General features: G+C 44.6%; 2 protein-coding genes across 3 annotated transcripts in view; both read right to left on the reverse strand.

The window, feature by feature from the left end:
• Positions 1 to 22,215: 22,215 nt before the first annotated feature.
• LOC138789617 (4-galactosyl-N-acetylglucosaminide 3-alpha-L-fucosyltransferase FUT6-like) lies at positions 22,216 to 45,764 on the reverse strand. Of its 2 annotated transcripts, none has more exons than XM_069968350.1 (2): positions 45,735 to 45,764; positions 22,216 to 26,000 (listed from the first exon to the last, which is right to left on the reverse strand). In XM_069968350.1, exon 2 carries the CDS (start codon positions 25,991 to 25,993, stop codon positions 24,944 to 24,946), a length of 1,050 nt encoding a protein of 349 aa, XP_069824451.1. In that variant the 5' UTR covers positions 25,994 to 26,000; positions 45,735 to 45,764; the 3' UTR covers positions 22,216 to 24,943. The 2 variants fall into 2 exon arrangements, with proteins under 2 accessions (XP_069824451.1, XP_069824450.1); XM_069968349.1 differs by lacking the exon at positions 45,735 to 45,764 and adding an exon at positions 31,124 to 31,184.
• Positions 45,765 to 67,597: 21,833 nt separating this feature from the next.
• Positions 67,598 to 72,089, reverse strand: part of LOC138789277 (3-galactosyl-N-acetylglucosaminide 4-alpha-L-fucosyltransferase FUT3-like) — a 12,001-nt gene continuing 7,509 nt past the window's right edge. Inside the window, exons 2-3 of the mRNA XM_069967880.1 lie at positions 69,228 to 69,346; positions 67,598 to 68,667 (exon numbers count right to left, since the gene is read on the reverse strand). Of these exons, the coding sequence (XP_069823981.1) occupies positions 67,598 to 68,667; positions 69,228 to 69,346 (1,189 nt within the window). The remainder of the gene's footprint in view (positions 68,668 to 69,227; positions 69,347 to 72,089) is intronic.

The raw sequence follows: 72,089 nt of genomic DNA on the forward strand, positions 1-72,089 counted from the left end.
TCCAGGGTGGATGGAGCTAAGTCCGTGTACAGGTGGACAGAGGGCGGCATCCCAGGCAGGGGATCCAAGTTGCGCTCCGCAGCCATGATGGCGTCTCTCATTTCTGGGTAGTGAAGGCGCAATATAATGTCTCTAGGAATATCAGCATTGCGAAGCTTAGTAAGCGCTCTATGTATTCTGTCAAAGCGGAGCATCTCCTCTAGGGCAGTAGGGAGTAAGGCCTTAAAGAGGGTAGTAACTGTGGATTTCAGGTCCACGTAGGATTCAGCTATACCTCTTATCCGTATGTTAGCACGGCGGGACCGGTTTTCAAGGTCCTCAAGCTTCAGCTCCATTATGTCCAGACGTTCAGCATGTTCCACCACGTCTTGGCAGTCAGAGTCCAATGTGTCTGTGATCTCATCCATCTTTTGCTCCACATCCGCCACCCTCTGTCCCAGCTCCTGTACTTGGGCTGTAAAGTCAGAAAACACCTTATGCAGTTCCTGCTGAAATAATGCCTTGATAGATTTAAAGAAGGCAGGAGTATCCTGTGGTCCCGGTTGCTGTGCTGCGTCGCTCTCTCCCTTTAGGAGTCTGTGAGGTAGACAAGATGGCGCCCGCGTCTTCCTGTGAGGCCTGCATGGAGCGGAAGATGTCCAGAATAGACTGGGAAAAACGATTGGTAAGCTTCTCTTTTGTCCTCCGAACGCTTTTAGGCAAGGGTCCCCTCCGGCCTGTCATAGTCAGGTGCTAGTTTGCCAAAGATTGGCGCTGAATTATGCCGGTGTTAACGCGGGTAGAGCGGAGCTCACATGGTACATGTCTTCCTCAGTGAGCCGCGCGCATGCGCCTTCCAATTTGTATATTTTTAAGTGGTACTACTTAAAAAAAAATTATAGAAAATGTAAAAACTTGAAAAAAAGATTTTATAAAATTAGTGTAAAAAATGCTTCAAATCACCCGCGGAGGCCGCGGTGTAACCACAGGTACTCATTGAGGAGCACAGCCTTCATCCCAGCTATTTTGGTGCTTTGCTAACATGTGCTGACGCATGCTGATGGTGGTGGTCAGCCTGATGGTGGTGGCTGCCCTGCTGATCTTCGCACGGCACAGTTTGCAAGAGACAAATTGTTTGTAATTTGCAAGACTGCAGAGGACCTGCCCCTCCCGGACCAGGTGTTACGGGGAACACTTGTGGGACCACTTGCTATGGCCCACCTTCTTCCTCTGGTCACACACTGGCTGCTGCAGATGCCTCCCCCTCTAAACTGCCAAGCAGTGTAATATTCCACCAGCAGCAGGACAGAGGAGCTTCCATGTATTGTAACTGAGGGAAGGAGGAGAAGAGGGTCTATTAAGGGAGCCCGTTGAGGTGGCTTCTGCAACACTGCAGCTAATGAGGTGAGCCTATGCTAAGAGCAGTTAGCTATAGCAAGGCTCACTCTCAGATGGTGCAGGCTGATGCCATGCACTCTTGCATGTGACCCACAGGAACCACAGTAGCTGAAGGTGCCCCTATGAGAGATGGGGGCCCTGGACATTTGCCCTGTTTGCCGAATCCCCCTCCCCCCCAAAGTCTTCCCCACCAGTGTAGATATCCCCATTTGTAAAAAAAAAACAAACAAAAAGAACATATTCACCTAGCTCTCTGGGCAGCTCACAGCCATCTTTTCTCCTTGCAAGCTCTGTAAGCTGGGGAGCAGGAGGAGAAAGCAACTGAGGGGGGACACCTCTGCCGTCACTAAATGGCTGAGCAGGTACTTCGTGCTGGGTCATGATGACACAGGAAGCTAAGAGAAAGTGGAGGTTGGAGGCTGTCAGTGAGCAGTGATGCTGTGACTGCGCGGGTGCAGGTGTGTATACCTTATTTTCTTATGTTCCCTCACCCCCTGCCCTCCGTGAATTTTTGTATATGCCTGTTTTTGTTATGCCTGCATAACTCCTTTAACCCCTTAAGAACGAGCCTGAAATGGCCTTAAGGACCGAGGCAAATTTTATGAATATGACCGCTGTCACTTTATTCATTAACAACTTGGGAATGCTTTTATCTATCTGACTGATTCTGAGATAACTGATTTCTGGTGAATTGGAGTCCATTCTTACAAGAAATCTTTATGGGGAAAAAAAAAACGTGAAAAATTGTGAACAATTGCATTTTACTAATTTTAAAACTTTTCTGCTTGTACAGAAAATGGTCATGCCACATAAATTATATATTAAATAGCATTAGCAATATGTCTACTTTATGGTGGCAGCATTTTTCAAACTATATTTCAATTTGTTTAGATAATAGGAAGCCTAAAACATTTCTTTTAGGGACCTGTTCAGGTTGAAAGTGTATTTAAGGGGACTATATGTTAGAAAGCCCCATAAAGCACCCCATTTCAGAAACTGCACCCCCAAACTCTGCAAAAGCACATCCAGAAAGTGCTTTAACTCTTTAGGGGAGTCACAGAAATAAAAGCTAAGTGTGTACAAAAATTGAAAATGTCAATTTTCTGTGCAGAAATTTTATTGTAATCCAATATCTTTCATAATTATAAACCTACTACCAGAGGAATGCACCCAAATATTTATTGCCCCGTTTTTACAGTTTATAGAAATACCCCATATGTGGCCTTATTGCGTTATTTGACGCAACCACAAGCCTCAGATATAAAGGAGCGCCTAGTGAATTTCAATGCCTCTGTTATATTTGTTTTTTTTTTTACTGTACCACTTCAGGTTGGCAGAGGCTCTGGGGAGCCAACACATAAAAACATTTGGATCCCACAGGTGCTTCACAGATTTTAAGAACAATGTGGCGTGAAAAAGGAAAAATTTATTTTTTACACTAAAATGTTGTTCTAGCCTTCAATTTTTCATTTTCACAAGGGGATAAAAGAAAAAAGAAAACAAAACGTGTAGCGCAGTTTCTCCCGAGTATGGAAATACCTCACATTTGGACATAAAGTGCCAATCGGGCACAGGGCAAGCCTCCAAAGGGAGGGAGTGCCAATTGGCTTTTGGAAGCTGGATTTCACGGGCCATGTCGCATTTGCAAAGCCCTTGTGCTGCCAAGACAATAGAAACCCCCCACAAGTGACCCCATTCTGGAAACTACACCCCTCAAGGAATCTAACATATGGACCCCACTGGTGACGGGCACAAATGTGGAACAATGTGACGTGAAAGTGAAAATTTTCATTTTTTCACTTTCACGTTACAAATGTGCCCATCATCAAGGGGTCCATATCCTCACTGCACCCCTTGTTAATTTCCTTGAGGGATATAGTTTTCAGAATGGGGTCACTTGTGGGGAAGTTTCATTGTCTTGGCAGCACGAGGGCTTTTTAAATGGGACATGGTGTTCATCATCCATTCTAGCCAAATCCAGCCTCCAAAATCCAAATGGCAATCCTTCCCTTCGGAGGGTTCCCCTACACCCACATGGTGCTTTATGTCCACATGTGGGGTATTTATGTACTCAGGGGAAACTGCTCTACACATTTTGTGTTTTTTTTTTCTTTTAACCCCTTGTGAAAATCAAAAAAAATCAAGGCTAGACCAACATTATAGTGTAAAAAATTTAATATTTCATTTTCACGCCACATTGTTCCACATATGGGCCTGTCACCAGTGGGGTCTATATGCTCACTACACCCCTTGTTACATTCCTTGTGGGGTGTAGTTTCCATAATGGGGCCACTTGTGGCGGGTTTTCACTCGCTTGGCAGCACAGGGACTTTTTAAATGCAACATGGCCCTCGAATCTATTCTACCCAAATCCAGCCCCAAAAAGCTAAATGGCGCTCCTTCCCATTGGAGGCTTATCTTAGGGCCGCATAGCGCCTTAAGTCCACATGTAGAGTATTTCCGTACTCAGGAAAAATTTCTCTACACATTTTGTTTTGTTTCTTCTCTTTTAACCCATTGTGCAAATGAAAAATGTCAAGACTAGATCAATGATGTTGTGTAAAAATTTAATTTTTGACACTTAAACATTGGCCTAGCCGTGAATTTTTCATTTTTACAAGGGTGTAAAAGAGAAAAAAACCCACAAAACATGTAGAGCCCGTCACCAGGGGTACATATCCCCGCTGCATTCCTTAAAAGGGTGTAGTTTCCAGAATGGGGTCACTTGTGGGGGGTTTTCCACTGTCCTGGCAGCACAGAGGCTTTGTAACATGGCATGCCTCTAATGGGAATGGGGGCCATGCCTATTTAGTTTGGGAAAAGGGACAATTTTAATTTCATTTGGGGGTAATATGCCAATTATTAGTTTATATGGTTGAAAAGGACAGGAGTCCATCAAATTCAACCTGTGTTGATCCAGAGGAAGGCAAAAACCCCTCGTGTGGCAGACGACAGTAGCCTCATCACAGGGAAAAAAATTTCTTCTCGACTCCATAATGGCAATCAGAATAATCCCTGGATCAACGTGACCCCTGAAATAGGAATAAGGGAAAGCATTTAGAATATTTAGAACTCCGATGACATATGGTACGCCTTGAAGCGATCCAGTATACAGAGGCCGGGGTGATCAGGACAGGTGTCACACTGGTAAATGGTGTCCTTTCTCATCCCCCTTTTGTGGCACACTCTGCACTTCTTCTGGGATCTCCCCTTTTTTTCAGTGTGGGTACTTTACCTGGAAAATGTTGTCCCTGTACGATGCGGGGTCCTTCATATCCAGAAGCGATGGGGCCCGCTCCGTGGCTGCCGAATATCAGGGCTTTTATTACTGCTTCCTGGAATTCAAGGTATTTCCGGTGGCCGGCATATCGGTACAGCACAAAAGCGTTGTACATCGCTGTTTGTACCAGATATTCGGCCACCTATTTATATCACGTTCTGGTTTTTCTCGTGGCGTTATATGGTTTGAGGACTTGATCTGAGAGATCAACTCTTCCCATATACTAATTGTAGTCTAGAACACAATCAGGTTTGTTCACCACGTTTGTGGTACCAGATACAGGGACAGGGGTGGTGCTATTCCTGTGAATTTTGGTCAAAATAAGGACATCAAGTTTGTCCTTATATTTGACCAACAACATATTTTCACAGGCAAAGGCCTTGCTCTCACCCCTTGGCATCGGTAGTCTTACTGAGTGATTTGGGAGGCCTCTATGATTTTTTCGGATTGTGCCGCAAGCTACAGTAGCTCGGGTAGTGTAAAACTTTATTTCAAGTAGTGTAGTGTAATGTAGTGTTTTTTTACGTGTTTTTAACAGTAAGGGGGAAAAAAATAACCTACGCCAAAAAAACCTACTTATTTGCGGTACTTATCAGCAGACAGTGGCGGTAGGATATAGGAAAAAAAGGGGGAAAAAAACTTCTACGCAAAAAAAGAGTTGCTGATCAGTGGCGCACTTATGTGATCAGCACTCAGCGGCGGAAGAGCGCAAAAAAAATTTAAAATTGGGAAAATAAAAAACAACAACCTTTTCACCCCAAAGCCACTGATTAGTGTATTATATACACTAATCAGCCGCTAGGGGGCAGTACAACGTACCTGGACGAAGATAGCCAAAGATGGACCAAAAAAGCTGAAGATAGACAACGGGATCCGACGTAAACTGACAGGAGCCAAAGATAGAAAACAGAGAGAGAAGAAGACTATGTGGGACCGCAGATCTTCGCTCCGGATGCCTGGATCAGGTGAGTATGGTACACTACACCACACACACCTGCTCCGCACACCTCAACTTACTAACTGATGTGTGATCTGTAGGGTGGCACCATGGCCCCCTTTACTATACACAGTAACGGTGATTGGTGCTGTCAGCACCAATCACCATTGATTTCCAGGTCCTCGGGTCACCGATGACCTGGGAACCAGAAAATCACTGTAGTTGGCTGGTTTGAATTAATCAGCCTATTAAAGTGATCGTCGGCACGGGGGGTGTAATTCACCCCCTGTGCCGACAAGCTATGATGGTCTGCTATGAGTTATAGCAACCATCATTACCCGATCGCTGTGTGTTTACACCGTTTGCGTTAAGGCACGGGCTGCGGGGGCATACATTTACGCCCTTGGTCGTTAATGGGTTAAGGGCAATAACAAAAATAAATTTTTCTCAAGTGAACCTACATTTAATTTTACATAAGGGACAATCTGACCTTTACCCCTTTTACAGATATATGTAACATTTCCATTGAGATGTATTATAAGATGACAAATTAAAGTTTAAAAGCCTTTATATCAGATAAGTGACTGGTGTGTACCTTATTGTGTCAGGTGGGGGAGCTCACAGCTCATGTTCCTTGCACTCATAGCTGCATCCATGTGCTTTTGCAAGTACTACAAATTAATTAATTTTCCTATTTTTTTCTTCATTTTTTGGGGGAAAAGTAAAAATCTAGTCTAAATGTGACCATCAACATTAAGAAGAAAATGATTCCCTGCCTTTAAAAGTAAAGTTTGCAAAGTCCTAGACACGTTCCTACATACGGAGTCTTTCTCTCCAGCATGGATGCAGTAGATAGCTAAGAGCTGTCTCCAGATTCAGAAGGAGGTACATGGGGCAGTGTGGCTTGATCAATTCACATACAGAATTCTGATGTTTTTTATGCAGCCGAGAGGTACTAGTATCAGCCATAGGTGTGAGGTGCAGCACTCTTTTTCTTCCCTGAACTGTATTTATACTGTGTTTGGTGTTGTAAGTAAATCTAATAGTCTGAGTTTTAGAGAACAATTGTCATTGAATGATTTGATGCATCTGGAAAATATGAGCACATGTAAAATTATGATGTGAATTGCAATTTGAATTTCTGCATGCATAATCCTTCTTATCATCCGGTGCAAGCAAGGGTGCCTGAAATTGATCTGTTCCAGGGACGGGTAGTGGTGGAATCAAACAAAACTGGTGGATGCATCTGTGAGCTGTGTGAACAACCTGGCAACCAGGCATAAAAATGGCGTACAGGAGCTTGTCTCCATGGATGATATTGCAATCAGAAATGCTGACAAAGGTGGCCAGGTTGTTGTTCATGATGCTCAGGTGTACCACCAACAGGTACTTAAAGGGGTAGTGCGGTGTAAAACATTTTTTCACTAAATAACACACATTGCAAAGTAATACAACATTGTTATAGAACATTGTAATGTGTGTTATTTAAGTAAATTGCCCCCTTCTCCATATCCCCCACCCCCCCACCCCCACCGACCGTGGACCCAGAAGTGTGAAACAGTATACTCACAGAATCACTGTCGACCCCGGACGCCATTTTGTGTGTGTGTGGGGGGGGGGGGGGGAACATGGGGAAGGGGGCCATTCACTTAAATAACACACATTTTAATGTATAACTTTGTAATGTGTGTTATTTAGTGAAAAAATGTTTTACACCGCACTACCCCTTTAATATTGTGCAAGATGTGAATATATACCTACCATTGATGGGTGATCCAGTTAAAATGTCATGATGTAGCTCTATATTTAGTTGCATGTTATCTAGCACGTATGGTAAGAGGGGAAGAGGTGTCGTTTTAAGCACATTTATTAAAGAAATAAATACATTTAAAAATATATTTGAAATGTTGGAATCAGGAATTCTTGGGATAGGAAATGTTAGTGCTTGGACTTTATACCAGTTAGATAAGGTTTGGGTGTACTTAAAGAAAAGATGTGGAGGGAAATTTGTATTGTATTTCGTTGTGGAATAACATTAACATTTTGGAGTTTATGAAAATACACAACAAACATTTCTGGATAAGGCTATGTTCACACTGCGTATGTTTCCGGCCGTAGTGCGAACCGCGAATATACGCACGTAGTTTTGAGGTTGATGCATTCGCTTGAAAGTATACGATATACGCCAGCACAATGCACACTACGTATGAGCATACGGCCGGATCGTATGCGGCGCCGTGAAAAATGAACAAGACCATTGTTTGAGGATCAAATTTTGAAACTCACGGCCATGGATTTCCATGCGGTCCCGTACAAAGTACATATTTCAGCCAAATTGAACTTGATTTTTCGATCCAAAAGGTTCTGTGAGTTTTATTGGGCTGGGCGAAGATTTCCAAGTAAATGACCTGTCTCAGATCGCTTCGAAACAAGCTAGGGAAGCATAACTGTACTGCAGGCGTATGTTCGCGGTTCGTGCGCATCCGGCCGCATGTCTATTTTTCCCACGCCCGTAGTTTCAGCCACACATGTACGGCGGTGTATAAAATGTGGCCGGACTCATACGCAGTGTGAACATGGCCTAAACCAGCGAATGGTGAGGGTTTTTCACAATTATTTTTTAATGTAAGGGTCTGTGAATTTTGAAAACTTAACAGGGATTACTGATTAAACATGATTTTTTTTTCCTTTTGTTCAATTAGTGCATGCAGTGAATTACTCAGAAAATAAACATATTTTTGCATACCTTGCAAGGGATGGGCACTGTTAAAAAGAGTTTATCTTTTATTCATAGATGTATTGTTTCAGGTGAAACACACAAGGAGGCAGAAAGGAGCCAGTCCACATGGGAGAGGGACCTAGGGCCAATTGGGGAGGGAGGCTGGACCAGTATTTTAAGTAACATGGTTAGGGTTTTTCTCGCATTTACAACATTGCTTGTGAGCATAGTAAATTATGATGTCATTCACGTTTAGTCGTCTTCAATGTAGACTTTTATTTTCTACAGTCATGCAATTAGTTAATAACTTTGGGACCATGAGTGAATGGATATCAGTGGTCTCCTTGAGCATTGTGGAAGCTTGGCTATTGGCACTCTTCCAACAAACTGTTGCTTTCTCTCTAAATGAGACCTTTACCTTAACCCAGTTTAGGATCATTCATAGAAGTTATTACTCCCACAACTTCTCTATAAAATGAAGGTTAGAGAAAATTCCGATTCCTTAGGTGTAAAGTTAAGGATGTAGATTTGATCCATATAATGTGGGTTTGTGGTGAGATTCATAAATTCTGGAAGGATGGCTTTCTTGAGCTGGAACCAAGGCCAAATTGTGAAATCCCTAGGACGTTCTTGGTTGCAGTCTTTAAAAACACCTGTAATAATAAAATGCCTGTTTTATAATAGGTTTTTGAGAAATTAGTTCTTGGCTGTTCGTTCCTGAGTATTGGGGTGGAGTAATCTTATTATTCAAATAAAACTATTTGAATATATCTGGTTCTCTAGCAAAAAGGATGAGGTGGTCGCATTTCATTGTTTTCGGTAGAACTGGTTGAGTTTGTTTGTTTTTTATTTGCTCCTTTGTTCTCCCATCTATAGGGGTGGTTAATTGGGATGGGGGAGAGTATTAGTAATTTATGTAAGTTATGTATGAGAAAGGTATTTTTATGTATTGCTGGGAAAAAATGTACCTATTTCTCTCTTTGTAATTGTATATGTAAGAAAGCCCCCCTTTTTCTTCTTTTTTTTCCCTGAATATGGTATATGCTATGCTTAAAATCAACAGTTTATAAATAGTATGTATGAGAATGGCACTTTTATGCAGTGCGGTGTAAAATGTACCGTTTATTTCTTTTGCATTGGTATGAAAACTATTTAAATAAAAGTTTCAACAGAAATAAAAAGACATGAATTTTTGATGTACACTTTAAACATTTGGACTTGTTAGAGTGGGAAGTAGGGGTCCCCTCCTGGCTCCAGGGACCTCATGCCAGCCAAATTATTTTAAGCCATTCATCAGAGGAAATGTGTGCCTGGTTGCTCCTTCCTGCTGAAATAAAAGTATACTATAATTATATAGGGAGACAACCTCTTTAATCCATTCCTGTCAGTAATACCTAGATATACGTTCCTACTGCAATACCCCATGCAGTAGGAATGTATATATACGTTCCTGACTTTAGGGGGTTTGATGTGTGCAGGATTGCTGCAGTGAGAGCGGCCCCGCACACATCAGTCCAGGGAGCTGAAGGTAATAACAGGCAGCTGCAAACCCCCAGCTGCTTGCCATTAACCCCTTAAATGCCACGATCTATAGCGATTGCGGCGTTTAAGGTACTCGGTGACAAAACAAGCTTCTGTCACTGAGTGATCAGGACCCCTGCAGCCGGGGTAAGTCCGTCGGATCGGCCATCTATGTATACAGTCTGCTCTCAGGCAGGCTCTATGCATAGATCGCTGATAACACTGATCTTTGCTAAGCTATGGCATAGCATAGATCAGTACATGCAATCTAATGATTGCGTGTTTAAAGTTAAAAAAAGTGTAAAAAAAAAATGTGTAATTAAAAAAAAGTAAAACCTTATAACCGCCCTCCCAATAAAAGTTTAAAATACCCCCTTGCCCATTATAAAAATAAAAATATAAAAAATAAATAAACATATAATATATCGTAGCGTGCAGAATTGTTTAATCTATTAAAATATGACATTATTGTTCCCGCACGGTGAACTGCGTAAACGGAAAAAAAAAAAAAAAGAAGATTGCTGATTTTTTTAAAACTATATATCAGAAATTTTTTTATAAAAAGCTATCTAAATTTTTTGGTTACACCAATATGATATTAGTAAAAACTAGAGATCATGGTGCAAAAAATGACACCTCAACCAGCCCTGTAGGTGGAAAAATAAAAACGCTATGGCTCTTAAATGACGGGGAGGAACATTGTATTAATTTGACCCGGACATCCGTGTATCAAAGGGCTCTGTCTTGAAGGGGTTAAAGAAAGGTGTTCCAGTGTTACTTTTCTGTATCAATTGTTCATGATATTTAAGATCAGATTTTTGTCATTCAATGGGAACATTTGAGATGTCTGCACTGTTCAACATTGGTTATCCCATTGGTTAGAGACCAATGACTAACCGGAATGACAGCAAGAGGTCCCCTGCAGGGATAGCGAGAGTCAAATGAGAACAATAGCATGTAGTGATCCATGCTGTAATGCAAGTAATGTCAGTTGGACAACACATATAAAGCCTGGGGCACACAACTATATTTATACTGTGTTTGGTGTTGTAAATGAATGTAATAGTCTGAATTTTAGAGAACAACTGTCATTGAAGGATTTGACGCATTTAAAAAATACTGGCACATGTCAAATTATGATTGAATTTGCAGCCCATTGTGTTGAGGAGAGGCACTGTATTACTGAATCTCAGCAATTTTGTATGGAAAGACAACTACACTTGGCTCAGTTTTTATGTAGTGTTGTTGTATACCAGTATTCTGCATGCAGTGTCCATGTAGGCACTTACTTTCCATCATGCCACACATAGCAACTCTAGCCAGGATCTGCAGGATTACATAATGAGTGTTGCTTGGTATCAGATGAACCACAACTACTTCAAATGTGGAGACCAAATTTTTCTGCAGATTGCTGGCGTTTCTATAGGTGCTAAACGCTCGCCTTCCATGACCAGTTTAGCGCTGTCTATCCTAGAGGAACATTATGTGTACACAGGACACAGTCCTGAACATAAGTGGTATAAGTGGACACAGAACATACAATTGTATGGCAGATAAATTGGTGACCTCCTGCTGGTGTGGGATGCTTCTGTATTTGCCATACCACTGTTCGTGGAAACATATGAATTGCAACAAGTGGGGACTTGTTACGCACCATACACACAGTGCGGAAATCTTGACTTAGAGTTAGAGGGAGTTCCCGGTCAAATAGTATCCACCAAGACCCATAGAAAACCTATGTCTGGAAACACCACATTACATGCAACTAGCTGTCACCCTACACACGCAATACAATCTGTTCCAGTTGGTGATTGTGGTGTAAGTTAAAGTAGGCTGAGAGCAAGAGGTTAACCAGGATGGACTATGAAATTTGCACAAAATAGGGTGGCTAGAAAAGATAGGCATGATATGCTACAAAATCATAAAACATCATATCAAGCAGAACGTAGGTTAGGCCAACTCTTGTCACTAGATATAGTCCTCGGTTTCAAGAAATCATCTTGCAACAATGATGTCATCTTCGGGCGGCCGGCCGAACGGCTCCGACCGTCCCTTGTGCCGGCCACCCTCTGCCGCGTCATCAGCTGCTCAGCCGCGATTGGCTGAGCATAACTGTACTCAGCAAATCGCAGCTGAGCAGCTGATGACGCGGCAGAGGGCAGCTGGCACGAGGGACGGTCGGAGCCCGAAGATGACATCATTGTTACAAGATGGCGGACGGGGGTCGACACTAATCAGGTGAGTATAGAGCACTACACTTCCGGGTCTAGCGTGGGTGGGGGAAACACGGGGAAGGGGGCCATTCACTAACATAACATACATTACAAAGTTGTATAATTTTGTAATGTGCGTTATTTAGTGAATAATTGCTTACCGCCGTTCTACCCCTTTAACTACACGTATATACAAACATGTACACATGTACAAATGTAGTTTTGTTTTGGTGCTTTCCAGAATGTTACTACGTTTTATGCAGGTGAACAATGAAAATGTATAGGATTGCCTACAGTCTGTAAATTCCCAGACAGCTTATAAAAGTAGGGTTATTATTTTTCACTGCCTGTAAAAATAAATATAATGTGTCAGTATTGTATTATGACTGTAATTATTATTATCATATGGCAGTTTACAATAGTATCAAGTCTAGTACATACTGTATGATTCATGCTAATGATGATTCATAATTGTTTTTATTGGGTCCATAAAAATGTCCGCTGTGATTAGTCCTGAAAAAATCTGGTTGGCAACCATGTTAGAGAACACATTCGGCTGTGCCGAACATTCATGTATATGGGGAGGACAGGAGAGATAACTGTTGGTCAATGGTTATTGAAGGCGTATAGTTTATGTTAGACAAAAACCTCAGTGATCCAATCTTTGCTTTTTTTCATCTCTGGGGTCTTGCCTTTCGCTGGACATCTTTCTTCGATCACATCATTCTTGGAATATTCTGGACACAGTTTTACAGGAAAATCCCACAAGGTTGGCGGTAAAACCCAGGCCTTGGCTTGTCTAGCAACAATAACAATGTCTCATTGAATGATGTTTACTATTAGTTAACATAACTATAGTTAAAGGAGAAGTCCGGCCAAAATTAATTTTTGATATGTTGTTACTTATGAAAAGTTATACAAATTTCTAATGTACATTAATTATGGGAAATGCACATATACTGCTATTTCCCTTAATTTAGTAGATCAGGAAGTGTTAGAAATATCTCTGAAGAAGTGACGTCACGACCCAGGGTGTAATTCCTATGGAGTGTCCAGCAGGGGGCGCTCTCTATATAGAAGTCTATGGGACTTTATTGTTTCTATGGGTTTCTATGTAATGTAATGTAATGTAATGTAGTGTACAGTGCTTTATTGAATGAATACATCTATGGAATACTTTGGGGAGCAAGTGTCCTTGCTCCCCAAAGTATTGCATAAATGTATTCATTCAATACATTCAATACACAGTAAGCCCGCCGATCCGCCGCATTTCCGCCGCATTCCCGCCGATCCGCCACATGCTGATCCGCCGCATTCCCGCCGATCCGGACCATATACATTGAACTACAGCTCCCATCATCTGCTTCTAGTATGAACAGGTGATGGGATATCACATGCCGCCGGGCGCAGGGGGGAGCCGCTCAGTACACAGGAGCGCTCCCCCCTCCTCCTCCTCCTTCCGTGATAACTTCCGCCTATACCAATGCTGACTCCCTGCCTGGCCGCCGCTCTCCGCTCACATATACCGGCTCCCGGCATCAGCGCGGACACCAGGATGCATCGGGAGCCGGTATGTATGGGGGGGAGAGCGGAGAGCGGCGGCCAGGCAGGGAGTCAGCATTGGTATAGGCGGAAGTTATCACGGAAGGAGGAGGAGGAGGGGGGAGCGCTCCTGTGTACTGAGCGGCTCCCCCCTGCGCCCGGCACACACACCAGTCCTCTCCCCCTGTATACAGCCCCCCCCCCCACACACCAGTCCTCTCCCCCTGTATACAGACCCCACACACCAGTCCTCTCCCATGTATACAGACCCCACACACCAGTCCTCTCCCCCTGTATACAGCCCCCACACACACCAGTCCTCTCCCCCTGTATATAGATCCCCCACACACCAGTCCTCTCCCCCTGTATACAGACCCCACACACCAGTCCTCTCCCCCTGTATACAGACCCCACACACCAGTCCTCTCCCCCTGTATACAGACCCCACACACCAGTCCTCTCCCCCTGTATACAGACCCCACACACCAGTCCTCTCCCCCTGTATACCCCTCCATGTTACTGTGGATATTGCAGCTTCCTTCCCTCTGTTTCTGCACAGTGAATGGTGCAGCAGCTCACTACTTCCTACTTCCGGTCGAGGCCCCGCCCCTCCTGGTGACATCACACCTCAAAGGAGAGGATACACTCTAGCATCTACCCATGTCCTATCCATTACCCAGCTACAGCTCCCATCACCTGTTCATACTAGAAGCAGATGATGGGAGCTGTAGTTCAATGTATATGGTCCGGATCGGCGGGAATGCGGCGGATCAGCGTGTGGCGGACCGGCGGGAATGCGGCGGAAATTCGGCGGAAATGCGGCGGATCGGCGGGCTTACTGTGTATTGAATGTATTGAATGAATACATTTATGCAATACTTTGGGGAGCAAGGACACTTGCTCCCCAAAGTATTCCATAGATGTATTCATTCAATAAAGCACTGTACACTACATTACATTACATTACATTACATAGAAACCCATAGAAACAATAAAGTCCCATAGACTTCTATATAGAGAGCGCCCCCTGCTGGACACTCCATAGGAATTACACCCTGGGTCGTGACGTCACTTCTTCAGAGATATTTCTAACACTTCCTGATCTACTAAATTAAGGGAAATAGCTCTATATGTGCATTTCCCATAATTAATGTACATTAGAAATTTGTATAACTTTTCATAAGTAACAACATATCAAAAATTAATTTTGGCCGGACTTCTCCTTTAACAGAAAATATGTTTACTTGATTGTATGCTGCACTCTCTGGGGTCACTTATTATACAGGAAAGTTCCAATTGTAAAAGGACAGTTGTATTTGTTATATTTAGTGTAATTACTATTGGATAAATAATCTACATAGAAAATACAAAGATATGTTATGCAGATGCAGATACAGCTTCCTTAAGTATTGTGCTGAAATATTTACTCAGTTACTCTACTTCACAATGTCTTCTTATGGAAATCATTTACACCTGATGTTTATTTGGGCAAAGTAGCAAAGTCAATTATTGTGTAATAAAGTGATGTAATTCTTGTCTTACAACTGTAATTTACGGAAATTATACAATCAAAGCAATATATTAGATAATAAAATCCAGGATCAGGAACAAGTACGAGATTGCGAACTGTATATAGGTCCCCAGGCTTCTTTCTTATGAAATTAGCTGGGGGGTATGGCATGTGTCCCCTGGCTCTATTCATTCTGCTGGAGGGAGTCCAGTACAGCAATTGTTTCTTCTGGTGGCTCCATAGGAATGAATAGACCCGCGGGTCATGTGCCCTACTACGGCTGTATTTACAAAAAAAAAAAGCTGGGGGCCCGATATGGAGATCAGCAGGGTCTGAGGCATAGGGAGGGGCGACAGGGGCTGGGGGGAAGCTGTCTCGGGTGCAGAGCCCAGAGGGGTGTTGGTACAGAGACAGCAAAGAGAAGGATGGCAGTGGTTAGGGTGGTCATGACCTGTCTAGCAGTGTTGGGAGGTAGGGAACGATTTTCAGCAGATCACCAAAGCTACTTTACATGCTGTATTGTTTCCCTGCTCAAAGCAGGGCAAAAGAGCAGCCAGAAGACAATACAGTAAAGTTACTGTAGATGTTGAAGGACCTTGACATGTGACTATGATGTCACCGCAGGTCCTGTACACTGCACTATGAAGCAATAAGAAACAAGATGTACAGTAGGCAGTGTCGGACTGGGCCACCGGGGGACCGGGGATTTCCCCGGTGGGCCCCGAGCAGGAGTAGGCCCCGCCCCCCAGTCAGGGGACACAAGGAATGGAGACATCAATGTGGTCTCCACCCAGTAAGCCCAGCGGGGCCCCCCTGCTCCTGGGGGGCCCACTCAGCCGCCGACTGCCGCTCCTCACCCTTTTAACTGGAAGCGATTGCAGCGATCGCTTCCAGTTAAATGTGTCAGTCTTTCGATTGACAGCGCAAGAAGCCATAGGCTTCCCGCGCTGTCAATCACTCTTGTGACCGCAAGCAGCTTCTTGCTTGCGGTCACAAGCGTGCCTCCGCCACCCCTGACAGATGCGCAGCTACTGGTCCCGGGCAGCTCCGTCACCACTGAGCTCTGTGCGCGGTGCGGCAGCTGGGACTTCCGGTACACGTAGCGCATACCGGAAGTCCCAGCCGCTGCGGCGCGCACGGAGCTCAGTGGTGACGGAGCTGCCCGGGACCAGGAGCTGCGCATCTGTCCGGGAATAGAAGAGAGAAGAGGCCCGCGACTGACGGGGGAGCGTGGTGACAGGTGAGTTGGGTTTTGTTTTGTTTTCCTTTTATCATAGGGGGACATCACTGGGGGCTATAAGGGGGATGGCCAGCATGAGGGGGGCTACAGGGGGGGGATGGACAATATATGGGGGGCTATAGGGGGATGGACAGCATGAGGGGGGCTATAGGGGGGGTGGACAATATAGGGGGGGTATGGACAATATATGGGGGGCTATAGGGGGATGGCCAGCATGAGGGTTGCTATAGGGGGGGATGGACAATATAGGGGGGATGGACAATATATGGGGGGATGGACAATATATGGGGGGCTATAGGGGGATGGCCAGCATGAGGGTTGCTATAGGGGGGGGGATGGACAATATATGGGGGGCTATAGGGGGATGGACAGCATGAGGGTTGCTATAGGGGGGGATGGACAATATATGGGGGGCTATAGGGGGATGGACAGCATGAGGGGGGCTATAGGGGGGTGGTGGACAATATATGGGGGGCTATAGGGGGGTGGTGGACAATATATGGGGGCTATAGGGGGATTGACAGCATGAGGGGGGCTACGGGGGGGATGGACAGCATGAGGGGGGCTACGGGGGGGATGGACAGCATGAGGGGGGCTACGGGGGGGATGGACAGCATGAGGGGGGCTACGGGGGGGATGGAAAGCATGAGGGGGGCTACGGGGGGGATGGACAGCATGAGGGGGGCTACGGGGGGGATGGACAGCATGAGGGGGGCTACGGGGGGGATGGAAAGCATGAGGGGGGCTACGGGGGGGATGGACAGCATGAGGGGGGCTACGGGGGGGATGGAAAGCATGAGGGGGGCTACGGGGGGGATGGACAGCATGGGGGGCTATAGGGGGGGATGGACATCACGGGCTACAGGGGTGATGGCCAGCATGAGGGGGGCTATAGCGGGGATGGACAGCACTTGGGGCTATAGGAGGGATGGACAACATGAGGGAGGCTATTAGGGGGATGGACAACATAAGGGGGTCTATAGGGGGGATGGACAATATAAGGGGGCTATAGGGGGATGAACAACATAAGGGGGGGCTATAGGGGGGATGGACAACATGAGGGGGCTATAGGGGGGATGGACAATATAAGGGGGGCTATAGGGGGATGAACAACATAAGGGGGCTATAGGGGGGATGGACAACATGAGGGGGCTATAGGTGGATGGACAACATGAGGGGGCTATAGGCGGATGGACAACATGAGGGGCTATAGGGGGGAATGGACAACATGAGGGGGCTATCTATATTGAAGAACGACAACATGGAGGGGCTATATATATGGGGATGGAAAACATAAAGGGGTTTACCTATATGGGACATGGACAACACTAGGGGCTATCTATATGGAGGACTGAACAAAGGACCATCTATAAGGTGTCTACACAGAGGGGACCATATACCATAAGGGATATATATATATACATAGAGTCAGGGCTACCCACTAAATGAGGGTGTAAAGGGGACAGTACAGATGTGCAGTTTGTAGAGAGCTGAGGATGGTGCCAGAGTGAGGAGCCTAATATTGTTTGTCTGGCAGATTCTGTGTATTCGTGTCTCGGAGAAGTTGTCATAACGGCCCAGGACAGATGGAGAAGAAGAAGAAGAGGGAAGAACTCTGATCAGAGAAGACGTCCCCTGTGAGTCACCTGATGTAACTGCACTGTAATGTTTATGGTGTATAGAGCCTGTGTAGAGCTGCGTCCATCTCTATATGACTGGATGAGGTGATAGTGATCTGTCTACAGTGGATTATTCAGTAGCAGCGGTGGTGTTAGTCAGTATGTGGTGGTGTTAGTCAGTAGCAGTGATGGTATTAGTCAGTATGTGGTGGTGTTAGTCAGTATGTGGTGGTGTTAGTCAGTGTGTGGCGTTGTTAGTCAGTATGTGGTACAGTATGTGTATTTGTCACTTGTAATCCGGTACTGTGTTTTATTGGTCTTAGTATACTGGATTTGGTCAGTAACAATATAATGATGGTAGTGGTTGTGGTGTGGTGTAATATTTCCCCCTTGTATACTGGTATTATTGGTAATATTGGTATACAGGATTTGGTCAGTAACAGTATGGCGGTAATATGTATGATGATAATATTTCCCTCCTATATACTGGTATTATTGGTAATATCACTCTCAGTATACAGGATTTGGTCAGTAACAGTATGGCGGTAATATGTGTGGGAATATTTGCTCTTTATATACTGGTGTTGTTGGTAGCATACAGTAGTATACAGTGTTATCATGCAAAGAAAATTGTCTTATAGCCCAATTACACCGGCCAATTATCGGTAACAAGCGCTCCTAGGAAGCCCCATGTAAAAGTGCCAGAGATCAGCTGACAAGCGAGCAAATGCCTGATAGTCGGCTGATTTGATCTTTTGTGCGGCTGTAAAAATCGTTGTTGGCCGCACATCTGTGTATTCCTGCCCTGCTGATTAGCAATCGTTTGCAGCCCTACACTGCCCCATATCAGGCCGTGTTACTGGACCCTTATTAATGTTACCATACATAAATATAGTGGCAGAAGGGTGGGCCCCAAGAATGATTTCCCCTGGTGGGCCCAAGGCACTCCAGTCCGACACTGACAGTAGGTGTGTGAAGAGGGGAAATGGAGGACAATCAGGGGTGCCCAGTATGGGGAGGGGAGTACAGGGTGACTAGTCTGGGGTGGAGAGGGGGCACAGCGTATCCAGGGGGGGAGGGGGGGAACAAAGTAAGCAGTCTGGGGTGGAGAAGGGGGCACAGAGTTGCCAAGGTTGGAAAGAGGACACAGAGTAACCAGTCTGGGATGGGAAAGGGAAGGGCACAGAGGTTTACCAGGGTTTGGAGGAGGACACAGAGTAACCAGTATAGGGTGGGAAAGGGGGGCACAGAGCAACCAGGGTGGGGAGGGGGGCACAGAGTAAGCAGTCTGGGGTGGGAAGGGGGCACAAAGTACCCAGGATGGGGAGGAGGACACACAGTAACCAGTCTAGGGTGGGGAGGGGAAAACAGAGTAACCTGTCTGGGGTAGAGAGGGGGCAGGGGGGTACAGGGTGACTAGTCTGGGGTGGGGAGATACATAAGAGTTGGGGTCCTGTGTTTGTTTTTAGGGGTTTGGTTATACATTATTTTATACTTAACCCCTTAATCACTGCCCTCTGCAAATATATAAAAAACAACACTTTTTCAAAGTAAACCTTACCTACTATCTATAGTGTAGCTGTAGCTGTATAAACAGTGACCATTGGGCAACACTGGGTACAACAGTCATTTTTCTAAATTACTGAATACTGAACACTTTATTAGAGGTAGACAAGTTGTCACTCACTATTCATATTGCAGTGTAGTGAAGTGACAGCAAAGTTCCAGTCTATCCAGTAATTAAAAATTGTCTGCCTCCACCCTCCGGGCACTTCAGGTCTCTCTCCTCAAGTCCCTACCCAGGCCCCAGATAGTAGTTGTGTGTGACCTGACGTGAGGAGGACATGAGGTCATGCAAGTTCAGACTGCTGTACAGCCTGTCTGCAGCCTCCTTCTCTTGTTTCCGGACCTCCTGGCCCATCAGCCTGCTTGGATTGACTGACTGCCCGGGCTGGCATAACATAGTTATGCATGTGGTACATAATGTAAAAAAACCAAAAAATTAACACATATGCATGGGTGTAACAATAGCTGTATCATGCATCATTACTTTGTAATAAAACAAATGTGTGTGTGTGTGTGTATATATATATATATATATATATATATATATATATATATGCAGTAAGGGGCGACACTGGCCCACCTGTGCTTAGTGTGCCCCCAGCTACTCATACTGTGCAGCTCCCCGAGGCTACCAGCCAGTGACTAGTTGCCGTCTCTCTCCATGCCCGATTAAAAACTCCTTTTTCCCAGCTGCACAGTAGCTCTACAATGTGCAGCTGGGAACCATATCAGCACAATCCTACTGATTGATTGCCTTTAAAATCATTTATAGAACGTAGAATTTATCCATCACCTTCCTTTGTTGAACTTGCTGGACAAGTATCTTTTTGCTATGTAACTACGTAACTAGGTAGCTATGTAATTAATTAAATTACTATCTTAGAGAAGAATAGTAACCACAACCTTTGCTTATCAGGACAAGTATCTCTCTGATAATTCATCTTTCCAAACATCATTTTAGTAACAAAGCAATATATTTTTTATAGGGTTGTCTATTTTTTTTTTTGTAAAAGGGAAGTAATTGGGAAGTGCTGAATAGGTGTGATCCTGCTGGCCACACTTACTTATACCCTTTTCTGCCTGGTCTTTGAAGAATAATTGTTGAATTACTTGCTCTTGGTATTAAAGATACAGAACAATTTTTCCTGTTTTGCAGTTAGTTACATAGGGATTACACAGTGTTGCCTAAATCAAGTGCATAACCACCTTTTAATACCATACATGTGACTTTCTCATCACATATGCCTGTAACAATTAACTGGCTGACAACACAGGACGAGCATGATGATTCTGGTGCTGTCAACTTTGTTCAGAGTTAGCTCAGGATGTGAGCCCGCTCTATACATGGTACTCCTGAGGGTCACCGCTCATCTCTAGCACTGAGACATCCTCCACACCAGCTTATTTCACCATTTAGTTTTTGCTATTAGAACTGACAGTGGCATTTAAATGGCCTGGATTACTTTCATTGGAGATTCGGTGGGGGGATCGGTTCCCCGCTGCGAGATTGTGGGAAGCCGATCCGTTCTCAGTGTAGTCCGAGGCCTCACGGGCTGCGTAAGATCACCAACTGCTACAGGCTGCCTTCAACATCTTGTAGTAATTGAGCACAGAATGATGGATCAATGTAGTACACATGTATTGCATTGATCCCTATGAGCAATCTGTGTATTGCTCATAGAAGTCCCCTAGGGGAGTTACAAAAAAAATTGTAAAAAAAAAAAAGAAGTTTTTTTAAATTAATAAATAAATCCATCTCAAAATAAAAGTTTAAATTACCACAATTTTCCTATTTTTAACAAAACAAACAAACAAAAAATTATAGCCACATGTGGCAAAACGCATAAGTGCACATCCCACCAAATTGCAAAACTGCTGTTTTTTTTTTGTCAAATTACATCTAGAAAAGTGAATAAAAAGTGATCAAAAAGTCACATATATGCAGGTAAGGTACGGCTGAAAAGTACACATTATGTTGCACATATTAGCCCTGAAATAACCCCATAGACCAAACAATAAAAACATTATAAGGATCACAATAGAGCAATTTAAAACATATTTATTTCTTAATGTTTTAATTTTTTTTTGTTAAGTAGTAAAATAAAATATATGTAATATAAATATATATAGGTTATATATATAAACTGGGTATTGTTGGAATCAATTTCAACTGCAAATAATCTTTTTCCGGTTTTGCAGCATATTTTATGGAAAAATTAAGTGTGTCATTGCAAAGTACATTGGTTTAGTAAAAATTACATTTTAATATGGCCTGACAAATGTACATGGAGGAGGCCTACGCCATGTTATATTCAGACAAAGACACAGCCAGTGAGAATGAGAAACATTTCCTAATAACATCCTCATCTAGTAATAGTGGGAAACCTCTGTATAGCAGAGAGGTATGTGCAATTGTGTGTAGGGAAGCTTTGTATGTAGCAGAGATATGTGTGTGTGTGTGTGTGTGTGTGTGTGTGTGTGTGTGTGTGTGTGTGTGTGTGCGCGCGTGTGTGTATATACATTTTGGCAATTGTGAGTCGATGGGCTCTGAAAATTTATTTGGATATGTTACACCTTCTGAGCACTTATCCAGATGCAGACATCAAAAAAGTGCTCACATGGATGCTAAAAAACATAGGATTGGCTTTTTTGTACAAAATATGATTAATAATTTAGAAATAAAACCTGCAAAGAGGGTAAAAACCTAGTTTTTGAAGGAAAGGACCTGAGCCATTTTGTTACAAATAAAACCAAAACTTTTTTTTAATTGTTTGTAATCCACAACCTGAGGGAATTCTGCAGTTATTCTCTAAGAAGCCATGTGAATGCTGTTCAAGTGGTCAGAAAGATGAATTTCTCTAATAAAAAAGTTTAATGAATCGGTCAGGGACAAACAACAAAATAAATTTTTCGTTGAGGGTCGCTCAGCATTATGAAAATGTCATCACCAAGCAAACAAAAGAAGGGATTGCATCGCTCAAAATTGATTAATATATACCATGTTTTGCCTATTATACTACCTTAGTGTCTAATTTTAATATTATTTTAAGTTTGTGATTTCTAGTTTTCCCAATAAAAATAATTAACATTGAAAAAATTATATTTTTTGCCCTTATAAAACTTATCAAAGGGTGCAACCTCTAAATATTATCCAATCTTCTTAAAATTTGGCATATAAAGCTGTTTCATCACTGAGAATTGGGGCGTGAGCAAAGACAAATGAAATTTACATCTTTGGAAAAATGAATTTCCCTACAGTATATGTGTTGGTATATGCCGTAAAGCAATGTTGCCCAACCTGTGGCCCCCTAGCTGTTGAAAAAGTACAACTACTTTTAGCTGGGCATGATGAGAGCTGTAATGTGGCAAAAGTTGGAGCGCTACAGGTTGGGAAACACTGCAGTAAAGTTATGGAAAAAATACATTTGTTAACATCATAAAAGCAACACAAGAAATAAACATGCAAAACAAGACACTGTAGAGAAATATAGATGTAAATTTTTTTTTAAATGTAAATAAACAAATACACTTCCACGAACTACGTATTGCTAAATAAATAAGGCAAGGTGTCATATAAGACCAGTATACACAAAATGGAGTCCATTAGGCAAAAGTGGCCTAATCTCAATAATAGTCCATTAGTGAACGCAGCACATCCAGAAGAGCCACTCATTAGTATGCTCGGCACCATTGGAATATACATTACATCATCACAGACTAGTGTAGTGGAACTAACACAATGATTGCATCCAAAGGAGGAAAAACAGTCAAACATAGAAACACCACAACCACAAGACGAGACAGAAACCAAAAGAAAGGATAAAGACAGGGAGGGGACAATGAAGCTCGGTCGCAATCAGAGTCAGGAGGGGGGGGGGGCGCATGTAGCATGTGTCTGTGATCATGTTATTCACCCCCTTATTCTTCCAGGTTTGCATAAGATTTCTCAGATATGCCTGGTGCCGAAAGTTGTTAGAGGGGATGTCCATACTACAATATAATAAAGGAAGATGAGAATCTCCCTTTCTTACTTTGTCCCCTTCAGCTATAGGGGGTCTGTAATAACAGCCAGGTGGCCAGAGGCATTGGCTGGGCTGTATTCATATAGTTTCATGGCCCCCTCCACACCTTCAGATGGGCGAGGTAGTAGGTTTATTACCTGGTTTGTCCAGATACTGCATAGAGGATAAGTGGATGTGAGCATGCTCCACAGCTCATCACAGGAGAAAAAACTGGTTGGTTCAGTGAGATGGTGGAAATTCCCATTGTGAGGTCTGTAGAAGGCTCAGCTGAGGTAATTATTGTCTCCTCCACGGGATTAAAGTGAATGTGCCATCAGTTACATCGCTATAAGAGTATGTTCCCACTACGTGAACGACCGCCCGTTCCATGACCCGGCCGGGTCACAGAACAGCCAGTCTCTGCCAATATCATCCCGGCCGGTACTGCAGTACTGGCCGGATGATCTTTCCGGACACAGTGTTCTGATGCGGGCACATCAGCGCGCGCCCGCATCAGAACCTCCCACAGCACACATTGAAGCAAGCAGCCAATGCCGCTCGCTTCATTGTGTGAACTGACTTGGGTTTCTGCGGCCCCAATTCACTGAATTGTGGCCGCAGAAAACTGACATATCAGTTATTTGCGTGTCCGCATGGGATCCCGGCTGGAGCGTATACGATGTGTATACGCTCTGGCCAGGATCCCATAGAAATGTAGGCAGTGTTTACAGGCGTTATAGGCCCAGTAAACGAGCGCCGATCTAGCAGATTGGCACTTGTTTACATTATTGATTGGGCCCCCATCGGCCCGTGGAACAGGACCCTAAGGTCAGGAAAGATCTGGACCCTGGAGAGTTAAACTTTGGCTTGGTATTTAGTTAGATATTTGTGCCATATAATGAAGTTTAGCCATGGTATCTTGGGGTGGGGGGTTGCTTTTGACATTTTTTTGTAGTAAGAGTTCAATAGACCCTATCAATTTCTAAGGGTTTAGTAGGAACAGTGTGGGAAAAAAGTCGTAAAATAATACAGTGACTGTGGATTGGAAGTTGCTATTTTCAATTCAATAGATTTTGTTACAAGTGGTAGTGGTCCCATTAACATTAATGCATTTATGGAGAAATGCAGGGCATGTACCCTGGGTGTTATCACCTTTTGGTATGGCATTATATTATATTATGATAGTTGTGCTATGGTAATTGTGATAGTCCACAAACACACAACATAGAAGAGGATTCCAGACCTGTTTATCTCTTCGTAGATTTATATATTCCTATATTATTTTGAAATTTTGACATATATAATGTTACATTTTATTGAAATTACTGTTCATATTTGACTCAATTAAACGTGCTGATCCTTCAGCTAGTTAATCCTTTATTTAGGTCAACAGTGCTGTGCAAATATATGTAAATTCCTTATGTGTACCATTTAGAAAGACTTGGAATAGTTCTATATGAAGGGGCGTTATGCAGTCCTATACAGGCTTTGCAGTATTGAGTTTCCCAACTAGTTTGCCCAACAGGCTTTAGTTCTGACCTCCATTTGAAATACTGTTCATATTTAATGGGGTCTTTGTCCAATTCTAGAAGATAGTTAGCAAGGTCTTTTGCACTTGGAAAATCATCCACGTGAATAAAAGAATTGGGTGGAAGGAATTTTTCATAATTTTCTTTAGGTGGGCCTAGTACTATTGGCACAGTTCCAGAATCTAGAGCATTATGCCAGAGTTTTTCTGTGAAATAGTCCCTATGTATGGAGTTCTCGAATGCTAAGTAGAATTTATACTTTGAAATAACTGATATTAAGTCCTCCATGGATAAACGCATGTGTTGACGGCCATAAACATCTATCTGAATGTGATCCTTTAGTTGATTATAATACTGAACCCGTTTGGAATTAGGATTCCAGTTGCTTACAGTCCATGCTACTAATTTTGACTTTTCTGGGATGGTAAAGTTTTGTGCTTCCTTCTTTTTCTCTATCCAACCATATGGAGTGAATATGTCAGAGTCACTTCTGTAGGTCATGGTCAGGTTCATGAGGTTATCCATGTAGTTCATGTTTGGAGTATGGCTTGGAGATTCCATGTTGAACCACACCCAGTACTGTCCTTCAGGTCTTGGTATCTGCGGCAGTTGACTTTTTGAGTTGCAAACATCTCTGTGGTGAAAAATGACAGCATGTGCTCTTGGGTACCAGCTCTGGTTGGCTGTGAAAAAGCACCGAGGTTCATCAAAGGGTTTTGGGCACTTATTTAAGGGGAATGGGTCCCCAAAAGGCCAAGTCCATAGCAACACAATCAAATCCTCTTTTGTTTGGGGTGGAAGCTGACTAGGACTATAAGAGTTTATGGAGCTCTGTGTCTGAATATTAGTATAAGCCATTATCAAGAAAACAACTAAAGTTAATATGGGGAATGCTAGGAAATATTTAGGGTGGGATGGAAGTTGCAGCAAAGACATCATTTCACATCTGAAACAGAAAAAACAAGCAAATAAAACTTAGCTATAAAACACAATATTTGTAGGTTTGTATGAAAGAACAATATATTATTTGTAAATGCATCAGTATTTGCATAAGCATTCAATAATTTAATTCTCACAAAAGTAAACCACTAAACTTTTTTTTTTAATAAAAGAGTTTGAAGGTTTCTTTATTTTTTTATTGTTTTTCTGGTATATAAGATGAATACCTTTAACCTGGTATGCTGGCTATATGTGGAAAGTCTGACACTGCTGTGGGGCTACCATGTGGGAGTACTTGTATTTGTTAGAAGCCAAAAGCAAGCTCAGCTTTAATTAATAACAACACAGGATGAGCATGCTGGTCCTGGAGCTGTCAACAGTGTATAGAGCAGGCTCAGGACTTGAGCACCTTCTGGCTGCCGCAATCCACCGTACCATTTAGATGCCACTTTCCAAAAACTTGGTATTGTATTAAATTATCACAACCCTGATCTTACAAGGTAAGCAGTGTAAGCTAAAAAAAAAAACAACAAAAAACAAAACAAATGCAAAATGGCAGATTATGGTGCAATAGTCAGAATAGAGCAATTTTAACCCCTTGCCTCTAAAGCCTGTTTTGGCCTTAATGACCAGGCTCATTTTTCTAAATCTGACCTGTCTCACTTTATGCTCTTATAGCTCAGTGATGCTTTACCGTATGCTAGCGATTCTGAGATTGTTTTTTCGTCACATATGACACTTTATATTAGTAGCAAAATTTGGTCACTACTTTGTGTATTTTTTGTGAAAAACATCAAAATATCATGAAAAATTTGAAAATTTTGCATTTTATGAACTTCTGAAATTCTCTGCTTCTAAAAAAAGGAAGTCATAGCACATAAATTAGTTACTAAATCACATTACCAATATGTCCTCTTTATTCTGGCATAATTTGGGAAACATATTTTACTTTTTTAGGGTGTTATGGGGCTTAGAAATTTATTAGCAAATTATCACATTTTGTGAAAATTTCCAAAACTGATTTTTTTTTTAGGGACCAGTTCTTTTTTTAAATGGATTTAGAAGGCTTGTATACTGGAAACCCCCATAAGTGACCCCATTTTGGAAACTACACACTTTAAAGGGGTTGTCCGGCGATAAAAAATTATTCACAGAATAACACACATTACAAAGTTATACAACTTTGTAATGTATGTTGTCTGTGAATGGCCCCCTTCCCCGTGTTTCCCCCCACCCACGCTAGACCCGGAAGTGTGGTGCATTATACTCACCGCATCTCGTGTCGTCCACGGTCTCCGATCGTCAGCAGTGACGTCTTCTTCGGGAGGCCGGCGGATCTTCCCGAGTGCCGGACACCCTCTGCAGCGTCATCCGAAGCTCAGCCGCGATTGGCTGAGCACAGTTATGCTCAGCCAATCGCGGCTGAGCTTCGGATGACGCTGCAGAGGGCGGCCGGCACTCGGGAAGATCCGCCGGTCTCCCGAAGAAGACGTCACTGCTGAGGATCGGAGACCGTGGTCGGCACGTGACAGGTAATGTATAGCGCACCACACTTCCGGGTACACGGGTGGGGGTGGTGGGGCACGGGGAAGGGGGCCATTCACAGACATAACATACATTACAAAGTTGTAGAACTTTGTAATGTGTGTTATTCTGTGAATAATTTTTTATCGCCGGACAACCCCTTTAAAGAATTAATCTAGGGGTATAATGAGCATTTTAACCCTACAGGGGCTGGAGGAAAGTATTCACAATAAAAAAAAAAACGAAAATTAAAATTTTCAAATAATATATACGTTTAGATTAAAGTTTCTCATTTTCAAAAGGAACATGATAAAAAAAGCATGCCAAAATTTGTAACGCAGGTTCTTCTGAATACAACGGTACCCCATATGTGGGCGTAAACCACTGTATGGGCACACAGCCGGGCTCAGAATGGAAGGAGCGCCAATTAGCTTTTTTAATGCAGATTTTGCTGAAGAAGTTTCTGAGCGCCAGGTGCGTTTGCAGAGCCCCTGTAGTGTCCGCAGAATAGAATCCCCCCAAAAGTCACCCCATTTTGGAAAGTACACCCCTCAAAGAATTCATTTTGGGTAGGATGAGCATTTTGACCCCACATGCATTAGAGGAAAGTATTCAAAATTAGACAATAAAAATGAAAAACACGAATTTTTCCAATAATATGTTTGTTTAGTTAGAAATTTCTCAATTTCAAGAGGAACAAGAGAAAAAAAGTACCCCAAAATTTGTAATGCAGGTTCTTCTGAATACAACGGTACCCCATATGTGGGCATAAACCACTGTATGGGCACACAGGAGGGCTCAGAAGGAAGGGAGCGCCAATTAGCTTTTTCAATGCAGATTTTGCTGAAGAAGTTTCTGAGTGCCAGGTGCGTTTGCAGCGCCCCTGTAGTGTCCACAGAAGAGAACCCCCCCAAAAGTCACCCCATTTTGGAAAGTACACCCCTCAAAGAATTCATCTTGGGGTGTGGTGATCATTTTGACCCCACAGGTATTAGAGGAAAGTATTCAAAATAAGACAGTAAAATTGAAAAACTAGAATTTTTCCAATAATATGTTAGTTTAGTTTGAAATTTCTCAATTTCACTAGGAACAGGGGAGAAGCTGCATGCAAAAATCTGTAACGCAGGTACAACGGTACCCCATATGTGGGCATAAACCACTGTATGGGCACACAGCCGGGCTCAGAAGGGAAGGAGCGCCAATTAGCATTTTCAGTGCAGATTTTTCCGAAGAAGTTTCTGAGCACCAGGTGCGTTTGCAGCGCCCCTGTAGTGTCAGCAAAATAGAACCCCACCCCATTAAGGAAAGTACACCCCTCAAAGAACTCATCTTGGGGTGCAGTGAGCGGTTTGACCCCACAGGTATTAGAGGAAAGTATTCAAAATAAAAAAAGTAGAAATGAAAAACTCGAATTTTTCCAATAATATGTTCGTTCAGTTTAAAATTTCTTAATTTCACGAGGAATGGGAGAAAAAACGTACCCCAAAATCTGTAACGCAGCTTCTTCTGAGTAAAACGGTACCCCATATGTGGGCATAAACCACTGTATGGGCACATAGCAGGGCTCAGAAGGAAGGGAGCGCCAATTTGCTGGAGCAAAACCGCAGCTAGTAATAGTTATTAGAATAGTGCAGTTACTAAAATACAATAAAAAATTAGATTACAGGTGATGTGGGGTGGTCACGGGCAACCTGGGGTGGTCACGGGCAACCTGGGGTGGTCACGGGCAACCTGGGGTGGTTATGGGCAATCTGGGGTGGTTACGGGCAATGTGGGGTGGTTACGGGCAACGTGGGGTGGTTACGGGCAACGTGGGGTGGTAACGGATAAACTGAAGTGCTTATAGGTAATCTGGGATGGGTACCTGTAATTTGGGGTCGTTACAGGCAATCTGGCGTGGTTATGGGCAATCTGGAGAGGGTCACTGGCAATTTGGGGTGGTCAGAGGCAACGTGCGGTGGTCGGAGGCAACGTGCGGTGGCCGGAGGCAATGTGCGGTGGTTGGAGGAAACGTGCGGTGGTCGGAGGAAACGTGCGGTGGTCAGAGGCAACGTGCGGTGGTCAGGCAATCTGGGGGGAATTACGTGTGATTAGGGGCAACCTGGGGGGGTTACAGAAAATCTGTGGTGGTTACAGCAACATGGTGTGGTTACAGACAATCTGCGGTGGTTACGGGCAACATGGGGTGGTTACAGACAATCTGGGGTGGTTACGGGCAACATGGGGTGGTTACAGACAATCTGGGGTGGTTACGGGCAACATGGGGTGGTTACAGACAATCTGGGGTGGTTACAGGCAACATGGGGTGGTTACAGACAATCTGGGGTGGTTACAGATAAACTGAAGTGCTTATAGGTAATCAGGGGTGGGTACATGTAATTTTGGGTGGTTACGGCAATCTGGTGTGGTTACGGGCAATCTGGAGGGGGTCACTGGCAACGTGTGTGAGTTAGAGGCAACGTGCTGTGGTTATAGGCAACGTGCGGTGGTCAGAGGCAACGTGCGGTGGTCAGAGGCAATCTGGGGGGTTACGGGTAATCTGGGCTGATTACGGACCATCTGGAGGGGGTCACTGGCAATTCTGGGTGGTTACGGTCAACATGTGGTGGTTACAGGCAACGTGCGGTGGTTATGGGTAATATGTGGTGGTTATGGGCAATGTGTGGTGGTTATAGGTAACTTGCGGTGGTTATGGGCAACGTGCGGTGGTTAGAGGCAACGTGCGGTGGTTATAGGCAATGTGCGGTGGTTATGGGCAACGTGCGGTGGTTATGGGCAACGTGCGGTGGTTATGGGCAATGTGCGGTGGTTATAGGCAACTTACGGTGGTTATGGGCAATGTGCGGTGGTTATGGGCAACGTGCGGTGGTTAGAGGCAATGTGCGGTGGTTAGGGGCAACGCGCGGTGGTTATGGGCAGGGCAGCCATCAGGAATTTCAGGGCCCCATACAGCTGAAGTGTCTGGGCCCCCCATTAACAAAACAATCTGAAACGTATATCTTTGACTGACGTCTCCGGAGCGGTGTGCAGAGGCAGATGCCACTGAAAGATTGTTTTTTTTCGGATATGTCTCACACCAGCCAATTTCAATGCACAAGCCCTATTATATAAGCACGGATATGCACATATTAGAGCTGCCAATTTCCAGTTCCCTGCATTGCATTTTCTAGGTGACTAGGAATGAGGCGGATCTATGACACTGTTTATAGCCGCGCAGCTCTTGGACCACTGCTCTGCCTCCAGACCACCCTCCAAGAATGATTGGCAGCTGGCTGTGCAGGATTTCAATATAGCCAAAGATGAGCCGGCTGTCAATCGTTTTCGGAAGCAGCAGCATAATGACAGCGCCATAGTTGAAGAGCAGGGTGGGCACAGTACCACAGACCCACCTGACACTGTCACAAACAATGATAAAGGTCCCTACACTGACCAGATATCAGAGACTGCCAGTTACCATGTGACTCAGGCATCTGCAGGACAAGTAAATGGAGTTACATTGCCATGAGTGGATGAGACTCCACACGTATCGTCTCACTAAGTCATAAACTAAATTGGGTCCATTATTTACACAGTACCGCAATAATAATTTACAATGATTCTACAAACCTGTGTGCGGTCAGTGTACAAGCACCATGGGGGAGATTTATCAAACATGGTGTAAAGTGACACTGGCTCAGTTGCCCCTAGCAACCAATCAGATTCCACCTTTCATTCCTCACAGACTCTTTGGAAAATGAAAGGTGGAATCTGATTGGTTGCTAGGGGCAACTGAGCCAGTTCTACTTTACACCATGTTTGATAAATCTCCCCCTATGCTTCTAAATGTGTCATCCGTATATTCCCCCAATATCGGGGAATTGGTCAATGCCCCCAAAAAAGATGGTGCTCTTTAAACTGTATATGCATGTATCAGACTCAGAGCATGTCCAAGGGCAATAATAATGATATCTCAGACCAGAATATGGTACATATGAGAACATAAAATATAGTGAATAAACCATTCATGGCACAATTATATGTAGCAGGTAGGGATATCACCAGAATTTTGTGTTTCATACCAACACCATCTTTTTTATTTCGATGCTTGTTACTAGGGATGGTCCGAACCTGCCGAGGTTCGGGATCGTACGAACCTGAACTATCAGCTTCTGATTCCCGCTGTCTGGCTGCTCCGTGCAGCGGGTGGATACAGCCGGAGGACCCCCTGGAAAACTGGGATACAGCCATAGCCATAGGCTGTATCCCAGTTTTCCAGGCGTTTCTCCCGCTGTATCCACTCTCTGCACGGAGGTTTAAGACAGCGGGAATCATTGCCGAGAGTTCAGGTTCGTACAATCCCGAACCTCAGCAGGTTTGGACCATCCTTACTTGATACCAATTCAATACTTAATAAAGCATACCTCCTTGTGCACAACTACTCCCAGCATGCCTCCTTGTGCACAACTACTCCCAGCATACCTCCTTGTGCACAAAAACTCTAAGCATACCTCCTTGTGCACAAGGAGCTATGCTGGGAGTTGTAGTGAACAGAAAGGTATGCTAGGAGTTGTAGTGCACAAGAGGGTATGCTGGGAGTTATTGTTGTATGGAAAGGCTGCTGCTGCACAACTGCAACTCCCAGCATACCTCCTTGTGCACTACAACTCCCAGCATACCTCCTTGTGCACTACAACTCCCAGCATACCTCCTGGAGCACTACAACTCCTAGCATACCTCCTGGTGCACTACAACTCCCAGCATAACCTCTTGTGCACTACAACTTCTAGCATAACTCCTTGTGCACCACAACAGTTGTAGTGCACATGAAGGTATGCTGAGAGTTGTAGTGCACAAGAAGGTATGCTGGGAGTTTTAGTGCATGTGAAGGTATGCTGGGAGTTGTAGTGTATGTGAAGGTATGCTGGGAGTTATAGTGCACAAGAAGGTATGCTGGGAGTTATAGTGCACAAGGAGGTATTCTGGGAGCTGCAGTTGTGCAGCAGCAGCCGCCCAACACAACTCCTGGCATACTTCTTTGTGCACTACAACTCCCAGCATACCTCCATGATATGCTGGGAGTTGTTGTGCTGGTAGTTGTTGAGTTGTTTTGGGGGGGGGGGAGAGGTTGGGGGGTGGCCCTGGGGGTGCGAGGGACAGCTGGCTACTGTGACGGTTCCAGGGGAGGATGGGAGTGGACCTGGGGTGCGAGCAATCGCTGGCTGCAGTGGCAGATCCAAGAGGGAGATGATAGGGGACGGGACCACAATGGTTAAATGATCGTGGGCCACAGTCATCAGCAGTGGTGGACGCTTTATATGCAGCAGACCCTTGCTACATATGAAGCTGCTCAGGAGCGGTTAGATGCTGCTGTCAGTTGTGATAGCGGCATGCACACTGTAAAAGGATCCTGGATGCGGAAATTGGTCATTGGGTTCTTTTGTTTGTTATGGAACCAAGTATCAGACTTATAGTGAGTTTTCTGTATGTATAATAAAGCTATACATTTTTTCCCTGAGTTTGCTTGGATGTGCATTCTTTGCACTTTGCTCCTGCTTGTGTATACACATGTATATCATCCATCCATCATCCACACACAACACACATACACATGTATATCATCCATCCATCATCCACACACAACACACATACACATGTATATCATCCATCCATCATACACACACATACACATGCATATCATCCATCAATCATACACACACATGCACATGTATATCATCCATCCATCATACACACATACACATGTATATCATACATCCATCATACACACACATACACATGCATATCATCCATCCATCATACACACACATACACATGTATATCATACATCCATCATACACACACATACACATGCATATCATCCATCCATCATACAAACACATGCACATGTATACTTTCCATCCATCATACACACACATACACATGTATATCATCCATCCATCCATCATACACACACATACACATGTATACTTTTCATCCATCATACACACACATACACATGTATATCATACATCCATCATACACACACATACACATGTATACTTTCCATCCATCATACACACACATACACATGTATATCATCCATCCATCATACACACACATGCACATGTATACTTTCCATCCATCATACACACACATACACATGTATATCATCCATCATACACACATATACACATGTATATCATACACCCATCATACACACCCAACACATGCTGTATACACTGCAGTCATACTTTACACAGATTTATGCACTTATGCACAATACATATTTACATCCATGATCCATACTACTGACACACACACACACCCAATATACTTACTCAGCAGGGAAGCTACAGGGGTCCATGTGGTGCAGGTCTCAGCTTCAGCTCTTCTCCTCACAGCCGCTCCGGGCCCCTCCCCCTCTTCTGTCCCGGCATCATAGAGAGCAAGAAGCTAGCAGAGAAAGTAGTGAGTGTGTGGGGGAGGGGCCCGTGGGGGAGGGGCCTGGGGGAGTGAGGAGGGGGCCCTGCTTGTGTCTACACCTCCCTGTCACCCTTCTTTCCTGTCTCTTTATAGTACGATTACTGTATAGAGACAGTGAGCAGGCTGACAGGGAGCTGCAGTGTGCGGTACAGCTGGCAGGAGTCTCTATGCAGGGAGGCTGGATGGCCGGGCCCCCCTGATTCCAGTTTTGCCTCGGGCCCCTGACAGCTGTACCGCCAATACTGCCCTGATGGCGGCCCTGGTTATGGGCAACGTGCGGTGGTTATGGGCAACGTGCGGTGATTACGTGCAATCTGGTGTGATTACGTGCAATCTGGCGTGATTACGGGCAACCTGCGGGGGTACGGGCAACCTGCGGTGGTTATGGGTAATCTGGGGGAGTTAGGGGTAATTTGGGAGTAAACTGCAATTATTACTATAATAAAAAGTGTGTGTTTTATTTTTTTTGTATGTTTGTCACTTTTTGTACTTTATACATTCATTTTCACTGTATTACTATGATTACTGTGATATTTTCTATCACAGTAATCATAGTTCAGTGACAGAGACCAAATTGGTCTCTGTCACTTTAAATTTTCAGAGTTCGCTGGTTGTGGAGCGCATGCGCACTTCATAACCAGCCAGGACACCGAATAGGAAGGAGCTCCAGGATCAGGTAATGTATAAGGGGTGGGGGTGGGGGGGTGACTGGGGGTGGGGGGTGACTGGGGGGGTGGGGGGCGACTTGGGGGGCGACACACTGACACTTTTTATCCCCTGTCACCAATGATTCATGGTGACAGGGGATAAAAAGTGCTTCTTTGCACTGGGAACAGGCGATCAGCGGTATATAGTATATACCGCTGATCGCCTGCTCCGGGACCACATGGGGGGGGTCCCCTATCACTGCCCCATGCTCTCCGCTACCTCCGGTGGCGGAGAGCATGGGGCTTCGATCATTTATTCATTTCCATCCCTGCAAACAAACATCGTTTGTTCGCAGGGATGGGGGCGGCCATCTTGGATGTGATGGCCGCCCGGGGAGGGGAGGGTTAGTGATTGCCTACTAGGTGGGTCTGATCTGGGGTCTGATTTATACATTTTCATCTCCCCCAATCGTGGATTCACGGTGGGGGGAGATGAAAGCTGTCGGGGGCGCCGGTAATGCCCGGTATCGGCGGATCGCCGCTGTAACGGTAATAGCGGCGATTCGCCGGTATCGGGGGACTGGGGAAGGGGGCCGGGGGACATAACAGAAGTGGCGGCGGAAGCAGGCAACGTTCTGCAGCCTCCTCCCGCCGCCCGATTGCCGGGAGGATACTGAATCTCCCCATAGACGCTGCGGTCGCATTGACCGCGGCGTTTACGGGGTTAACTGCCCGCGGGGAGCGCAGCTCCCCTCCGGGCAGAGGCAGCGGGAGGATGCTGTGTGACATAGCCTCCTCCCGCTGCCCGATCACCATTAGGGTCAGTGGGGGGAGGCAGGGAAGCCATGACGTTGCGAGAACTACTTGTTTTACATGACGTTCCCCAAACGTCATTTTGCGGCAAGGGGTTAAGCACAACTTTTCTTTAAATTGTCAATTTTTATAAATAGTCCAATAAAATAAACATTATTTAAATTGGCTATTGTAATCATACTAACTTGTATAGGTAGTATTAATAACATACCTGTTTTATGACATGGCAAATAGTATGAAGACCCCCCCCCCCCCCCCGACATTTGAAAAATAAGCTTGTCATTACAAAGTACAATTGGTGTCACAGACCTCATATGAGTATGTAGGGGGAAAATGAATGTGGTATGTGGTAAAGGGGTACTTTGGAAAAGTTTTTAAATCAACTGATGTCAAAAAGTTATACAGATTTGTAAGTTACTTGTATATGAAAAGTTGTTTTCTTTTTAGTCTGACACAGTGTGGTCTGCTGTCTCCTGTTGTCCAAAGCAGAAAACCTCTTCTGCTTTGGACTTCCTGCAGGACATACAGCAGCTCTAAGTACTGAAAGACTTAAGATTTTTTAAATTGAAGTACTTTACATATTTGCATAGCTTTCTGACACCAGTTGCTGTGCAAAAAATATTTTTTTGTCTGAAGTAACCCTGAGTTTGCAACATCCCGCCTCCAATCACCGCCCCCCTTCCCCCCAGCAACTTGGCACACAGGAAACTAAACTGAAAGTTAAGTAGTCACTTAACCCCTTCCTTCCCAGCACGGTTGTGTTTGGGTTGGCATTTGGACTTGAATGCAGAAAAAAAATGCAGATGCATAAAAAACCACCATGCGCAGCAGAAAATTCCAAGGAAAAAGAAACTATGTTTGGGGGCACCCTTACACACACAGACAGCAAGCGGGGAGCAGTGAGAGGGGCCACCTAAAACATTCCTAGATTGTTTACGTTGCCTATTGGAGTCAGTGTAGGTGTGATGCCGCTGCTCCTATGACACTTAGTGACACGCTGCATCTTTTCACATGTTAAAAAACCACGATCAGCAACATAATGTGTTGCAACTAACATTTTGGGTTGCAACTCACTTTAGACTTGGGGTGCAGGTCATCCAGGACGGATCCTGTGAAGGACGGGAAACTAAGAATTTAACCTGCTAATATGTCCCTATAGCGCACAGGGTAGACATAGCTGGATAGAATATTCCCTTTAACGCCTTAGCGACCCATGTCGTATCTGATACGTCATAGTGCCGCAGGGGGGCAAAAAGTGTGCAATCAAGGTACCGATAGAAAGAACGCATCATGGCGCAAAAAATGACACCTCATACAGCCCTATAGACCAAAGGATAAAAGCGCTATAAGCCTGGGAATAGAGCGATTTTAAGGAACATATATCTGTTAACAATGGTTTGAATTTTTTACAGGCCATCAGATACAATATAAGTTATACATGTTATATATCGTAGTAATCGTAATGAACATGCATAACCAGTCAGTTTTACCATAGGGCGAACGGTGTAAATGCAAAACCCCCCGAAATCAAAACAAATTCCTTTTTTTTTCAATTTGACAGCGCAAATGATTTTTTTCCGGTTTCGCAGCGTATGTTATGGAAAAATAATGCCTGTCATTGCAAAGTACAATTGGTTTCGCAAAAAATAAGCCTCTACGTCTCTAGGTGAAAAAATGCAAGCGCTATGGACTTTTAAACATAAAGTGGAAAAAGCAAAAGTGCAAAAAACGAAAATTGGCTTTGACTTTAAGGGGTTAAAAAAACTTTTGACATGCCATGCAGATATCAAATAAGAGTGAGTCCAACAGCATCCATTAGTGTGCGATTTTCCATTAGTGTGCGATTCTGATTGCGCGTATAAGTACACTTAAAGGGGTTATCCAGTGCTACAAAACATAGCCACTTTCTTTCAGAGACAGCACCACTCTTGTCTCCAGCTGCAGTTTGCAATTAAGCTCCATCCACTTCAATGGAACTGAGTAGCAAAACCCCACCCAAGCTAGAGACAAGAGTGGGGCTGTCTCTGGAAGAAAGTAGCCATGTTTTTGTAGTGCTAGATAACCCCTTTAAGTGATGTTTCCTTGGACGCACAATAAAGATTGCACTCTATTGGATGTTTTTAGGTTCTCTCTCTCTTATTAGATTACAGTGCCATTAATTGGGATAGCTGGCTTCCTAATAAGCATCCATCTAGCTACCAGACTACTCTTTCACAGTAAAAAATTGTGGCAGTGCCAAATGATAACACTTTTAGAAAAAGTAATGAGAGATTAGGCTCGGTCCACATAATGGTTTTGCAGTCTGTCTTTCTGTATCCCTTTTTGAAAACGTACAGAAAAACGTAGTCAACCACGTTTCGGTGTATGTTACAACATTTTTTAAAAATGTATACATTTTTTTTATAATTTTTTTTTTTTTCATAGACTGGATAAATAAAACGGATAGCAAAATCATGATTTTAACCTAGCCTTGGGCTATGTTCACATCATGCTTTCAGCCCCACATCGGGCCACACATCGGGAATCAATGAAAAAAGGATGCAGAAGTGTAGCCTTGCATTTGGCTGACGGCCCCATTGACTTGAATGGGCAGGATGAATCATTTTGTTACTACGTTCTGTCCATCTCCCTGACGGATACTTCTTTTGTGCAGTCCTGCACAAAAATAGTATACATCCAGCCAGGGGCGGTCTTGGCATTTCTGGGGCCCCAAGCGAAGTTATGTCTGGGGCTTCCCCCCTCGACACGCGTTCCAAAACAATAGACCGCTGTGTGTTGCCCCCAGTAGTATATACCCCTTGTGCGCTACCGCCAGTAATAAATACTCCTTGTGTGCTGCCCCAATAGTATATACCCCTTGTGTCCTGCCCCCAGTAGTATATACCCCTTGTTTGCTTCCCCCAGTAGTATATAGACCCCTGTGTGTTCCCCCAGTTATATATAGCCCCCCCGTGTGCTCCCCCAGAAGTATATAGACCTCCTGTGTGCTGCCCCAGTTGTATATAGACCCCCTGTGTACTGCCCCCAGTTGTATATACCCCCTGTGTGCTCCCCCACAAGTATATAGGACCCCTGTGTGCTCCCTTGGGGGTATTTAGCCCCCCTGTGTGCTCCCCCACTTGGATATAGACCTCCTGTGTGCTCCCCCACTTGGATATAGACCCCTGTGTGCTCCTCCAGTAGTATATAAACCCCCTGTGTGGTTCCCCCAGTAGTATATAGACCCCCTGTGTGCCCCACCAGTATTGTATAGACCCCTTGTGTGCTGCCCCAGTAGTATATAGACCCCCTGTATGTTCCCCCAGTAGTATATAGACCCCTGTGTGCCCCACCAGTAGTATATAGACCCCTGTGTGCTCCCCCAGTAATATATAGCCCCCCTGTGTGCTCCCCCACTTGGATATAGACCTCCTGTGTGCTGTCCAAGTTGTATATAGACCCCATTCTGCTGCCCCCAGTAGTATATAGACCCCTCTGTGAAGCCCCAGTTATATATAGCCCCCTGTGTGCTCCCCCTGTTATATAGCCCCCCTGTGTGCTCCCCCCATTTATATAGACCCCCGCTGTGCACTCCCCTCGTTAAACAGACCCCTGTGTGCTCCCCCTCCCATATAGTATATAACACAATAAAACAAACACTTATACTCACCTGGGTCCGGGCGTCTCCTCTTCTCTTCATTCTTGTGGCCGTAGGAAGGGTTTTCCCTGCGATCACAAGAGGCCGCACTCCCCTTGTCCTGTCGCCGATGCTCCAGTGATGTCACTGGAGCTCCGGCACCACAAGGACAAAGCTGCCACTTGTGACCGCAGGGAAAACCCTTCCTGCGGCCACAAGAGTGACTGACAGGAAGGGAGACAATGTCTCCCGCCCTGTCAGTGCTGCTGCATGTAACTGTGAGCGCTCATTACGAGTGCTCATAGTTACATAGTTACATAGTTAATACGGTTGAAAAAAGACACATGTCCATCAAGTTCAACCAAGGAGGGGATGGATACAGGGAAGGGGGAGGGGTGATAGGTTCTATACATATGCATTTATATTATTTTGCTCTAAGAACTCGTCTAGCCCTGTTTTGAAGCCCTCTACTGTTGTTGCTGTTCAGATGGCAGCAGGGAGAGGGGCAGCAGCCCTGTCCAGCTGTCTTGAGCACAAGAGCGGGCCGTCGGGGCCCCCCTGGATGTTGGGGGCCCCAAGCGATCGCTTGGGGTGCTTGGTGCCAAAGACCGCCACTGCATCCAGCAAATAGAGACCATAATGAATTCAAAAGAATGTAGTCTGCGGCACTCGCTTCAAATCCAATTTTTCCTTTTATTTTGCCATACACATTACAATGATGCACAAAGAATAGAAGGCAATGATCGTTTCAGGCTTATTTGCACTTCGTCACAGCCCCTAAAATGTCTGTCCTGCCTATTCAAGTCAATGGGCGTATGCTGGGCTGCATGTCAGCATCCCTTTTTTTATTGATTCCTTATGTGTAGGTGGGGCTGAAAACGTGATGTGAACAAAGCCGTACAAAGAATGTCACTGCCCTATTCTTAGTGATCTACTGTACGTATTGGCCTTTGTTTTGAATAGAGCCGTGGGTACAGCACTAAGACCCACGTCTCTATTCATTCCTATGGAGTCGTCGGAAAGAGCTAAGCACTGTACTCTCCTCTCTCCAGATCCATTCATTCTCCCGCGATCTCTTACTTGTGCCTTATCTTGTGCATAGGGGACAAGTTATTATATAATGGAATACCCCTTTAAGTGTTGTGTCCTTCGGTGTGCATACAGAGTGTGGTTAGCTAGTTTAGTTACTTGCAGAAGATGAATGCTGCTATTTGTGTCCTAGTTCTTGCATTTATTATTCCCCGGACCAGCGCACAGTTACAAAATTGTGCAAATGTTTTGTGCAAAAACTAAACTGGCACCATGATTTTGCTAATTTTTGTCACTCTGCACTGGCACAGTCAGTGGTCAATTTACGTGCCATGGGTTACCCTGTATATAGATCCATGTGGACCCTGTAGCTCTGGGGGCAGTTTTGCGTCACTTTTATTAACAAGGAAGGAATGGGAAGCACATAACAATGGTGTGTCCCATGACTAAGAAAGAAGCATATGAAAAGAATGGTACATGGGCCCTGCTAACTAAAGAGAAAGAATGCTGCGGTTCTTGCATGATAGGGATTCCTGGGGGCTGGGTGTCAGATATAGTTATTGCCCGGGGCAACCTCTGATGCTGGAAGAGCTGTGAGGTCAGAACTGCTGGAAAGTGCAAGAACTATGGGTGGAAGCAGTAAGACCTGTCTGAGTGGAATAGACACGTCTATAGGTGGGAGGCAGCATGCGAGTCCAGACTATGTGGAGACTTGTAGGCAGTCACCCATTAGTCAGTCAGCTGGATCTGTTGTTTAAAGATTATTCCAACTCAATTTAAAGGGGTTATACAGAACTACAAAAACATGGCCACTTTCTTCCTGAGACAGCACCACTCCTGTCTCCAGTTTGGGTGTGGTTTTGCAACTCAGTTTCATTGAAGTGAATGGAGCTAAATTGCAGACCAAGAATATAAACAAAAAGAAGGGTGTGCCCATAAAGAAGGTGATCTGGATGGTATTGACCAAAAGCAGAAAAACAAGGGCCAACAGCCCAAATCACATCCAGTAGGACCATCCAATGAATTAAAACGTAACCTCTATTGGCTTTCTACTAAGAAGTGATACATAATAGTTGTGCTCAATAAAAACGCACTCCTACCATAGCCGTATAGAGTAAATCAGTTGTAGTAGATTATATAGTCACTAGTAGCTGCAGTCTACCGACTAATTCATATAATACACTGTCTTACCTAGGCTAATGGTGCGGTGAATTTGAAATACAAGCCACATAGCCCCTCAACTAGTTTTGCCCACACATGGGTGTCATCAGGAGGAGGGCTTATATGACACATAACTGATCTTTCAACATGTTAAAAGACTATGATCAGCCAACATCGTGCATGTCAACTGATCGTTGCTTTTCAACATGTGCTATTACACCGAACGGCCTGAACAGTCGGTAATCAGCCAAGTAAGGCCAATAATAATTCAGTGTAACGGGGCTCATTTTTAATAAGTTGGCAACTGCACATGTATGTGATGACTAGAGATAGGGATAGCTGAGCTATTTAGCATTATGGTGTGTTTACACAGACAGAATTATCTTAAAGACCTTTGAAGCCAAAGCCAGGAGTATATTTGTAAAAAGGAGAAATCTCAGTCTTTCCTTTATGACCTGTTCCCTGTCTATAGTCTGTTTCTGACTTTGGCTTCAAAAATCTGTCAGTTAAATCTGTCTGTGTAAACACACCATTTGCGTCTGTTAGGAGCTACCAGTGCACACTTAGTGAAATATTCTGCACATTTATATTGTCTGGTAAGAAAACAGACACCATGATGGAAAACTGATTATGGAACCCCCATAAACTCAAACCCAAATGCAGACAGGTTGCTAGGGGTCAGTTACTGTATTTAACATTTGTGTCTAATGCCTTAAGGCTAACCTCAGTATACCTGGGTAACCTAGGTGAATGCTAAACATGCAACAAAATGGCCATGGGGCTGTGTGTCTGGCTCTGTTATAGGGGCACTGTCAGGGCCGTCTTACCCATTGGGCATGGTAGGCGGCTGCCCGGGGGCCCTTGCGTCCTAGGGGGCCCCTGCCCGCTGTCACAGCGGGCAGGGGCCCCCTAGGACGCAAGGGCCCCCGGGCAGCCGCCTACCATGCCCAATGGGTAAGACGGCCCTGCGCGCCCCCCCTTCCCCTTCTCTTGCGACCGCAAGCACTTTCTTGCTTGCGGTCGCAAGAGGAAATCCGGCCCCGGCTGATGCGTCGCTCCCCGGGGGATTCTCAGGGAGCGCACGCATCAGGAACCTCAGTGCGCGTCGCTAGGGCTTCCTGTACCGGAAGTCCCGGCCTGGGCGCACACTGAGCTTCCGGATGTGTGCGCTCCCGGAGAATCCCCCAGGGAGCGACGCATCAGCCGGGGGCAGAAGAGGAGAGGAAGCAGCGACGGGGGAGCGCTGGTAGGTGAGTTGGGTGTTTGTTTTTTTTATCTGCTGTGCAGGGGGGAGCCATCTATAAGGGGGGAATACGGGGGAACCATCTATAAGGGGGGATACAGGGGGAGCCATCTATAAGGGGGGAATAGAGGGGATACAGGGGGGAGCCATCTATAGGGGGGATACAGGGGGGAGCCATCTATACGGGGGGGAATAAGGGGGAGCCATCTATAGGGGGGATACAGGGGGAGCCATCTATAGGGGGGGATACAGGGGGGACCATCTATACGGGGGGATACAGGGGAAGCCATCTATAAGGGGGGAATAGGGGGGATACAGGGGGGAGCCATCTATAGGGGGGATACAGGGGGGAGCCATCTATAGGGGGGGATACAGGGGGGAGCCATCTATAGGGGGGATACAGGGGGGAGCCATCTATAGGGGGGGATACAGGGGGGAGCCATCTATAGGGGGGGATACAGGGGGGAGCCATCTATAGGGGGGGATACAGGGGGGAGCCATCTATAGGGGGGGATACAGGGGGGAGCCATCTATAGGGGGGGATACAGGGGGAGCCATCTATAGGGGGGATACAGGGGGGAGCCATCTATAGGGGGGAAATAAGGGGGAGCCATCTATAGGGGGGATACAGGGGGAGCCATCTATAGGGGGGGATACAGGGGGGAGCCATCTATAGGGGGGGGATACAGGGGGGAGCCATCTATAGGGGGGGATACAGGGGGGAGCCATCTATACGAGGGGGGGATACAGGGGGGAGACATCTATAAAAGGGGGGGCGGTAACAGGGGGGAGCCATCTATAAGGGGGGAATACGGGGAGCCATCTATAGGGGGGATACAGGGGGGAGCCATCTATAAGGGGGGAATACGAGGGAGCCATCTATATGGGGGGATACAGGGGGGAGCCATCTATACGGGGGGGGGGGGGATACAGGGGGGAGCCATCTATAAGGGGGTAATACGGGGGGGAGCCATCTATAAGGGGGTAATACAGGGGGGAGCCATCTATAAGGGGGCAATACAGGGGGGAGCCATCTATAAGGGGGTAATACAGGGGGAGCCATCTATAAGGGGGTAATACAGGGGGAGCCATCTATAAGGGGGTAATACAGGGGGGAGCCATCTATAAGGGGGTAATACAGGGGGGAGCCATCTATAAGGGGGTAATACAGGGGGAGCCATCTATAAGGGGGGGATACTTGGGGGAGCCATCTATAAGGGGGGGATACAGGGGGAGCCATCTATAAGGGGGTAATACAGGGGGAGCCATCTATAAGGGGGTAATACAGGGGGAGCTATCTATAAGGGGCCAATACAGATGTGCAGTGTGTATAGAGATGAGGATGGTGACAGAGTGTGGAGCCTAATATGTCTGTCTGGCAGATTCTGTGGATCCGTGGCTCGGAGAAGTTCTCATAACGGCCCAGGGCAAATGGAAAAGAAGATGAAAAGGGAAGAACTCAGATCAGAAAAGACGTTCCATGTGAGTCACTTGATGTATCTGCACTGTAATGTATATGGTGTACAGAACCTGTGTAGAGCTGGGTACCTCTATATGACTGGATGAGGTGATAGTGATCTGTGTACAGTGGATTAGTCAGTAGCAGCGGTGGTGTTAGTCAGTATGCGGTGGTAATATTTGTTGCTTGTTATCTGGCATATTTATAGAGGGGCAACAACATATATACAGAGGGGCAACAACATGACTATTATATTATATATGAACCATGTTGTTTCCCTGTATTCTGTATACAGGGAAACAACATGGTTCATATATAATATAATAGTCATGTTGTTGCCCCTCTGTATATATGAGACATGTTGTTTTGCCCTTCTCTATATATAAGCCATGTTGTTTCCCTGTATATTGTATTATACAGTATACATACAGGGAGACAACATGGTTCTCATATATAATAGTCATGTTGTTGCCCCTCTGTATATATGAGACATGTTGCACTGGTGTGACAATAAACCCTGCAGATTGCTGTTGGAAGTGCTGTCTCCATTGCGTTTTTTGGATACTTTGAAGCCAACCTGGTCTGGTTTGGTGCGGCACGCACGGTTATTTTTTGTTTTTGCACTGTGTTGTGAATTAAAGTTTATGTTAACAATAATTAGTATTTTTTATTGTACGTAATTGTACTGGCTAGGGGCGGGGTTGCAAAGATGGGGGGTTTTGATGGCGGCGGCCACGGGGGGTGGGGCCCAATTCGCACCTCTGCCCAGGGGCCCATAATGCTGTTAAGACGGCCCTGGGCACTGTGGCTATCCTTGGTGTGTAATAAGGCAGAGCTATTCAATTGGTTTGGTGCAGAAATACTGCACATTTTATTGAACAGATCTGCAGCAGATTCTGAGAAATCTGTAGGTGTGAACCCACCCTGAGGGTACACTCACACATTCAGGTTCTGCAACAGATTTGGAGCTGTGTTCAATCGTTTAGTTACACCACATCATCAAATCTGCAGCAGTTCCTGTATGTGTGAATGTGCCTTTAAGTTTACACACAGTAAAATAATAATACAACTGTATTTTAGTGAAATAAAACGTGTGCACAGGTGAAAAAAAAAGTGTTTTTTTTTGTGACTATGTTCACACAGTAAATATAAAAACAAAATACGGCCATCATTTTGAGTAAAAATAAAACGTATGAACAGGTGAAAAAAAAAATTGTCTTTGCAAAAGCAAGTGGTAAATTATGAGCATATTTGGACGATCGTAAACAATTACGGCAGTAACTCTATATGGAGTCTGCACTGCTGGCCAATTTCACATTGACTTTAATGAAACGCATTATTATATTAAAAATACAGCTGTATTTGTACCTCATAATTACAGTATTATTCAATTACATAGCATAAACCAGTTACATACATGTTGTAAAAATTCTGATCAATCTTAAACTAGGATCAGAGTGAAAAGGACGGAAGAAATTAAGCAAAATGTTATAGTCCTGGAGGATACATTGAGACAGCACACATCTATTCTAAAAAGGTTTCCGTCACATATATTTTTGTCCACAGAGAATGTAAATCTTTAAAAAATAAAAAAAATCTTTCCCATACCCCTGACCATTTGTGGTTTGACCATATGGAAAATTAATAGATTTAATCTTCATCATTTACTAGTCCTGCATAATACATTGTAACATATAGCAAAATATATACAAGTCATGAAAAAATAACTGTATGTGACAGCTGTAAATACTGGAAAATTGAAAAAGTTTTAGGTGTCAGTTAATCCTTACCCCAAATGTAGCAGCTCCTGTGATCACAGTATGAATAAGCCTCAGACTGGGACACCTAGATGAAGGACAGCAGTATACTGGGGGCGGGGAGAGGCTACACCTACCATAGCTGGTTACATGTTACCTGTTCCTTTCACAGTGTGAAAGGATTCTGTTACAGTGAAAATATGATATTATATAGTATAATTATATTTAAGAAGAAATAGAATAAATATTAGAAATAAATTACAGTTCAAATAATAACCAATAATCTACTGTAAACTGCAAGACTGTTAAAAGACATGCAGCAGCTGAGCTATATATAATGATGTTCTGCAGCAGCCGAGGCACATTGCTAAACTAAAAAGGGGTGGGGTTTAAAGTGTTACTGTCATTTAAAGCAAAACTAAGGATCTTTTTTTTTTCAATTTATAAAACTTTATTGTTGTTTCAAAGCATACAAAAAGAAGGACCTTTCAATTACACCTCGAAATTAAAACGTACTATAATGACAAAGAGTATAACATCTGAAAGTGTGGAAGAATACAGCACTTCCTGTAGGACATACAGTAGCTGATAAGTACTGGAAGACTGGAGATTTTTAAATAGAAGTAATTTACAAATCTATATAGCTTTCTGAAACCAGTTGATTTGAAAGAAAAATTAATTTGCTGGAGTGCCCCTTTAACTCCTTCACCTAACAATTAGCCTGGAATTTATTACTTAACCAACTTAACGGAAGACGGCCCTCAAGTCTGAACATTCTTCATAAGACCTTCCTCTCCAGGCTATCCACCGCCACATTTCACTCTGTCTGGATGGGGCTACCCCATATACTATGGAGAAGACCCACCCTGACTTCTTTTCCTGTAGGAGTCTGCAGCCATCTCTGACCCACAGACCCCAGAGACCAATCATCCAACCACAGGCCATAACCTACTATAAACCGATACTCCTATATATCTTATTTAAAGTCAATTTTAACAATACGTATTGAGGTTGCAACTCACTTTTGACTTGGGGTCCAGGTCATCCAGGATGGATACAGCAAAGGACGGGAAACTAAGAATCTAACCTGCTGATATCTCCCTTTAGCGCACAGGGTAGAGAGACATCAACAGGTCAGAATCTTTCCTTTGAAAAAAACTTTTGACATGCCATGCAGATATCAAATAAGTCCAACAAAGAATGTCACTGCCCTATTCTGAATGACAAAGACAGCAGCTCCATGATATATATGGGCACTGTGCCATGTTTCATTTTCTTGTGGTTGTGTAAGGTGTGCCCATGGCATTAAGTTTCTTTACAGAAATATTTAAAGATACAATAACTTGTCCCTTATCCACAGGATAGAGAACAAGTAAGAGATTGCGGGTGTCCGACCTCTGTCCCCCCCCCCCCCCCGGTGATCCCAGTATAAGCCTATGGCTCCTTTGTTTTGAATAGAGCCATCGGTACAGCACTAAGACTCACGTCTCTATTCATTCCTATGGAGTTGTCGGAAAGAGCTAAGCACTGTACTCTCCTCTTTCCGGCAGATCCATTCCTTCTCCTGCGATCTCTTACTTGTGCCTTATCTTGTGGATAGGGGACAAGTTATTATATAATGGAATACCCCTTTAAGTGTTGTGTCCTTAGGTGTGCATACAGAGTGTGGTTAGCTAGTTTAGTTACTTTCAGAAGATGAATGCTGCTATTTGTGTTCTGGTTCTTGCATTTACTATTCCCGGGACCAGCGCACAGTTACAAAATTGTGAAAATGTTTTGGGCAAAAACTGAACTGGAACCAAAATTTTACACAATTTTGTGACTCTGCACTGACAGTCAGTGATAAATGTATGTGCCCATGGTTACTCTGTATATAGATCCATGTGGACCCTGTAGCTCGGGGGGGGCGGGGGGCAGATGATTTGGCTAATGCTGCCTAACTGCTTTAACAAGGGAGGAGTGAGAAGCACATAACAATGGTGGAGTAAGAAAGAAGCATATGAAAAGAATGGTACATGGGCCCTGCTAACTAAAGAGAAAGAATGTTGCGGTTCTTGCATGATAGGGATTCCCGGGGGCTGGGTGTCAGATATAGTTATTGCCATGGGCAATCTCTGATGTTGAGATTGTGAGATTGTCAGAACTGTTGGAAAATGAAAGAACTATGGGTGGAAGCAGTAAGACCCGTCTGAGTGGAGTGGAGAGGGTCTATAGGTTGGAGGCAGCATGTGAGTCCAGACTATGTGGAGACTTGTTAGCAGACACCCATTAGTCAGTCAGCTGGATCTGTTGTTTAAAGATTATTTCAACGCATTTTAATGTATCCCCTATCCACAGTTTTAGTGATAAGTGTCCAATTGCCGAGGGTTTGACTCCCTCATAATCGCCCAAGCAGAGCTCCGACATGGTTTGTTTTGAATGGAGCAGTGGCTCGGCACGCTTCTCTGTTTATTTTCTATGGAGCTGCCAAAGTACAATGCTCGACTACCTTTGGTCACTCCCATAAACAATGAATGGAGTATTGGTGCAAGGGCCGATCCACCACTCCATTCGAAACTTGTCCATTGGTTGGATGCTAACCCCAATCTCACACTTATGCCATATCATGTGTATAGAGGATGAGTTAAATTAAGTTGGAATGACTTTCTAACTGCATCATTTATATGGGGGCCTCCAAACTTTCCCTGGACAGATGGAAATAAGAAGGCTCAGACATGTTGATCTTTTTGTTCTTGGAGAAATAAGTTAATGTCAAGCATCTAGTAGCTGCTTGCCTCTACTGTCTCTCTATTCAGAACACATGAATGCTCAGCCAAGCTACGTGTTCCTGCACATAAGGGCATCAACAGAGCTGTTGGCCATAAGTGCAATCTCATGTGTATGGCTACCTTTATGGCTAAATTTAAAAAAAAATGTCAATCAATGTCAATTTCCACCATTGGAGAGTAGTGGATGTTGGTGGATCAACAGCGTAATATCAGTGTTCTCCCAGGACAGCAGTGGACATTGGTAAATGAGCACCCAGTGAGATATTAAGATGGACACTGTGTTCATTGTGACTTCCTATAATGCACCCAGCACCCAGTGACTTCCTATAATGCACACCTAGCACCCAGAGACTTCCTATAATGCACACCTAGCACCCAGAGACTTCCTATAATGCACACCTAGCACCCAGAGACTTCCTATAATGCACACCTAGCACCCAGTGACTTCCTATAATGCACACCCAGCACCCAGTGACTTCCTATAATGCACACCTAGCACCCAGTGACTTCCTATAATGCACACCTAGCACCCAGTGACTTCCTATAATGCACACCTAGCACCCAGTGATTTCCTATAATGCACACCTAGCACCCAGTGACTTCCTATAATGCACACCTAGCACCCAGTGACTTCCTATAATACACACCCAGCACCCAGTGACTTTCTATAATGCACAACTAGCACCCAGTGACTTCCTATATTGCACACCAACACCCAGTGACTTCCTATAATGCACACCTAGCACCCAGTGACTTCCTATAAATCACACCTAGCACCCAGTGACTTCCTATATTGCACACCAACACCCAGTGACTTTCTATAATGTACACCTAGCACCCAGTGACTTTCTATAATGCACACCTAGCACCCAGTGACTTCCTAAAATGCACACCTAGCACCCAGTGACTTCCTATAATGCACACCAAGCACCCAGTGACTTCCTATATTGCACAACAACAGCCAGTGACTTCCTATAATGCATACCCAGCACCCAGTGACTTCATATAGTGCACACCCAGTGACTTCCTATAATGCACACCTAGCACCCAATGACTTCCTATAATACACACCTAGCACCCAGCGACTTCCTATAATACACACCCAGTGACTTCCTATAATGCACACCTAGCACCCAATGACTTCCTATAATGCACACCTAGCACCCAGCGACTTCCTATAATACACACCCAGTGACTTCCTATAATGCTTACCCAGCACCCAGTGACTTCGTATATTGCACACCTAGCACCCAGTGACTTCCTATATTGCACACCTAGCACTCAGTGACTTCCTATAATGCACACCTAGCACCCAGTGACTTCCTATAATGCACACCTAGCACCCAGTGACTTCGTATAATGCACACCTAGCACCCAGTGACTTCCTATATTGCACACCAACAGCCAGTAACTTCCTATAATACACACCCAGTGACTTCCTATAATGCACACCTAGCACCCAGCGACTTCCTGTAATGCACAACCAGTGACTTCCTATAATGGATACCTAGCACCCAGTGACTTCCTATAATGCACACCTAGCACCCAGTGACTTCCTATATTGCACACCCAGCACCCAGTGACTTTCTATAATGCACACCCAATGACTTCCTATAATGCACACCTAGCACCCAGCGACTTCCTATAATGCACACCCAGTGACTTCCTATAATGCACACCTAGCACCCAGTGACTTCCTATAATGCACACCTAGCACCCAGTGACTTTCTATATTGCACACCTAGCACCCAGTGACTTCCTATAATGCCCACCTAGCACCCAGTGACTTCCTATAATGCACATCCAGCACCCAGTGACTTCCTATAATGCACACCCAGCACCCAGTGACTTCCTATATTGCACACCAACACCCAGTGACTTTCTTTAATGCACACCCAGCACCCAGTGACTTCCTATAATGCACGCCCAGCACCCAGTGACTTCCTATAATGCACACCTAGCACCCAGTGACTTCCTATAATGCACGACTAGCACCCAGTGACTTCCTATAATGCACACCCAGCACCCAATGACTTCCTATAATGCACACCCAGTGACTTCCTATATTGCACACCTAGCACCCAGTGACTTCCTATAATGCACACCCAGCACCCAGTGACTTCCTATAATGCACACCCAGCACCCAGTGACTTCCTATAATGCACACCCAGCACCCAGTGACTTCCTATAATGCACACCTAGCACCCAGTGACTTCATATAATGCACACCCAGCACCCAGTGACTTCCTATAATGCACACCTAGCACCCAGTGACTTCCTATAATGCACATCCAGCACCCAGCGACTTCCTATAATGCACACCCAGTGACTTCCTATAATGCACACCTAGCACCCAGTGACTTCCTATAATGGACACCTAGCACCCAGTGACTTCCTATGATGCACACCCATTGACTTCCTATAATGCACACCCAGCACCCAGTGACTTCCTATAATGCACACCCAGCACCCAGTGACTTCCTATATTGCACACCAACACCCAGTGACTTTCTATAATGCACACCCAGCACCCAGTGACTTCCTATAATGCACATCTAGCACCCAGTGACTTCCTATAATGCACACCTAGCACCCAGTGACTTCCTATAATGCACACCCAGCACCCAGTGACTTCCTATAATGCACACCTAGCACCCAGTGACTTCCTATAATGCACGACTAGCACCCAGTGACTTCCTATAATGCACACCTAGCACCCAGTGACTTCCTATAATGCACACCCAGCACCCAGTGACTTCCTATAAAGCACACCCAGTGACTTCCTATAATGCACACCTAGCACCCAGAGACTTGGTATAATGCACACCTAGCACCCAGTGACTTCCTATAATGCACACTAACACCCAGTGACTTCCTATAATGCACACCCAGCACCCAGCGACTTCCTATAATGCACACCCTGTGACTTCCTATAATGCACACCTAGCACCCACTGACTTCCTATAATGCACACCTAGCACCCAGTGACTTCCTATAATGCACACCTAGCACCCAGTGACTTCCTATAATGCACACCCAGCACCCAGTGACTTCCTATAATGCACACCTAGCACCCAGTGACTTCCTGTAATGCATGACTAGCACCCAGTGACTTCCTATAATGCACACCTAGCACCCAGTGACTTCCTATAATGCACACCCAGCACCCAATGACTTCCTATAATGCACATCTAGCACCCAGTGACTTCCTATAATGCACACCCAGCACCCAGTGACTTCCTATAATGCACACCCAGCACCCAGTGACTTCCTTTAATGCACTCCTTGCACCCAGTGACTTCCTATAATGCACACCTAGCAGCCAGTGACTTCCTATAATGCACACCTAGCACCCAGTGACTTCCTATATTGCACACCAACACCCAGTGACTTCCTATAATACACACCCAGCACCCAGTGACTTCCTATAATGCACACCTAGCACCCAGTGACTTCCTATAATGCACACCTAGCACCCAGTGACTTCCTATAATGCACACCCAGCACCCAGTGACTTCCTATAATGCACACCCAGCACCCAGTGACTTCCTATAATGCACACCTAGCACCCAGTGACTTCCTATAATGCACACCCAGCACCCAGTGACTTCCTATAATGCACACCTAGCACCCAGTGACTTCCTATATTGCACACCCAGCACCCAGTGACTTCCTATAATGCACACCCAGCACCCAGTGACTTCCTATAATGCACACCTAGCACCCAGTGACTTCCTATAATGCACACCCAGCACCCAGTGACTTCCTATAATGCACACCTAGCACCCAGTGACTTCCTATATTGCACACCCAGCACCCAGTGACTTTCTATAATGCACACCCAGCACCCAGTGACTTCCTATAATGCACACCTAGCACCCAGTGACTTTCTATAATGCACATCCAGCACCCAGTGACTTCCTATAATGCACACCTAGCACCCAGTGACTTCCTATAATGCACACCTAGCACCCAGTGACTTCCTATAATGCACACCCAGCACCCAGTGACTTCCTATAATGCACACCTAGCACCCAGTGACTTCCTATAATGCACACCTAGCACCCAGTGACTTTCTATAATGCACCCGGTAACTTGGTATAATAAACAACAGTCATCCAGTGACTTGGTATACTGGACAATGGCTTCACTGCTCCCACAGAAAACCACCCACAATCCTCCCTCCTCTCTGTTCCTATCTCTCTGTATTTCTCTCCCAGCTGTAACTGCCTGCTGGCCGCCTCCACTAAGCCAATCTCCTAATATAGAGGGGGAGGGGAGGTGCTGATTGGATGGCTGCAAGGGATTATGGGTAATTCCTTGCTCCCACCAAAAGACAGTTCTGTAAGCTAACATTTGCGGCCACCATATTTAGTGAATCTGCAAAGCGAATCTGGTGAATTTGCAAATCACTTAGAAGCAAATTTAATGCCCAATTTGAGCAAATTGGAATTTCTCAGATTTGCCTAGCTCATCTCTACAGAGTACGACTTTTTAGGTTAACGATAAACAATCTCGTTTGCGATTGTTTATCGTTAGTCGTTAATCGTTAAAAATTGCTCCGTGTAATAGGACCTTAACTGGCTGCAGCCGTGACCTGAGTATTGTTGCATGCCATCACTGCAGTACATTGGGGAGGACTAGGGCAGGGGCTCTGGAAGTCGATACGATTAAAATGGTGATTATAGCTTCTTTCTTTAATTTTAACATGGTGTCAAGCCAGCTCTTTGTTGGACTATTTTGCCTTTTTAATGTTGTCATACTGGTTCATACTAATGGAACGAATGGGGCAGGGTTGTGCCAGGACCGCTCTTCCTTCTTTTACTGGGTTTATTATAATCCATTGGTGAGGTTGTTCATTGCACCTGCTTTTTATTGTGCTCATATTACTAAGTGTTTATCTTTACCATTGCACTTGCTGCACTTTTTCACTTTATGCATTTATGGTCCATATGTATTTATGTTTTGTTATTTATAGTTCTAGTGCATGTAGCATGGTGCACAGTTAGGTCGGGTTCACACTATGTTAAAAACACGACTGTATTTCATAACAACGGCCGTATTTGCACAAACAACGGCCGTTGTTATGAAATACGGCCGTGTTTTTTACATAGTGTGAACATAGCCTTACTCTTTATCTTGGGCTTTTCTCTTTTTTTATGATTACATGGATTTTCTGAGATAGTGTATTGGCACTCCTTGCACTTTATCTAGCCTGTATGCACCTCTAATATTAGGTGGATACTCTTGTCTCAGAAGTGACAGTCTGCTAAGCCAATCACAGGCTGACCAGAATGGGACAGCACAGCGGCCAGTGATTGGCTGACCGGGCTTTAACTTTACAGATGGCTGAAGATACCGGAGATCAATTAGAGTACACCAAAGAAGCGCGAACAGGTAAGAATACCTTTTTTCCCTTCCTTTTTTAGATGTGCAGCCGCCATGTTCCCGAACTTTGCAAATAGTTCGGAATGAATCTGGGTTCGGCTTTCTTGGCTCACTCATCTCTAGCTCTCACCAATCTATTGTGAAGATTTCCTGTAACATGGCAACTATTTTACAGGCAACCAGCGCCATTGGTGGTGGTGGTGGGGTAAATATGTTCCTGGTGGTAGGTGCTCAGGGGGGGGGGGGGCTAGCTGATGAGCCAACAATCCACACTGCAGTTTGTTAGTTTTTTGGCACAGAGAGTCACAAATAATGAATGTACTGCAAGTCAGCTTAGTGGCACACATTGCACTAGACTTCTGGTACATTAGCAAAGTCAGTTGAAGGGTTGTCCAGGCACTACTATTTCAAATATGGTAACTCTGTGGTTAAGACTGGCTTCACACTGCCTTAAAATTCTGGAAAAAGACCAACAAAAATGCCATGGTGTTTTGTTTTTTTTTTAATGCTAAAACGCCAGTGACCAGATGTTACTTGGATATCAATAGAAATGTGTATTGTCTGTTTTGTTTTTTTTTAAGTTAACCCCTGTGGGCCAAACTGTACTCCCTTGCGGGAGGGCTTATCTATCCTCCCAGTTTTCTCTCAGTGTATACTGAATCATCCAATCAGCATCGGGACCCCGCTGCAGCAACTGGTTGGCTGAGAAGAGACTTGTACAGTTTTAGCTCATCCATTTAACAGCTGCAGCGATGTCCCGCCTTAGCCGCTGATTGGCTAATTCAGTATAGACTGAGAGAAGACCAGGAGGGTTAGTTTATCTCTTGATTTTCCACCACACCACCTCCATGGAGAGCAGTCTGGCCCACAGGGAGTTTATGTAACCCTTTTCTTTCTGGTTCTGGTCGGTGTTTGAACCAGAACGTAGACTTCAGCGATGAAGTCCATGCTTGGGTACAAATGTCAACCTGAAAAACTTCAAAGTTATACAAAACACACAATACAAAAACTCCAGAAAAAAACGTCAATACCCATGCACAGTGTTTTTTCTGCTGTTTTTGTGGAGGCCAGAAAAATGCCACAAAAGTACTGTGTGTGAAGGCACCCTTACATTGTTTTCTTGCAGCGTTAGGATCCTGGGTTTCATTACAGCCAAGGACAACATCTGCACAGAGTCTGTGTGACACATCATGTTTGTGTGAGTTTTTGCCACACTCCAACACAAGGGAAAAACAAACTAGGCATATTCTGTTATTGGATTGTGGGCCCCATTTGGGAGACCTGTGAGTCACAATCTTTACGTAGCACAACAGAATATGTTGGTGCCACACAAGTTGAAACCTCCACATGAGTCAATCTATTTGAGATAACAGCTCCACTCAGATTTCTCTCTGAAAGATTCTCAATTTCATCATATCCCATGTAGACTAGCCCTCGTCTTTAAAAGGGCTGTACAATAGAGGACCAACACAATTGTATGTGGTCTTCTCAAGGTGTTTTACTGAATGCTACTGTTTCTTTGAAATCTTAGCTTTAACATTTTTCACACTGGAAATATCTTTGTAACCTTTGTTTTCTGGCAGTTCTCTGAAAGCTTTACAGTAACTCAATCTCTACTTAAAATATTGTTCATATGTTGCATCATGTCTTTGTCTAACTCTAAAAGGAACAATGCCCAAAGGCACCTGGGACAAAGATTCAGGTTAGCGTCTTCCCCCTTCTTCCAAACTCCGTCCCCATACACGCACACTTACTGTATGTGTTGAGAGCCGTTTCTGCATACAGGACTGAAGGTCACTATATGACACACACACTAGTATTGTGCGAGGATCTAATTCCTATAATGACATATGGGCACAATAGTCAGCGGCCTCAGCAACCCTATTCTCACCCCATGTCAGATCAGGCAGGACAGTATTGTCACCTATATATTGCCCAGTGACCACCTGCATCTCTCTGCACCCGATGTCAGAGCAGGCAGGAAAGTACTGTCACGTACACAACCCTGTTCTGTTGTTTAACCTTCATAATTGCATAATTGCTATTCTGTGCCAGAGGCTGAGAGGGGTGACAGCCTGGCCCAACATTTACTTTTACACAATTATATCAGTAACTCCTACTAAATATAATATTGCCCCACAGGGGCATAGCTAGAAATTATCGGGCCCCATAACATAAAACTGCATGGGGCTCATTAAATCCTGTATGCCCCTCCACCCACATATTCACCAAGCGCAGTCCCCCAGTGCTATTTTGTTCTCCCAGCTCCCCGGTGCATGAGTGACGTCACTCAGTTCTGTGGTCTGCCTCCACAACAGCTATGCCACTGTTATGACATACTGCACCCTCTGAATATAATATATAATATAATACTGCCATATACTGCACCCAGTTAATATAATACTGCCATAGTCTATGTTCCCACCCTGTATTTTTGCTCAGTATTGAGTTCAGAATTTTACAACCAAAACCATAAGGCATTGAAAACACACAAAGGCTCTGTTCACACACTGTTGAAATATAGTAGATGGCCTTCATTTAATGGCAAATCATTGCCGTTGTTTTGAAATAACGGTAATGATTTGCCATTAAATGGCGGCCATCCAATTAATTTCATCAGTGTGTGAACAGAGCCTTTCTGTGTTTTCAATCTACTACTGTAATGCCCCTTATAGATGCCCCCCCAGTGTTGTTCCTCTTATAGATGGCCCCCATGTTATCCCCCTTATAGATAACCCCCATGTATCCCCCTTATAGATGGTCCTTATGTATCCCCCTTATGCATGGCCCCCAAGTATCCCTCTTATAGATGGCCCCTATGTTATCCCCCTTATAGATGACCCCCCATGTATCCCCCTTTATAGATGGTCCTCATGTATCCCCCTTATAGATGGTCCCCATGTTATCCCCCTTATAGATGGCCCTCATGTATCCCCCTTATAGATGGTCCTCATGTATCCCCCTTATAGATGGTCCCCATGTTATCCTCCTTATAGATGGCCCTCATGTATCCCCCTTATAGATGGTCCCCATGTTATCCCCCTTATAGATGGCCCTCATGTATCCCCCTTATAGATGGTCCTCATGTTATCCCCCTTATAGATGGCCCCCCATGTATCCCCCTTATAGATGGCCCCCAAGTATCCCCCTTATAGATGGCCCCCATGTTATCCCCCTTTATAGATGGCCCTCCATGTATTCCCCCTTATAGATGACCCCTCATGTATCCCCCTTATAGATGGCCCCCATGTATCCCTCTTATAGATGGCCCCCATGTATCCCCCATCTAGATGGCCCCCATGTATCCCCCATCTAGATGGCCCCCATGTTATCCCCCTTATAGATGGCCCCCATGTTATCCCACTTATAGATGCCCCCCATGTATCCCTTTTACAGATGGCCCCTATATATTCCCCCTTATAGATGCCCCCATGTCTGTGCAAAACCAAAAAAAAAAAACCTCACCTGACAACTCGCTCCCCCGCCGTGTCCTGTCTTCTCCTGCAAGCTTGGTCTGACTGGGGGCTGATGCGCGGCTCCCGGCTCTGTCTGGTCCCGTCCCCGGTAGTACAAGCATCAGTGAGCTCAGTGTGCGCCGGGGATAGTACTTCCAGCACAGGGGGACCCTTGTTATAGACTCTCCCTGCGGCAGAAGTACCATCCCAGGCGCACACTGACCTCATTGATGCTTGTGCTCCCGGGGATGGGACCGGGCAGAGCCGGGGAGTTGTACATCAGCCGTGGCCCGTCCCAGCCTCCCTCTCGTGATCGCAAAACACTTGCGGTCACAAGAGGGAGTCGGAGGGGGGCAGTGCAGTGGCAAGGAGGGGGGGGGGATACGCCACTGTTGCTACCACATACTGCACTCTCTGAATGTAATACTGCTATTGAATTATAATACACACATAGGGGGAGATTTATCAAAGGGTGTAAAATTTAGACTGGTGCAAACTACCCACAGCAACCAATCACAGCTCAGCTTTAGGCAGTGCTGAAAGGAAAGCTGAGCTGTGATTGGTTGCTGTGGGCAGTTTGCACCAGTCTAAATTTTACACCCTTTGATAAATCTCCCCCTTTGCCTTCTGCTAGAGGGTCTTCTCTGTAGAAGTGAAGCGAGGGGCACAGGTGGAAATTTGATGTATGTTTATTGGGATAAATAAAACATCTCTGCTGCTCTTACATAACACATCAAATAATAATAACAGAATCCACTGCCTGTACAGAGATACCAGGCTGCAGCTTCATGAGGAGATCTCTGTCCTTCCCCTCACACAGTCCATCCTCTACCTGTACAGACTCCAGGCTGCAGCTTCATGAGGAGATCTCTGTCCTTCCCCTCACACAGTCCATCCTCTACCTGTACAGACTCCAGGCTGCAGCTTCATGAGGAGATCTCTGTCCTTCCCCTCACACAGTCCATCCTCTACCTGTACAGACTCCAGGCTGCAGCTTCATGAGGAGATCTCTGTCCTTCCCCTCACACAGTCCATCCTCTACCTGTACAGACTCCAGGCTGCAGCTTTGTGAGGAGCTCTCTGTCCTTCCTGTAACACAGTCCATCCTTTGGCCACGTTCACACAACATATGTTATCAGTAAACAACGGCCATTGTTGCAGTTTTGCAATAACGCCCATTATAGAATTACAGCGGCCTATTACATTACAGCCTATAGAACCATAACCGTAGTATATACACACTGTATACACACAAAAAACTGTGTGAACAGCGGCCTTACGAAATAGGCTGTGCACACAACGTAAAGTGCGGCTCCTGGACGTATTTTACACTGTGTTCTATGGCTAAATGGAGTGCTGGCATACCCGAATATGCCGGTATTGCAATTAAAGTAAAGTAATGATCACCTGGCCGATACTGCAGTATCAGCCGGGTGAACGTCACAGACAAAGGCCGTTGTTTGACACAGCTGTGTCTAACAATGACCACTATTTTTGGCATGTGTGAACATGGCCTTTACCTGTACAGGTACCAGGCTGAAGCTTCATGAGGGGGTCACTTTCTTTTTTGTCACAGCTGCTGCAGCTCCTCTTCAGTCCAATCCAGACAGGCCGTAAAATGACAGTCTCTTCCAGATGATGTGGGCACCATGTGCTGCATTACCTCCTCTGCAGATTATCTCACCATTAGGAACATGGGGGGGGGGGGGGGTCAACTGCAGGAACTCAGACATGTGAGTTGTTGAAGGAGAAGAAGGCAACAGTGATTTTAGAGGGACAGGGCCTGTCTTTCCACAATAAGCTACAGAGCTATGAAATGCAAAGGTAAATACCTCTGCGTGCAGTTCCAGCAGTAGTACTGCTGCTCTGATGCCCCACCACCCTCTTATGGCTGGAGCAGCTGCCCCACCCTCGCTACGCCCCAGGGCTGTGTAAGGTGTACCCATGGCATTAAGTGTCTTTTAGCATTGTGTCCTTAGGTGTGCATACAGACTGTGGTTAGCTAGTTTATTTACTTGCAGAAGATCAATGCTTCTATTTGTGTCCTATTTCTTGCATTTATTATTCCCTGGACCAGCGCACAGTGACAAAATTGTGCAAATCTTTTGTGCAAAAAATGAACTTTTGCATCATTTAGTCACTCTGCACTGGCACAGTCTATGATTAATTTATGTGCCTAGGTTTACACTGTATATAGATCCATGAAGACCCTGTGGCCTTGGGGTGTTTTTTTTTACTAACTGCTTCAACAAGGGGAGGAGTAGAAAGCACATTATAATGATGTGCCACATGTTGGCTCAGACTGGCCCACAGGGTATATGGGGAATCCCCTGGTGGGTCCTACCCCTTGCAGGGCCCCTGAGCAGGCAGGGGGTCTCCCTGTTTAGCTGCTCCAGGATGACATATAATCCCACAGTAGTAATGAGCGAATAGTGAAATATTAGAATATTCGATATTCGCACGAATATCTCCCGAATATTCAAATATTCGATCGAATATTCAATCCCATTAAAGTCTATGGGAACAAGTATTCAATTATTGAAAAACATCTATTCGACCGCTTGGAGGTAAAAACCGAAAGCTGGGTATTTGAACGCTTATCGAATAATATTCGATAGACATTCGATAATATTCGATAGATCAAATACCTTACTATTTGATCGAATATCTATTCGATCGAACAGAATTCTCTCATCACTATCCCCCAGCACTGGTGCATACATCACCCAGTTACTCACTGCCATCTTATTATATAGAGGCAGAGACTGACCAGAGAGACATGCAGCAACATGTAGTGTGCAAAATTAGTGCAGCCCCTCTTCTCTCCACTGGGACCCTCTCCAATTTCCTCTCAGGCTGCCTCCATCTGCTCTATGTGCTGCTGCTGACCGTTGGGACACAGAAAAAGGGGAGGGAGAGGGGCTGCAGCAAGGGCCGTATTTACCACTAGGCACCTGTGGTCCAGTGCCTAGGGCAGCACCTTGCAGGGAGGCAACACTGGGGAGCAGGGGGAAGGAAACAACTTTTTTTCTGTTTTTACTTTTTTAGTCTCCCACTTCCCATTCAGACTTGCCAGTAAATCTGGTGTCTTTTCGAGGGGGGGGGGGGGGTAATTATGGTGGTATTGGTCAGGTTTGGTATGACCAATTGGCACATGGGATTATTGGCTATACACTTATTGGTTACCGCATGAGTGTCTGGTTTCGGCTGCATCTGGCGTAAGTAAATGTGGGAACGTAGATATCAATATGATGTTCAGAAACTAGAAAATCATGATGCTAATTGGTGAGTTAAGATGAGGCGTCCTCAGGTTTAGTGCCTAGGGCAGCAGCTGTTTATACGGCCCTGGTTGCAGCCTGTACAGCATGGCATCAGAGCAGCTCCTGGAGCTGCAGATCTAGTAGCATGTGAGCTCTACCTAGTGCTTTCCTGTGCCAGAGGTAAATCTGTGTTTAGATTAACTATGTGTTTGAGTCAGTGTGTATGGTGAATTTGTGTGTATGTGTGTGTATTATGTATGCATATAGGTAATGTGCATTTCTTTATATCTGTGTATGATGTGTTTATGTATTATGCATATTTGTATATACACATTGGGGGAGATTTATCAAACATGGTGTAAAGTGAAACTGGCTCAGTTTACCCTAGCAACCAATCAGATTCCACTTTTGATTTCTCTCAGAGTCTTTGGAAAATGAAAGGTGGAATCTGATTGGTTGCTAGGGGCAACTGAGCCAGTTTCACTTTACATTATGTTTGATAAATCTCCCCCATTATGTGCGCTCATTTGTAACTCCCCCTCCCATAAGTCAACCTGCTGGGGACTCAGCTTCCAGGTGTCAATTAAGCAAGAATAGAGGAGAGAGTAGATATTGCAGCTTGCAGGTATTCAAGAGCTTGGAGAAGCCTCTTTGACTCTAAGTACCTGAGAATAAAAGAATTTTTTATGCTATGGAAGCACAGACAGATTATAATTAAGGTACCATGTGTTTTCTTGATCTAACAGCATCGAACAGTGTCAGCAATTTGGAAGATTACAGCTGACAGATTCCCTTTAACCCCTTAGTGACCGCCACTAATGGGCTTTATTCCGATGCGTAAGCCTTTTAACGGCGGATGCATCGGAATAAATTACCGCCCGGCGGCTGCAGAGCGGGGGATCAGCGGTCAGTGTGACCGCTGACCCCCTCCTGTAACTGCCCGGAGAGGAGGATTCTCTGCTCCGGACAGTTTAACCCGTTAAATGCCGCTTTTATGTCCTCTCACCGTTAATCCACAGTGAGAGGAGATGAATACATGTCCCCCCTGTCCCCCCCGGAATAACCTTAGTGTTCACAGTGATTAATTCCTTAGGGTACAAACACACTTGCCGCATCGGCAGCGAGTTTCTTGCTGCATATTCGCAGCGAGACTCGCTGAGGATCCAGGCCCTGTGTACTCAATGGCAGACAAACTCGCAGCAGGGATGTACATCCCTGCTGTGAGTTTGTCCAAAGGCCAACCCGTTAACCCCCGTCCGCCGGAGACTATACATCACCTGGTCCCAACTATACATCATCTGGTCCTTCGCTGATTCCCCGCACGTCCCGCTCAGCCAATCAGTGCGCTGCCCCACCGCAGCACTGATTGGTTGAACGGGCCGTGAAGACGTCGGGAGCCCCGTAGCCGGGATTAGCTGGTGTATAGTCTCCGGCGGCTGGGGAGTTAACGGGGCCAGCTGTGGACAAACTCGGAGCAGGGATGTACATCCCTGCTGCGAGTTTGTCTGCCATTGAGTACACATGGCTGGGATCCTCAGCGAGTCTCGCTGCGAATATGCAGCCAGAAACTCGCTGCGGATACAGCAAGTGTGTTTGTACCCTTAAAAAAAGATCAAACTCTCATTCTCTCAACTACCAGAGGTGGCGGAGAGCATGGGGCAATGATCAGGGACTAGCCGATGTGGTCCTGGTACAAGTGATCATTGGTATATACTATATACCACTGATCACTTGTTCCAAATGCTGCCGGCACTTTTTGTCCCCTGTCACCAAAAATTATTGGTAATGTGATAAAAAGTCAAGTGCCCCGGATTACCTGTAACCACCTCGCATTACCTGTAACCACCCCAGATTACCTGTAACCACGCCGCATTACCTGTAACCACCCCAGATTACCTGTAACCACCCCGCATTATCTGTAACCACCCCACATTACCTGTAACCACCCCAGATTACCTGTAACCACTTCGCATTACCTGTAACCACTCCGCATTACCTGTAACCACCCCAGATTACCTGTAACCACTCCGCATTACCTGTAACCACCCCAGATTACCTGTAACCACCCCGCATTACCTGTAACCACCCCACATTACCTGTAACCACCCCAGATTACCTGTAACCACTCTGCATTACCTGTAACCACCCCACATTACCTGTAACCACTCTGCATTACCTGTAACCACCCCAGATTACCTGTAACCACCCCAGATTATTCATAACCACTCCAGTTTACCTGTAACCGCTCAGATTACCCGTAACCACCCCAGATAGCCAGTAAACACCCCCAGATTGCCTGAAACCACCCCAGATTGCCACAGGCTACCCATAACCACTACAGATTGCCTGTAACTACCCCAGATTGCCCGCAACCACCCCAGATTGCCCATACCCACCCCAGATTGCCTGTCACTCCTCCCCCAGATTGACTATCAACAGCCCAGTTTGCCTGTGACCCCCCCAGATTGCCCGTCACCAACTAGCCAGTAAACACCCCCAGATTGTCCGTTACCACCCCATATAGGCAGTAAACACCCCCAGATTGTCTTACCACCCCATATAGCCAGTAAACACCCCCAGATAGCCAGTAAACACCCCTAGATAGCCAGTAAACACCCCAGATTGCCCGTAACCACCCCAGATTACCTGTAACCACCCCGCATTACCTGTAACCACCCCACATTACCTGTAACCACCCCACATTACCTGTAACCACCCCAGATTACCTGTAACCACTCCGCATTACCTGTAACCACCCCACATTACCTGTAACCACTCTGCATTACCTGTAACCACCCCAGATTATTCATAACCACTCCAGTTTACCTGTAACCGCTCAGATTACCCGTAACCACCCCAGATAGCCAGTAAACACCCCCAGATTGCCTGAAACCACCCCAGATTGCCACAGGCTACCCATAACCACTACAGATTGCCCGTAACTACCCCAGATTGCCCGTAACCACCCCAGATTGCCCATACCCACCCCAGATTGCCTGTCACTCCTCCCCCAGATTGACCATCAACAGCCCAGTTTGCCTGTGACCCCCCCAGATTGCCCGTCACCAACTAGCCAGTAAACACCCCCAGATTGTCCGTTACCACCCCATATAGGCAGTAAACACCCCCAGATTGTCCGTTACCACCCCATATAGCCAGTAAACACCCCTAGATAGTCGGTAAACACCCCCAGATTGTCAGTTACCACCGCAGATAGCCAGTAAACACCCCCAGATAGCCAGTAAACACCCCAGATTGCCCGTAACCACCCCAGATTGCCCGTAACCAAACCAGATGGCCAATAAACACCCCCAGATTGCCCATAAACACCCCAGATTGCCACAGACTGCTCGTACCACCCAAAATTGCCCGACACCGCCTGGGAAGTAAACACTCCCAGGTTGCCCGTCACTACCCCAGATTACCTGTAATCTCATTTTAAACATTTTTTTTAAGCAACTGCGCTATTCTAATAACCAATACTAGCTGCGGTTTTGCACCAGCAAAATGACGCTCTTTCCCTACTGAGCCCTGCTGCGTTCCCATACAGTGGTTTATGCCCACATATGAGGTACTGTTGTACTCAGGAGAACCTGCTTTACAAATTTTACGGTGCTCTCCTGTTTCTCTTGAAATTTCAAACTAAACAAACATATTATTGAAAAAATTCATTTTTTTTTCATTTTTACTTTCTAATTTTGAATCCTTTCCTCTAATACCTGTGGGGTCAAAATGCTCACTGCACCCCAAGACGACTTCTTTGAGGGGTGCCCTTTCCAAAATGGGATGACTTTTGTGGGATTTCTCTTCTGCGCCCGGCGCTCAGAAACTTCTTCAGAAGAATCTGCACTGCAAATGCTAATTGACACTCCTTCCGTTCTGAGCCCGGCTGTGTGCCCATACAGTGGTTTATGCCCACATATGGGGTACCGTTGTACTCAGGAGAACCTGCATTACAGATTTTGGGGTGCGCTTTCTCTCCCTTTTCTTGTGAAGTTGAAAAACTTCAAACTAAACAAACATATTATTGGAAAAATTCCAGTTTTTCATTTTTACTGTCTAATTTTGAATACTTTCCTCTAATACCTGTGGGGTCACAATGCTCACTGCCCCCCAAGACGTATTCTTTGAGGGGTGCACTTTCCAAAATGGGGTGACTTATGGGGGGGTTTTCACTCTGCTGACACTACAGGGGCACTGCAAACGCACCCGGCGCTCAGAAACTTCTACAGCAAAATCTGCACTGAAAATGCTAGTTGGCGCTCCCTTCCTTCTGAGGCCGGCTGTGTGCCCATACAGTGGTTTATGCCCACATATGGGGTACCTTTCTACTCGGAAGAACCTGCGTTACAGATTTTGGTGTGCTTTTTCTTTCCTGTTCCTTGTGAAATTGAGAAATTTCCAACTAAACATACATATTATTGGAAAAATTCTAGTTTTTCATTTTTACTGTCTAATTTTGAATACTTTCCTCTAATACCTGTGGGGTCAAAATGCTCACTGCACCCCAAGACGTATTCTTTGAGGGGTTAACGTTCCAAAATGGGCTGACTTATGGGGGGGGGGTTCACTCTGCTGGCACTACAGGGGCACTGCAAACGCACCTGGCGCCTGAAAACTTGTACAGCAAAATCTGCACTGAAAATGCTAATTGGCGCTCCTTCCCTTCTGAGTCCCGCTGTGTGCCCATACAGTGTTTTTTGCCCCCATATGGGGTACCATTGTACTCAGGAGGACCTGCGTTACAAATCTGAACGAACATATTATTTGAAAATTTCTATTTTCCATTTTTCTCTGGCCTAATTGTGAATACTTTCCTTCAGCCCCTGTAGGGTTAAAATGCTCATTATACCCCTAGATTAATTCATTAGGGTGTGTAGTTTCCAAAATGGGGTTATTTATGGGGGTTTCAAGTATACAAACCTCCTAAACACACTTAAAAAAAGAACTGGTCCCTAAAAAAATTAGTTTTGGAAATTTCATGAAAAATTGATAATTTGCTGATACATTTCTAAGCCCCGTAACACCCAAAAGTAAAATATGTTTACGAAATTATGCCAGAATAAAGAGGACATATTGGTAATGTGACCTAGTAACTAATTTATGTGATACGAATTTCTTTTTTTAGAAGCAGAGAATTTCAAAGTTTGTAAAGTGCACATTTTTCAAATTTTTCATGATATTTTTATGTTTTTCACAAAAAACACAAAAGATAGTGACCAAATTTTGCCACTAATATAAAGTACCATATGTTACAAAAAAACAATCTCAGAATCGCTAGCATATGTTAAAGCATCACTGAGCTATAAGCGCATAAAGTGAGACAGGTCAGATTTTGAAAAATGAGCCTGGTCATTAAGGCTCAAATAGGCTTGGTCCCTAAGGGGTTAAAGAGAAGTCTGAAACCGGAAGCTGCTGAAAGTCATTTTTAGCCGGGTTTCATGTACATCTGCTCCAGCTGCTATGTTACGGACCAGCTGATTGCCTGCTTAGCCAGTCAGTGACTGCAGTGGTGTCCTGCCCCAGTCACTGAGGTTGCAGGCGGCTGTCGGATATCGTTACCGGAGCACTTGGACTGGTAGGTTTACTTTCTTACTTACCCACACCCCCATGCCTGCCTGAAATTTGTTAGTTTTATGGGGCTTCTCCTTTCAAGAAACTTAAGTGGCACACTATGATATTTGCATAGAGTGACTGACAAAAGCTAGGTGTTCTCCTAGCTTTCGCCTGCGGCTGCTGCTGGAACTTCAGAACTGGTCTCTGAAGTGACAGGCGACTCAGCCAATCATTGGCCGAGACACAGATGTCCAATTTCACTCACCTTAAGCCAATAGCTGTTATTGCAGAAAAAAAAAAACTTTGAACCTCACATGTAGTATTACATTCATTAATAATTTTTTTTTTATGTTTTACAGTGAATACATGATAATGTTCAGAAGCAATAATACTTACAACTTCCAATAAAATATAAAATACATTTCTAAGTTATCAAAATGTTATTGCAATTTGGGATTGTGTTAAAGTAGAAAAAAAGAGCTACATTGCACAGTTTACACTTTTCTCTTTTTGTAGGACTATTTTGTCTTTGTAATGATACCCTTCATTTTACCATAGAATATACAGAGAAACAGAAATAATATTTGTAATTTGAAATTGAAAAAGCAAAATGCGGTGTTCTAGCTTTTATGCCTTTCACCGTGTGGTAAAACCAACATGTTATATGTATTTTTCATGTCAATAGGGTTAACATGATACCCAGTTGGTATATTTTTAAGCAGTACTACTTAACTTAAACTAAAGTTTTAGAAAATGAAAACAAACAAACAAAAAAATGCTCTAAATCTCCCTTTTCTGACCCCTAAATTATTTTTCGGCAAAGGCTGCAAGTGACAGGTAAACATTACATTTTTTAATAAATCCTGAAAAGACCTTGTTTGCTGTCACCAATCTAGTCTGAAGGTGTCACGCAACATGGCAACTATTTTTTTTTTTGCAACCAGGGCCATTAGTGTGTGTGTGGGGGGGGGGGGGGTCTAAATGTTTTTCTGCTGTTAGGTGCTTGCGAGGGAAGGTGGCTTATGAGCCAACAATCCATGCGGTAGGTTTTTTGGCACACAAAGTCACACACAAACACACAATGAATGTACTGCAAGTCAGTTTAGTGGCGCACATTGCACTAGAATTCTCGTAAATTTGCAACGTCAGTTGAAGGACTTGTTCAGGCAGCTTCCAACTATCAACAACAGGGATCTGGTTTTCATTGCAACCAAGGACAACAGGTAGCTTATCTGTCATATTGTGTTATTGGATTGTGGGCCCCATTTGGGACAGTGACCTGTGAATCACAATATTTATACAGCAGAATATGTTGGTGCCATCCAAGTTGCCAATTCCCAATAAGTCCACCTATTTGAGATAAGAGCTCCTCTCAGAAAGATTCTCAGTTTCATCCTATCCCATGTAGACTGGCCCTTTTTTTTGAGGGGACTACCCTTTACTGTATGAAGCTGTATTTTGTTGAAACTTTAGCTGAGAAACCATTGTTCCACACTGGAAATAACCTTGTAACCTTTGTTTTCTTGCAGTTCTCTGCAAGCTTTACAGTAATGTTTGTCCCAACCTATTTCTCTAACTGACATGTAGCGTGATCTCCACTTAAAATATTGTTCATATCTTGTATTGTCTTTGTCTAACTCTAAAAGGAACAATGACAGTTCTTTAGCACTAGGGAAATCATCCACATGAATGAAGGAATCAGGAGGGATGAAGCGTTCATAGTTTTTACGAGAAGCTCCAAGGACAACAGGTACGCACCCTGTATTAAAAGAATTACCCCACAACTTCTCTGTTATGTAATCCTTGTGGTTACAGTTTTCGAATGCTAGATAGAATTTATATTGTGAAATGGTGCTAGAAAAATTGGTCCAGCTCAGTTGCCGGTGGCTCTTTCCATATACGTCAATGTGAATGTGAGTCTTCAGTTCCTCATAGTAAGAAGTACGCCTGTTGCCTGGGTACCATTGACTTACCACCCAGGCAACTAGCTTAGACTTGTTAGGGATTTTAAACACCTGTGGTACTTTCAGTGGCTTCAGAAAACCATAAGGAAGAAAAATATCAGAGTCTTCTCGGTAAGTCATTGTCAAGTTTATGATGTTGTCTAACATATTGAGGTTTTTAGTCATAATCGGAGGTTCAATATTGAACCAAACCCAACGTTGGTAGTGTGGCCTTGGTCCCAGGGGGAGGTCTTCAGTATCCATGATGTCAAAATGATGAATAATCACTGCATCGGCTTGGCTTTGCATCTTACGATCTGCTGTCAAGATGCACCCTGAAATGCCATAAATAGATTGACATGTGTCTAAAGGAAATTTTTCTCTAAATGGCCAAGTCCAGACAAGAATGAGAAGTTTATTCTGGTCAGCCTGTCTTGTCGATTGAGCCTGCTGATTTAATATAGGATATATTTCCCTTTCCTGGGTTATATTTGACACGTTCTTGAAGATCCATAATATAAAGAAAAGCATTAACAATAGAAGAGAACCAAAAGTCATTAACTGCGTAGGGCGTCTTTTCCTCATCTTCTCATCGACTAAAAGATATAAGAAGAAGCAAATGGTTAATGAAATATGAAACTATTAAATTCTCAGATATATTATAGACAATGCTGTATACTGAACTAAACACAATATTCCTAATGTGGTATCATTAGAGCTCTATACAATAGGATTTCCATCTTCCTTATTTTAAGGCTGTCAGAAATCACTATCCCTAAATCCTTATCTTCCGATGTGTTTGCTAACACAGAACTGCCAATATGATACTCAGACAGAGGATTCCTCCTCCACAAGTGCATTATTTTACATTTGGAAACACTAAACTGCAGTTTCCATTGTTTTGACCACTTATCTAGTGAAGCTAAACCGTTTTCCATATTACTGACACCTCCAGAAATATCAACTCGATTGCACACTTTTGTGTCATCAGCAAACAGACAAACCTTCCCTACCAAACCTTCTCCTATGTTACATATCTTATTGACAACTGTATCTACTGCACCAGCAACTGTATCTATTAGACCAACAACTGCAACTACCGAGCCAACAACTGCATTAACTGCACCAATCACTGTATTTTCAGAAATCCTAGTACACTTATTTGTCTTAACTGGTCGGGAATAGAAATCCTCTTTATTGCTTATATTTCTTTCCTCTTTATCAAGTTTAAATGCCTGTCCAAAAGCAGGAAAATCCTCACCAAGTACTGCATACCTATGTGTGATGAATACAAACAATGACTAACATACCCAAAACATTTAGCCTTAAACAATTGCCTTAATTATACCATATATTATTTCAATTATACACTGGCAAAACCTCTGAAGAACTAGTAAAAACTCTGAAAATGTAACAAAACAAGTTATATTGCCCAGCTCTAGGCTAAAACTTTGAAATTACCCCTTCACCAGACCCTCATGTTTGCACAACAGGGTGTCAACATTTATAAAATCAGTTCTCCCAGTAATTCCATGTACTTTATGTATATTTCTGTCTATAAAACCTTAGACCTAATATATATTTATATAATTTGTGGATTAATGCTAGAACTGCGTATACTAGCAGTATACCAGTACATGTATATTGTACCTCTATCGGTATCAGTTTACCGAATAATACTGGTATATTGTATGTAATATCTTTTTTTGAGGGGGAGGGCACACTGTGAAATCACTAGTCCTGAGAAGGTTTTTGGGGTGTTTGTTAGCTAGTCGACTTTCTAACTATTAAAATTAAGCCCTGTATTACCTCTGTCCCTGCTTATCAGTATACTCGCTCATTTCTGATGCATTACTATACAGTAGTTACTGTATTTTCTTTTGTTCCAATAAACCATAACATGGAAACTTTCATGGAGTAACTTCAGTGCTGTAATAACAAACTGAACTAGTTGAGGTTCTATAATGTGTAGTTATGGTGGTAGTCGACTCTCCTAAGATTACAAACGGTCCTTGTTTAATACATATCTGTCTAATCTGCTTGCATGTAAACAGTGTTCTCTTTTATGTGAAGATGATACAAATGATTATGTTGATACAAAAGGATTGTGCAGAATCCTAAAGAAAGGATTGTTTAGTTTTTTGTACAAACAGCACTATTCTTTTATAAGGGCTGCGTAAGGTGTTACAGCTTGTCTCTATGCACATGAACGCATACAGTACATAGTTAGTATGGTTGAAAAAAAGACACATGTCCATTAAGATCAGGAGGGGATGGATGGAGAAAAGGGGGATGAATGATGAGTCGATTCTATACAAATCTATTTGTTATTTTGGTCAAAGAACTTGTCCAAAGTCCCTATTACACGGGCCGATATGGAGGAGCAAGCAAGTGCCGGCCTGTCAGATCAGCGCTCGCTTGATCCTCGCTCCCTGCTTGCTGCCGGCGCTATTACACACACCAACAGCGAGCGGGTAAGAGCGGGGGCACTGGTAGCTGCGGAGGGGGGGGGCTCCCTGGAGATCCCTGGGAGCCCATAGGAGATAGTGGTGGTCTGCTGCCGCAGCTCCTGTGTCTCGGGGCAGTGGCCAGCAGACCATCGCTATCGTACTATTTTTGAAAGACATGTTGAAAGACAAGGATCAGCCGACCTCATGCATGTTGACTGATGACTGTCTTTTAACAGGAGCTGTTACACCAAGAAATTATCAGCCGTAATGGACGATAATTGGCCAAATAAGCTGATAATTGCTTGGTATAATAGGGCCTTAAAGGACAACTCCCGCGGGACCTCCCCACCCCCAAAACAAACAAAAAAAAAAAACACAGACACACACAGACACCATACTCACCATCCCTCCGGTGACGATCGCCACTTCATTCACCCGCCGTCCGCCTCACCGTCACCTGCGTCCGCCGTCCAGCGATGTCTCTGACTTCTGGGTCCTGTGCTTGCGCACTGGCAGCCTTTTCATCACATGGCTTCCAGCAACCTCAGCCAATCAGGGCTGAGCAAGCTGGAAGCCATGTGATGCGCTCCAGCCAATGAAAAGGCTGCTGGTGCGCATGTGCACCAGCAGCCTATTCTGTCCCATTCACTCTCTATGAAGACGCCGAGGAGGAAGAAGACCCGGACCGCCCCCCAGCTCTGACGTCGTCGTCACCAGATGCCGCCCGGTAGAAGAGGACCGTGACGATAATAGGTAATGTATATATTCTTTAACTTCCGGGGGGGTCAAGGGTCCGAAAGTGGGGGAAGGGGGCCAGACCAGGTATTTAACCACATTACAAAGTTATATAACTTTGTAATGTGTGTTAAATAAGCTAAAAAAAAATTTGTGAGAGTTGTCCTTTAAGCCTGTTTTGAAGCCTCCACTGTTTGTGTTGTGACCAGATCAGGGGTAGACTGTTCCACAGATTTAATGTTCTCATGGCAAAGAGGGCTTGTCACCTCCAGAGATTAAACCTTCTTTTCTCCAGTCGGGGGCAGTGCCTCCTTGTCTTTAGGGGCCATTTACTGTATATATTTCCCCATATTTTCCAATATTTCCCCTTAAACATCTCTTGTCAAGACTAAACAAATAAAGGATGTCTTCACACGTACAGTTCTGCAACGGATTTCATGCTGCGATTATCATTCCACTGCGAGAATGTATGCCCCTGCCCACTTAACCCACCAGCTGCCAGTCTAATACATTACCTGCCCACCCTCCCGCCTCCTTATAAGGCTCCGGTCTTTCTTGGCATCCCACTCAGCCAATCTGTGCCCTGTCCTGCTGCAGACCGGAAAGCAGACCGGAGTGCCGATAGGTAATGTATTAGCCGGTGTATTAGGTGTGAGAATGTAGAGCCAAAGGGAGCCATAAAGAATTCTAGCACAACAATTTTACCGCTCACTATATTCCAAAGATAGGCTTGATCTAGCTGCTGGTAAGAACTTTCTAGAGTCATTAACTCTACCTTTTCTTGATACCCCTTCTCTTGATTCTTTCAACGCCCCAGTCACATTGGAGGAAAT

This window comes from Dendropsophus ebraccatus, chromosome 4 (genome assembly GCF_027789765.1).
Source record: "Dendropsophus ebraccatus isolate aDenEbr1 chromosome 4, aDenEbr1.pat, whole genome shotgun sequence".
In the NCBI taxonomy this organism is placed as follows: Eukaryota; Metazoa; Chordata; class Amphibia; order Anura; family Hylidae; genus Dendropsophus; species Dendropsophus ebraccatus.

Bases quoted from the DNA above. Each gene is read 5' to 3' on its own strand.
- LOC138789617 (XM_069968350.1), bottom strand. From the start codon at position 25,993: ATGATGTCTTTGCTGCAACTTCCATCCCACCCTAAATATTTCCTAGCA.